This window comes from Musa acuminata, chromosome BXJ2-10, assembly GCF_036884655.1.
Source record: "Musa acuminata AAA Group cultivar baxijiao chromosome BXJ2-10, Cavendish_Baxijiao_AAA, whole genome shotgun sequence".
Classification (NCBI taxonomy): domain Eukaryota; kingdom Viridiplantae; phylum Streptophyta; class Magnoliopsida; order Zingiberales; family Musaceae; genus Musa; species Musa acuminata.
The window spans coordinates 22,743,234-22,810,259 of NC_088347.1; the positions used below are offsets into that span (position 1 = coordinate 22,743,234).

Consider the following 67,026-nt stretch of genomic DNA (forward strand, 5'->3'; position numbering starts at 1 on the left):
CAATATTCTGTCGATCTTGTCTTACTACATAACAGGAAACAACTTATTTACATTCGCCTAAGAACTATTATATAACCAAAGCTCGTATATTATTTAAACAACTGACTATAAGAGGCTTCAATTAAACTGAATGAATAATCTAAAGTTAGGACTATAAACAAAGAGGAACCTAAAGATTTTCGAATTGCCTTATCAAATTAAAATCCAGAAAGGCACAACCTTAGCTGGAAAATATCCATCCTCACCTCTGGTTGTATACATGAAAATATGTGTTATGAGCAGGTGTACCTGTGAAAACAAAGAAATTCCATGCAGTAGTGAAAAATCAAGCCAGTTGGGGTGTCGTCAGCAAAATGCTACACCCTGTTGCATGGTGAACTAATTAGTTTAAAGAGGTGGTAGCAGAAGCTAGAGGAGATCAAATGAGAAAGCAAGGAGTCATCTTTTCACAGATGTCCTTTGGGGTCCTTATCTCACTCAGATATGTCATGACCCAGGAATTTTGACTTCTCCATCATCTTTGAGACTTCGGTCACATGAGTTCAAGATCTAACTTGAGACATGAAGGCTGAAATAATGTGAATCACTCGAGAAGAGTGCTTGCCTATATGTTATAGTTGATAAAGTGTGTTCAGGATAACAATATCACAGAGGATTAGAAATTGCTAAATCAAATGCCACCACTCACTCTTCTCTTTATTCTTTTCTGAGTGAAAAATTGTTAAAAGTTAATAACCAATGAATAGAAGCCCAAAATAAGTTTTAAAGGAAGTCACTCGATGACTATATAACCATTACCCTAGAAAATGGAATACTTGCACACTTATTAAGGAATGTTGTCATTCACCAATAATTAATCTTAAAGTAAGCTACTCAATGTCTTCATAACCAATACCATAGAAAATGAAATACTCGTACGCTTATTAAAGAGATGGGCATGCTATCATTCACCACTAAATTAGTTTCAGTTCAGTCATCTCTAGATGTATGCAAAGAAATGAGTCAGAAGTACCAAAAATCGATGTAATGCAAATGTAAAAGGCAGACAATTATCATGTTTATGAATTAATATTTATTATAAGGATACAAATGTGCAAATTTATAGATGAATTCAAATATAATTAAATATAAGAAAGAATCACCATTAACTTAGTAGTCATAGAAGCGAGGATTTGTTATTTGTAAGAATTTTAAAATGGACAAAAATTTTCCATATACTAATGCACCATGCCACAGGTTATGATTGATGAGTTTTTTGTTATAAGAACTACAGCGCCCATGTGATGATGCTTTTAATTATCTCATAAGTCACTTCTTACATAGACTATTAAATTATACTAATGCTCTAACCATAGGATCCCCTATATCATAAAAGGATTCTAGGACAAATTTTCCAAGTTTTGAATTTAGACATGATTACTGCCAATATAATGAACTTTAATGGTCAGGATGCATCATACAAAGAAGAAAATACTGCTCCAATGGTTACCTGGTTGGCTACCACAAAATGGAAATTGCCCCTTTTATGCAATGTTGATGAGGGCTAAGTAAACCATAATTAACAATGTTAAATTAAAAGTCTCTGTAGCATTAGAGTTACAGATGATGCAGTTGACTAAATTAACATAACAGAATTTTTTTATTGATATTCATTTAATAAATTTCTATATAGTAACATGGCCCAATCAGATAATCTTTTTGCTCAATGTGTTTTCTAAGTAATAACTTGTCCATAATTGATCAACATATAAGTGATCATATTGTTTGACTATAAAATATATGGTCTAAATACAGATACTTTTCCAATAATCGCATATAGGGGTGGGAATTGGCCGAAGCAACTAATATACCAGATACACCATGAAAATTGCAGTATAGATCAATACGTTGCTTAACCGAAGTAACAAACTTCCTCGATTAAGATGTTGGAGAAAAATGATCCATGTACTAGAATTTCAAGGAATCAATCGATCAGGATCATTTTTAATATGGAAGGACATTACTGTCAGGGTTTTCCTCCTCATGAACCTGATGTGTACGTATAACGTGTCTGCGCTCCAACGATTAGCTCTACAAGTTTAGCTGCATAAAAAGAATGAAGCAAAATCCATAAACTACTATCACGTTGAGGAGAAAAAGTTTGGCAAAGATTTTATTAGAGAACATGAATATTGAAAGTCGAACCTGTAAGGAACCCTACTAAAGGGATACGACTCAAGTATCTGTCAGTCTTTTCAAGATGATGCCTGGAGATAAAAGATGTAAGAACATAATCAGAAAGGCACTGAAAGTACAAGGAGTAGGTCATAAGCCCAAAACTAGGTGTATCATTACTTTGTATACTGGCTAAAGAATGGATCTCTCATGATGTAAAGTGCCCACACCAGCTTTCGCCTTCTTAACTAAATGGAACAAATGATAGAGCGAATGAGACAGAGAAGTTAGAATCAGAAATAAAGGTGACTAATAACTTGTATTCTTTAATACTAAAGCAATTAACAAAGTGTTTTAAAAGAGTTCAGTTGTAAGAAAACACTAAGCTATGCTTGCCTCATCCTTTTCATAGGTAGAAAGTTGATAGAATTTATCATTGCTTCTACGATGCCAAGTTGTAGAATGTGAAAGCAAGTTCATTCCAGCCAGGTCCATGGCCAGTGAAATCAACCATGGTTTCCAAGATCGAATTCCATATCTTCTAATGAAAAGGACATATACGAGAGGTCTCAGAACAGAGAGCACCTCTCCTGTCAAAAATAACCTACCAGAAAGCCCCTTCTGGAACCAGAGAGTAGAAAATGTGGGCTTCTGAAACAAAAGAGCTGCAAGAAGAAGACCATAACATAACTCCAGCATGTATTATAAAGAAATGCTGCTACATATCAAAATTAAGAAAATTGCATGGCCATCATAAATGTTGGTAAACACATTACCAGGGGTGGCCTCTGAACTCGGGCAAAGCTTGTTTAACCACATTGGATTTGATGCCATTTTTGCATTCTCGCCAAAGCGGCTTAATGCTGATATGGCTCTTCCTTCCAAACTCCTAGGTATGGAGCCATGATAACCATGGATGTGTTCAGGCCTATTATATCCACCAGACACGCCAGAATCCCCATTCCTTGCATGGTAGACTCCAGAAACCTCTAGCCTCTCATCCATGTTCACTAACTCTCCACCTTGTAAAAGCATCTTGTATCCGCTATCACGGAAAGCGGTCAACCTAACAAATGCCCTGTACTACACCAAACCATGTCAGGCTCAAAGAAGGGAAACGAAGAACCAGAAGTAAAAAATAATGAGATTATGAAGCAACATCTTACTTTACGGCTTCAGTCACTGTAAGGTAATTCCACTTGCGCTCTTCACCAGCAAACTGTTGTGCTGCAACCTCAACGACTGTCTCCACATCTTTAAGTGCGGACACACACAGAGACCAAGGAAACGTCGACTTTCCGAATCCATGAGGTCGCATCCTTGTCGGAGTTGTATCAATTATGTGCTGGTTCACGGTACTGATTATGCCCAATAAAGCGTACACTGCAAACCAAACACCATATCTCCAACATCATGTTGCCAACCAAATATTTTGCCCAATTTTAGCTTCAATATTCAACTTTTAACAAATCCAAACTTCAAAAGAACGATGTCATCAACTATTAGCTTGTTTAAGACATAAAATCTCTCCCTCACGACAAAGACAACACCCCCCCAAAAGGAAAAGTTCGATAAGGAATAGATGTAGAACCTGCTTCGGATCCGATTTCGGAGTTGGAAAAGCGCTCCGGGAGAAGCCAAGTGATACCCTAGGGCAGCAGATTTCCCACACAATTTAGCAAAACTTCGAGGGAGAAAGGGATCAACAATACAAAATCTTTGACAGAAGATGGAGATCTAGAGAATTGAAAGGGCTATTACGTTGGCCAGCGATTCGAGGGAATGGACGAACTCGCTGTTCCTCCTCACCCAGAGCTTGTAGGCCTCCATGGCGACTCCTCCCCGTCGCCTCGCAGCCACCGTAGTCTTCGCTTTGTTTCCACCTTTGCCCTCCGGTCACTCGCTCTCAGCGTTATATAGGGAAACGGAATCGAAGACAGCGGTATACAATGACTCGGTAGCGGTCGTCGTAACCATTCCCGTTACGTTCTATTTAATGCGATAGGATTACGGACAAACATAACGACTGTTATAAACACTGTGATCATAATTCCCCAAAATACTTTTTTTATACAACGAATAATATTAATAATTAAATTAAAATATTTAAATTTTAGATATATGTAATATTATATAATATTATATATAATTTAATTTTGATAAATTAATACTAATCATGGTTAAAAATGAATAGTATGGTGAAGCATATATATATATATATATACACACACACACGCACACAGCTACCTTATCCATCCCCAGGGCTCTCTCTTGGGAACGTTCCCAAGTTCCCTCAGTGGTCGCTGATGGAGGCCACGATTACTGCCTCTCCCTTCACCTTCCACCTCGCTTCGACCTTTCCCTTCTTCCGATCTCCGCCTCCGCCTCCGCCTCCGTTGAGATCGTGGTCTCCGCGAAACCCTAAGGCCTCGATCCGCTCTCCCCCTTCCGGGTTCGACTACAAGGCGGAGGTTATGCAGGATTCCCGAGCCGCGGCGGCCGCAGCGCACCCGGAGCTGATGGACCTGGTGGAGGACGGCTCCCTGGTCCTCGTCGAGAAGGGCCGCTTCGGACCCGTTCCGAGCTGGAGGACCGAGTTCGTGGAGCCGGAGACCATCTGGCTGATCGGGACCTCGCACCTGTCGGAGAAGTCCGCCTCGGACGTTGAGCGCGTCGCGAGGGCCGTGAGGCCGGACAACGTCGTCGTCGAGCTCTGTAGGAGCAGGCAAGTGTAATTTTGGTTCGAGTTCTTGGTTTTATTTCGCCCATTTTCTTCATTCTTTTGGGGAGTGATGATTTGCTATCGTGCTCGTCAGCGTGCGAATGATGTGTGTGACCGCTTAGTTCCAGGTGATATGGATGATGATTTCGTACAATCACGCTTACTATCTACACCTAAATCCCTACATACGACTATAGTTGCACATTGGATTGCAAGTCAAAACTAGGTTTAGATACTGTTTCTCATCTCACATGTTGGTTCCTCACACGTTGTCCTCCTCTTACGCTACCTTGGTTTGCACATCGGCGCTTCCTTCTCTACTTTAGTTGCATATACAAATAGCAATTATACGTGTAAACGTTTGAATAGCTAAACTTGCAACTTCTGCTTGTGGGCATCTCTAGTTGCAAGCGACCAAATTGCCTAAATTAATATGAAAATGGTTATTTGATTAATTCTTCTCACTTTTGAATGGATATGTATGAGATCTTTTAATAATAAATATGCAATCTGTAGCTCCTGCTATGTATCAAAACTATTCTTAAATAACTGCATTTATAACCATTAGTAACCAAAGGAGTGACATATATCAGGATGCAGCTACTGGATCTGGACTTAGAACATCCCAGAATGTTGCATTCACGGTCTTAAAGATCACTTTTAAGGGGCATAAATGGTAAAAGAACATGTAGCGTCCAAAAAATATGTCAAATTTGCTATTGTACCAATCTACTTTAATGAATTATCATGATGAGAAGACAATAGAATGGTCTAATTGCAATAGATAAGTCGTTGTTTCTGCATGGAAATTGAGTCTTCTTTTTGTTGGCTAACTGTGTGTTTGCAGACAACTTTCAGAGCCGGAATAATGTATGCTTCCACTTCTGCTGAGGATGTTCCCTCTCTAAAATTAAACATGTTTTCCCTCAGTGGGGCTAAGTTCTTTGGAGCCATCAACCGCAGCATAAATTTGGGTCAGTGTTTTATGCATGCAAAATTGTAGTTTGCTCCACATAAAACATAAAATGCTTCTGTACAGTTAAGAGAAGAGGTGGTAGTGACATGGCTTGCAACCACAGGTGGACAAAGTGCTCTTGCTTTGCGTTTGCTGCTAGCTGTTTTTTCTTCCAAGATATCTTCTGATGCAAATCGATCTTTTGGAGATGAGGTAGTAGAAGTTGACGCTTCCTGATAAAGTGTTAATAACATATTTTCTAGAATTAAAATTTTCCCTTTATATCATTTCTGTAGTTCCGTGCTGCTCGAAAAGTTTCTGAGGAGCTTGGAGTTCAAATTGTTCTGGGAGATCGCCCAATTGAAATAACTGTATGTAGCTGATCAATCATGAAATGAGACATAACTTCCTGATATGTTTTTGATAAATTACATTAGATTTTTTCCTTTTCAGCTTGAAAGGGCCTGGAGTTCTCTTACATGGAGTGAAAAAGTGAGATTGGTTCTCTCACTTTTTCGTGGGATATCTTCTTCATCATCTGAACTGCCAGAAAGTAATATGAAGGTTCTTCACATACCTTTTGCATGAAATGTTCATTGTTATGTCATTGGATTGTCATAGTAGCCTGCAATGAAATACTTGCCTTTTTGTTATTCATCTTGGTTTTGGTTTTCATAGTATTTTCTGCACAATTATGATAGTTGTCTTATTTGTTTGTGTTTTTCCATTCAAGTTTTGCAAGTATCAAATACAAGGTTTTGTATTCTCGTTTTTATCAGGTGTACTGATCGTGCTTGATTCTTGTAATACCAATCCTTGAGCAAAACAACCTTTTTTATTTTACTTTTGTTCTTTTTTGGGCTTACATAAATCATTTATGTGAATATGGTACCAACTAATCCGGATTATCATAGGTTTCTCCATTGATAGCTCCATGCTTGATCCAAATTGGCATTTAGTGTTTTATTGCAAACATTCCTTTGTTTCATGTCTTATCACATGTACTTTTGTAAGTTAATGACTCGCAACCTCTATGAGTCAAGGTGATGCACAATCAGCAAGCAACATATTCAGGAATCTACTATTAATGCAAGGAGGAACTTGATTTTGATGATTTGTATTCCTAGAAAATGTAAAAATAATAATGGTTATTGGATACTGTGACTGTTGATATTGGGCCAACTTGCTTATTCCTGAGTTATGAACTGTGGACCAATCAAATCATGTGTAAAATTCAACCTTCTGTCATCTCCTAGTTCTCTTATGACGTAATGATTTGTACCAAGTTGGCATAGCCATGAAGACTTAAAATACTTGAAGTTATTTGTAATTAATCATGTACCTTCCTTATCTTCTAATATAAAAATTTATGATATCAATGGGATATGACTCAAGATGGAGCTACATGGTGGGCTCAGATGTATGCAGTCATCTGGTTTAAAATTTATGGCAAATTGAAGGCAGCAAATTGATGTAAAATATAACTAAAGGTAACTACAGTTTCAAGATGGGATGGAAAAGTGAGGACCAGAAGATGTGAAAAAATGCAAGAAGCTAGAAGAAAGTATAAAAAGAAGAGAAAATGAGGCATGCCAGTTAAGAAAACACACAACCCTTAATAATCCAATAGAGACTGGCTAAGTAATTCTTACTACGATTGTGACTTCATTGTGGACAAAATAAGAAATAATCATATCTTTTTTTCAATTTAAACATGAAGACTAAAACTCCTTAACATAATAATGGATGCTTCTTGAGATAAAGTGGAGTATCCATTATACATTCTCGGAATAGGTGACAATATTATTTTGATTTTGTTAACAACTAAATATGTTTGCATCTTAGGGAATGATGCGTTTCATTTTGGAAGACTCTAGATGTGGCACTCTGATTATAGATTTATCATTGAGTTACTTTTTTAATTTCATTTACATTGCAGGATCAGGAAATGGATGGCAGCCCTTATAAGCTGTATGAGTCTTTAAGTGTCTCATATCCTTCACTCTTGCAGCCTCTCATACATGAGCGTGATACGGTATGTTTCCTAAACCACATAACAACTTTTTTAAACTAAAATCAAACTTGATCAAGTGAACAAACCAATATTGTTAAATCATGGTCCTCTATTTACGAATACAAAGTCAAATGTAGCTTTGTTAATATTGATACTTCAAACACAATTCTAATGATTTTTCCCTTTCATGATCTTTGGATCAAACCATATCGAGTTCCTTGCCCTGTCATGATGCTTGACTATACAAAATCTTAAACTGAACCAACTAGGCTGTTGCCTTGTGATTGATTCTCCCAAGCGCTGGGTTTGAGCCTTTCTAGAGGTACCTCTGGTTATATAATTTAAGAGTAGGAGGTCAAAATATAGTTCTGTTAAATCTTCATCTAGCTCCTTGTGTTGTCATAATGCTTGGCCATAGCTCCTTGTGTTGTCATAATGCTTGGCCATGCAAATTCATAAAATGAACAACCGAGGCAGTGGCTTAGTGGTTGGTTCCGCTTCTTCTTGAAGAGGCTGTGGGTTAGAATTCTTATGAAGTAGCCCCTCGGTATTGCAACCCAAGTAAGTTTATAGGTGAGTGATAGCTTCTCTTTTATTTTAATAAAAAAAGTTTCTTAAACTGAATTATCTTTTTTGTTTTGTGGGTGTGCTTTCAGTATCTTGCGTGGTCTCTGAAAAGGAGCAAAGCTGTGAATAAGAGTAAGAAAGTTCTTGGGGTCATTGGAAAAGCTCACATGAATGGGGTGGTCTATGCATTGATATCTGATCTGGGTGACTTGCGGTTCCGCGACCTTGTCGGCAAGACATCAGGTGAGAGCAACTCTGGATGGCTTTCTAATTTCCTCGAGAGTTTAGTTAGAGATACTCTTCTAGGCTTCATACTCTGGATTTTATATGAACAATTGATTAACACATTTCAGCACCCATGAACGTCAAACCTCATGGTGAAAAAAAAAAAATCACTCTCAATTGGTGAACTGAAGCTTTTCATACTCAGTTAATCTTGTCATGCCATATTACTAGCCATAATACAATGTCTGTGCATATGTTTAAACGATGCAAAACTCTGGTTTGTCAATTAAAAATATGACAACGAAAGTTTGGATTCCAGTTGGATCTGTGGGTTCTAACTGGTATTTTTTTGGTTCAACCAAGTACCCCCATCAAAACATATCATCATCTAATGCTGGTACATGCACAGTGTATTTTTATTTATTATTCGTATATTCAATGGTTGTTGATGGTAGGTACAATGTTCAGTGATTATAGTTAACTTATTTATGTGCATAAGAAAAAAAAAGATGTCAGCATCAGTCGTGATGACTGCAAGCATTAGTAATTTGGAAACATTTTGTTTTTGTTATTTTAATAAAATTATGAGTTTGTTTTAACGATCATCTTTTTATTTTTTATTTGGGTCATATATATATATATTTTATTTGTTTAAAGAATAAATAACAAAGATGAGAATTGCTCTCTTCAAATTTATTAAATAGGGTTTTAAATTCTTAATTATTTATGTGATTATATACTATATCAACTTCAGGCTAATATACTTATCAGATAAATCTTAACATTTTGTGAGTGGAACATATACATCATTATTAGATTAATAATAAAGTAAAAGCCAATTGCACGACCAATAAAGCAAACACTATTTATTACCTGTACATTATGGAACAGCAGATATGCATGGCATAGAGAGTCTATTACATCGATTGACTGGTGTCAACAAGCTTCCTCGAAACCTCACCACATTTTCTAACCACTCATTCTATGATCTATAATGGACCCCACCAATATATAAATGGGGTAGGCAATAGGTGTACGGAAGTTTCAGGTTTCCCAGTCGTTTCGCTTCCCAGGTACGCATCCGAAGTTTAGAGAACCGCCGTGGGCCAATAATTCTACACCGCGTGTCAACACAGATGGGGCGGCATGACGCGCTGGCCTCGGGATTCGTGATGGGCAGAACGGACGATATTGATGGGGGCGACGTAAGCGTGGTGTCAACAAAGGCATTGCTGTCGAAGCGGGTTGTAGGCGGTCACCAACGTCCTTTCGAGTTCACGCGACACATAAAAGAACCGGTTTCCCGGTTGCCCACCCGAGATTTAGAAACCCACGTCCAGTCCAATCATTTAACTCGACGTGTCAGGACACGTAGCATACAAGTCGCGGAGGCATTGGGATTCGTGACTGGGAGAATAGACGGTGATGAGGAGCGCCACGTAAGTGTCTCGTCGACCTGTCAAAGCCGGTTAGCGATAGCCGCTGAGTCGGTTGCAGCCGGTCACCACCCCCTTCGAGTTCCCTGACCTATAAAAGTACCCGCTCGTCGGACGGCGCCGCTGTGACGAAAGGAGAAAGATCCGGAGAGATGAAGGAGAGAACCAAACGCGTCGTCTCTGTCGATCGCTGCTGCCCTTTATATTCTTCTTGTGTGTCGATTCGGGTATGATGAGCTGCTTTGCCGGCTCGTCGATTTGCTTTCTGGCTTTTTGGTTTGTTTTCGAGATTTTCCATTCGTTCTTCGATTTTTCTTCAAACGCGTCGATCCTTTGGTTTTCGATTATAAATGTCCACTTTTGCAGTTTGTTAGAGTTGAACTGTGTTTGATGGTTGTGTGATCGGGTGCTTCCGGAACGAGTTGGGTTTCTTTCTTACCACTTCCAGTCATCGGCGAGAAATTAGGGCTTACTTTTCTCTTATTGTGGTCTTATCATGCATTAATTAGGATGTATTTTAGGATTATTGCCTTATTAGTGTGGTTTTTCTTGTCAGTGACGAGGGAGACATTTGATTTGATCGTCGTAACGGAGTTATCAGTGATGAGGGAGACCTCTTCCGAGTTCGATCTTCTAATTTGAGGATGCAATTGGATGCAAAAAGGCGTAGCTTTTGTTGAATCTGCGATGATTCGGTGTAAATTTCCCCTGTCGAGGGCTGTTTAAGAGAGGGCTGGCGCTGTATAGGTACCAGGATTCCCGCCGCCAGTTGGGGCACAGTGCCTCACGCTAAAGGAGGCGAAGTCCGGAGGCAATCTTTCCCCGCCTTTGGTATTTTTCTTCCAGAGCGATGGTGGCCAGAACCCAGCCCCTGTGATCCCCATGTCAGGGAACGATCGGTCTGGTCTCAGGCTTGCCTCTGGTGAGATGAACCAGATACTTAACAGCGTAGGGAACTCTTCTGGCCCAAGCGTCGGTGCGAGCTCCCTCGTTACAGATGCCAACTCAGGGCTCTCTGGCGGTCCTCAGTTGCAAAAAAGCACCAGCTTCAACAACGAGTCATATATGGGTCTTCCTGCCTCACCCATTTCTTTCTCCTCCAACTTCTCTGGTTCTTCGGTGATGGATGGTTGCTCCATCGTGCAACAGAGCTCACTCCAAGAACAGGTGCAGAAGCAAGGGCTGTCAACAGCAACATCTCAGCTAGTGCAACAGGAACCCAACAATTTAATGAATGCCCAGAAGAAACCGCGGCTTGGTGTAAAGCATGAGGATGTGCTGCAGCAGCAGTTGATCCAACAGCTTTTGCAGAGACATGATGGAATGCATCCACAAGTTCAGCAAAACCCGCAGTTGCAAACCATTTTGCAACAGCAGAGACTAATGCAGCGTCAGCAGCATCAGCAACAGATAATGCAGTCCCTTTCTCAGTTGCAACAAGGTCCTATCACCTTGCAGCAGCAACAACAGCTGAGACACCATCTGCAGCCACAGTCTATTCAATCGGCTACTCTCATTAAGCGGCCTCTTGATAATGGAATATGTTCTCGCAGGCTTATGCAATATTTATTTCACCAACGTCATCGGCCACCTGTGAGTTGTTTTTTTCTTAAATTTCACTGCAATCTGATTACAGAATTTACCCACATATCAGTCTCGCATTTCGTGCGGTGTCCTAATATCATTCTTTTTGTAGGATAATTCCATATTGTACTGGAGGAAGTTCGTAGCTGAATATTTTGCAGTACGAGCTAGGAAAAGATGGTGTTTGTCCTTGTATGATAATATGGCCAACAATACACTTGGTGTTTTCCCCCAGTTGGCTGTGGTAAATGTTTCTTGTATATCGTGTTTTCTCAATTTAATGCTTGTTTTTGGGTTCATTGTTCAGTACTTGACATCCTGCATGAGAATTAGAGCAGAATCAATAAATGCATATTCATCTAAGCAGGTGACGAACGCAACATATATGTCTTCATGCCTTTTAATTCGTCAAGAAAGGTGATGAATGTTTGGTGCAAGTTATACCATGCAACACTAGGTTGGAAATTAGAAGGTGATACAAAACTAGTGTTGGCCGTACTGATTCTGATTGCTTTCTACTGAAGTAGGAATAGAACATTGATTCAGTTATATAAGGTCTCTCATACTCTGTGAAACTCATTCTCCCCCAAGTTAAGAACCAAAATTTTCTCACTGGAAACTCAAGCTCCCTGATTGCATTAACTTGTTAATGCTAACTTGTTTAGGTGTTCTTAGGAGGTAGCACAGACACAAACCAATATTGGTTAATTGGGCTATCTTTCAATGGTTATTAAAGATATTTGCACCTAGTAGTTATTTGATTTTGTTCAACTGTTCAACTATGCTCAATGGGATGAATTTCCATCTCTGAAGAATATATTATCGTCTGTAACTTAAAAATAACATGAAACCAAATCATTTTTCCAAAGAAAATATATAGAGGCTTTTTTTTCTTTTGTATTAGCATAACAAGGCTATCATCCCATTGTTTCTTTTAATTTATGTTCATTGTGCATTCTTTGCTTGTTGCAGGATGCATGGCAGTGTGGTTTCTGTGGTTCTAAATCAGGAAAAGGATTTGGTTAGTAGATGCATCTTTATTGATTCTGTTAATAGGGTAGTTTCTTTCACTGTGAAATTTACCCATCTGCAAAATTTACTCGTCTGTGAGAGACTTTGTTCATTCCATTGAATTTATATACTTATCAGTAAACATGCTTTGTCACGATCGTTTTTCTTCTATGTGAAAGGTAGTTCATTCTATTACTTGCTTCTTGACGTGCTATCATTGGTTGTGGACTTATGGTATGCAATGCTGACCATACACATATCATGTCTTTCTCATTAGTATAGTAGAAAGAGAAATTGTTGCTCTAAAAAATGATCATTAAAATTTGTTGTAGACAGTGAGTGTTTAACTAGTGGATCGGCAGGTATCCTCTGTTGACAGCAATACATATCTGAAGCATGTGTTTTCTAATGGTGTGAGGTAATACAATTATAGTACCAGGGGAAATCTAAATTATACTGAATTATGGCAAGGTGTGGATTTGATAGGCATCCAAATTAGTCTTTAACCTTGCATTATTGTGAAGCAAGTTTGATTCAAGCTGCCATGTTGTGGAAAACTATTTGGTCAACTGTACCAGAAAATATAATGATGTTAAACAAGATAGTAGTTGATGTCTTAAGTAAATGAATTTTGTATATAAAAAAATTGCATTGTTTTGAAAATCATGTCGAGTTTATTCAGCTTCTCTATACCTATCTCCAAATTGATATTCTAGGACATATTCCTGCTAGAACTCTGTTAGGACTCTAGCTAGGAGAGTCCTAATTGAGAGGGACATTCATGTAAAACCTACCTAAGCCGATCCCTATTAAAGAGGTGAAGAGGCCGGTTAGGGTTAGGAGGTTGTTTCTTAGAGATGAATTAGGAGTTGTAAAGGAATAGGAGTCTTGAGTAGAAGTCCTATTAGGAGTTGGTTAAAAGTAGGAGTCTTGAGTAGAAGTCCTATTAGGAGTTAGGGTTTAGAAACCCTATAAATAGCCATGTATTCCTCCTCTTTTAATAAGCAATAGATGAATCTTTTCTGCAGCCTTTGAGCAGCAACTTGGAGGGAGGAACCCCTATAGAGTTCCAAGGAGGCTGATCCCCTAAAGAGATCAACCCTAAGTTTAGAATCTGCAAGGGTTCTAACAAACTCACTTCTCTTGCCTTTTCATACATTGCTTATTAATCTATTAAGTGTTGATTCTAAAAGTTAATAATACAATTTTCTGGTATAAGAGCCTTCATTTTTATATTTCTGTATCATTTACTCATGTTGGTGCTCCTACTTCTATTAAGACACCGACCTTAGTCCACGGCAAATCTGAATGCCAATAGTTTCTTTGTTGCAGCAATGCTGGATTGATCCTGTTATTGTTGTGACATTCACATTTAGGATATCTGCACTTTTTATTGTAACCTTTTCTATCTCCTATTGGCTGCTACTAGAAATTTGACTTATAAAAAATTATTCTCAAAATTATAGTTTAGCACACACAAATGCGTGTTCTATGAATAGTATATGTAGAAACTTTATATATCTGATAACGAACTGGCATTGGAAATATTTTGCAAAATCATTAAAATCTAATTACTATCATGTATTTGCTAAGTTCTTGCCCAATGATATCCTTTATGTTCTTTGGCAGAGGCTACTTTTGATGTACTTCCTCGGCTTTTTCAAATTAAATTTGACCATGGCGTTATTGATGAAAACTTATTTCTTGACATGCCCCATGAGTCCCGATTATCTTCTGGAATTATGGTATTGGAGTATGAAAAAGCTGTTCAAGAAAGTGTTTATGAACATCTACATATTGTACGAGAGGGACAGCTCCGAATAATATTTACACCAGAACTGAAGGTTCCAAATTGCATGGACTAGTGTCTTTTTTCTTGAAACTGGAAGTTTGCATATTTGGTTATATTTATTCAGTTTTTGGTTATGGAATTATACATATTTCGGGTTTATATTTCAGATATTACTTTGGGAATTTTGTACTCGACGACATGAAGAGTTTCTTCCTCGTAGACTGTTAGCACCGCAGGTATTTGGTTTACTTTCAAATATATTTGTTCTTGGCAGTTTCTAAATTTTTTAAGAGAAAAACTAAAGCAAGAAAAACTATGGCTTGCTCATGATGTTGCATGATTTCATCTGATTATATTTTGAACCATTTATATTTCAAAATTATCATGGTTTAATTAATTAGTTGATATTTCTGAGACAAGTGCTTTTTCCTAGTCCTTTTGGAATCTGGTCCCATTATGCTGGCATACCATATTTCAAAATTATCATTATGCTAGTACACCGAGACTCATTGCAGTCCAGGCAATGACCGGTATAGGTCCAGTTACCAGAAGTTTAAACCATTGGTGACCATTTCATTAGCCACATTTCAGCATTATGAGCCAACTTTTCTTAGTTTTCTAAGGTTGCTTTGCCAAGTGGGTTGCTGCAAGGTTACTTGCAGTTCTACTTGATGTTGCTTCATTCGGTTAAGGCACTATTGTATATAGTATATTCTAACTGTTTAACGCAATCTTTTTCAGGTTAACCAACTATTGCAAGTTGCTCAGAAATATCAAGCAACTGTAACTGAAAATAATACCGCTGGAGTTTCACACCAAGATTTGCAAACCAGCTGTAATATGTGAGTGATCTTATTCATGTCATCCATAGTTTGTTTCAAAACAAATGCAAATTTTTGGAAAATGTTATGTTATACTTTTGTAAGTTACTGATGCAAAGATTTCTGAACTATAACGATTTTCATTTATTGATAAGAAGATTTGTATATTAGTTCCTTAGGAACATGTGATTTGTATGATAGTTGCATGATAAGCTTTATAAAAACGATCTCCTTTGTAATAGGCTCTGACATAATGGAACAGATTTCACTGTTCACATATATCTATCTTTGTTTCTGTTCCTTGTTATTTTCATTGAGACTGAAACAATTTAGATACTGATACAGACATTTCTCTGATTCCATTTCACCTAAGTACGATTGCATGTTCTTTTACCCTTGAAAAAACTGTATAACCTAACCTTGCTTGTGATAATGTTATGCATCTAAAATTTCAGTGCTGAGTATCTTCATATATTGTCAATTGTCATTGCCTTTATCATGAGTTAATGACTTATTCTCTGTTATATGTTGAATTTTTATCTCGTTTTGAGATTGCCAAAGGTTCATTGTGTATGAATCCTGTTTATGTGTATGAGGCCTGGTATGCAAAATTTAGTATCTTGTCTTGAATTTTGATTTTATCTAAACTTCTTAAGAGTTAAGCCCATAAAGGTTGCAACTCAGGTAACCAACTGAACTTAGCTTGATCCTGAGTGGACCTGCTGATCTTCATCTCATAACATCTGATTTGTCAAACTTGTAGTACTGGGCTGAGCTATCAAGCAACCACTTGTCCACTTCCAAGGGAAGTGTTGTACATCTGTGATTACCATTTTTATAGCAATTTACTTTTGATGCTCTATATTTCTCGAGTATGACTGATCTTTCACAATCCTATAATTCATACAGGTTCTGCCTATCTCGTCTCTATCTCTCATAGCACTTGTTGCATCAAATTGAATTCCGCTCCTGTTCCTTGCCAGCTGGATTTTTGTTGCACCATTTCTATGGTCACCGCTATAAATTCTATGGTTGTGGCTGTCCGGTTATACTCGGTTGAAGAGTTTTATCTTCTTTCACCTATATGATCAATCTTTCCTCCCTTTCACAAGTCTCTTAACTAATATGAAATAGATCAACTTGTGATCCTTCTTACAGCATTTCAGTGACTCAGTCTATGTCTGCTGTCCTTTGTTCTTTGCAAAACCAAAGGATCTCAGCATGATTTTGACCTGTGCACTCAATCACCATTAAGAACCATTTAGCTGCATATTTACTGGTTAACTTGTGAGTTCTTCCTTTTACTTGACTAACCCGACTTGTCTCAACTTAGCTCAATAATATCTCATGTCATACTTTAGTCTGAAATTTAGTTTGAATCTTTTTGTCTTACTGAGTAGACATCAGATTTGACTTGGTCTATCCTCCCATCTAGTGCAACTCTCCCAAATTATATGCATAGATCCATCTTCCCATGGTCTTTGTGCATGTCTTTTAATGTAGTACGGACAATGTTTCTATGATTTGGTCACCAAAGATAAACAATCACTTCTACGACACTTGGGCATGTCACCTTTGGTTATGCAGTTTGCTTTGTTCATCTAGCATCACACAATTGTCTGATGATGTATTTCTTTGTTTTAGCGTATCTCTCTACTTAAGATTTCTTGGCACTTTGTTGTGGCTTATTTATTTTAATTGGTTTGATTTGGTTTGATATTGAGTTTGATTATCTAAATGCTTTGAGTGCACTCTCTCTTCAAGATGTCTTTTTTGGGGCTATCATGTGCTCTAAAAAAAGATACTCTAGACCAAGGTAGGCAATATCGAATGATACCGCCCGGTACGGGCGGTATGTACCGGTCCGACGGCATACCGGTACGCGAACCGTCCGCTACCGGATGGAACGAAAAAAAATAATAAAATAATATTTATTTATTTATATTTATATATAAATATTTTAGAAAGAGGTGACATTCGGTGACGTCGCCTTTTTCGGATTATATATATATATATGTATATATATATATATATATATGTATGTATATAAACGAGGCGACGTTGCCCCGCGTAGGGAAGGAAAAGGCGATGTCGCCGAGGCGATGCGACTTCGCCTTTTAAATAAAAAATATATATATATAAATATATATAATCTTATATATATATATGTATATATATGTATATATATGTATATATATAAACGAGGCGATGTCGTCAAGTTATATATGTATATATATGTATATATATAAACGAGGCGATGTCGTCAAGTTATATATATATATATACACACACTGAGCGGTATACCGAACGGTATACCGCTCGGTATACAGTTTCGTACCGTACCGAGCAAATGTCGAAATTCTGGTACGGTACGAAATTGCAGACCTTGCTCTAGACATTATTGTTATGCCATCAAGTGATCAGTATATGCAAGTAATAGACAAATTAATTTAGATTATCATTGATGATTATTATGGCATGAAATATAGGCTTAGGAGTTAGTGAGTGTGTATCTTAAGCCTTTATAGATTGTGTCTATTTCTAGCCAGTATGACATGCCATGAGATGGTGATATCTTAGGAATCAGAGGTTAAGACTCATGATCTTATTTAAGATGAACTATGATATATGAACACATTGATGGACTTAATGATCCTATAGTTTGACATAAGACTAAAAGAAAAACAAACCCATTGTGACAGAGGCTATTCTTTGTAATATTTGGTATGCTATTTGAAAGCTACCACAACTCGGTAATGTACATATGAAAAGGAATCCTGAAGATCTAGTAGTATTGGTGGGGTATTTGATTAGTTTTTCGCAGGTAAGTGGCTGTTTTGTGATGTTCTTTTCTTTTCTGACTGTGACCATGCTCAATTTTTTATGTGTTTGATTTTCTTTAACTAACATGCATGGTTGCTTCTTGATTCATGATGTTTTTAGGTTTGCAGCAATAGGTCGTCAACTAGCAAGAAATTTCGACCTGCAATCTCTGAATGACTTGGGATTCTCCAAAAGATATGTCCGGTGCTTGCAGGTAATTAAGAAGTTATTTTGGTGTCCTGTGCATTATGTGGAAATAGATTAATGTCCTGAAATTTACATTTTCTTCATATAGTTGTTTATTTTTCATTTTGTTAGATATCTGAGGTTGTCAGTAGCATGAAGGACTTGATTGATTTTAGCCAGGAGCAGAAGATTGGAGCAATAGGTAATGCTCATAAAATTGAGTCTAATGATTCAGTGTGCTATTCTATTATATATATGCACCTAGATGTTCCCTAGTCGGTGCTGCCTCTGAAATCCAACTTTATGGTTAAAACCTTCTTGATCAAGGGCAATGTTCACCTTTTGATTTTGACATCTCGTGCTAAGGCATTAACATTTTAACATCTAAATTTACATAATTTTTGTACCAAAACCATTTGTGTCATGTCTGATATCAAATAATTTGTCAACTGAATTCCCGATTAAACATTAAGAAGTTCCAAAATGTTTCAGAAGCTATCCGTCAACCAAAGACATTGAGGCTACATTTTCTTTTTAATCTTTGTATTATAACCTAAGGAATTTATATGTTGATTCCAGAGTTATCTGTCCCTCCTTTGATCTGTTTTACTTTGAATTCTTTTGTTATGACTTCGTTTCTGTGAGAAGTATTTATGATCCCTTTACATTCTTGAATTAAATCGGTCTGTTCATCTTTTCTTCCTCTGTGTTCCAGAAAAGAGCAAATTTTAGATGAGGATTTGAGTGCCTTGCATTTCTTGAATTGATTTCCAACTTTCTGTTGTATAGACCATACTAATTTAATGGAGGATGATTGTTGCAGAATGTAACTAAAGGTATACGCTTTTAATGTGGTAATTATTCTCCACAGAGAGTTTGAAGAACTATCCAAGGCACGCCGCAGCGAAGCTCCAAAAGCAGAAGTTGGACGAGGAGCAAGCAATGAGTTCTCATGCTCTGCCAGGTGATCCGAGCACCCTGAAAAAACCCACAGGCATCCAAGCAGGGTTAAACAATTACATTAACAACAATCTGGCAGCTAGCCAAGTCGCTAACAGCAGCCAGCAGGGTGTTCATGCACTAAACAGCTTTCAGAATATGCTGAGGAACACCTTGAATTTAAAGCAGAATGTGCTTCAGGAGGAAGCTTTGAGTTCTTTAAGTGGTTCCAATCATGCACAGGCTCTACAATTCCAAGGTTCTGCCTCATCAGTTTCCATTGATGCATCTGTAAGTAATTTATCTGGCCAGCATCGGCCGCAACCTCCTTTGGACGTTCGCTTGCAGCAGCAGTACAACCCGCAAAACCCCCAGGTGAACCAACATATGCAGCAACATGTGATTCAGCAAATGCTGCAAGAGATGATGAATAACAAGGGAGCATCGCAACAAGCTGTTATTGCTCCTAATGCAAATGCTGGTCTGGCAGCTGGAGATGTTACTGGAGGTGACATTACTGGTACACCGGTCAGGATAGACACTGGATCAATCAGAAATGCACTCGAGCTCCAAAGTATGCCGACAAACCTGCGTAACAATGGCACAGGAGGAATGGGAAGCAAAAGTTACAGCTTCCAATCTGCTGCCACCGCCAGCAACCCCACCATAAGTGGCAACATTATCAATTCAAGACCTGACTTGCCCCAGAACATGGGTTTGCCAGAAATGGATCACATTGCTCAAGAATTTGCTGAAAATGGGATATTCGATGCCGATTCATGGTGATGTTGGGTTTTTTTTAATGACTGGAAGGAATGAAATTAGTCATAAAGCTGTTGACAATTTCTGATGTCCAAGTTATTATCTACATACATGCTATGGTTGCTTTGTAGGGTAATGGCTATGCTGTTTCAGTATGATGTGCAAATGAATCTGCAAGTTTTCTCATTGCATTTTTTGATGTTTGCCACTTCAAACTGCCTTTTCTTTATAGTGATGATTGCAGTAATTGTGTTTCTTGTTGTGGTCTCTACTGCTCATAGAGGATTCTACATACTGTGGGGTTGGAAGAATGATGCCTTTATGGTGAAACACTTGCCACTAAATTGAATTCCTAACTTAGATTATGCTAATCAAAGGATAGAAAATTGATTAAACGAAAAAAAAGAAAGCTTTAAATAGAAGATGTTAGCTTAGCTTAGTCAATAAAATCATGTTTAGATGCATCATAAGCCATTAAAGAGTTGAAAAGATTTATGTGAAATAATAAATAAAATTTAATTAGTTTAACTGACAAAGATTTCGTATTCATAAGCAGATGTGACTACAACAGAACAAGTAATCAACCATTTCTTCCTTTACGACTCCCCCAGTCGATCGAACGGCTGGTGATCTCAACCATCTCTCTCGTGGGCGAACGTCTCGACGTTCGTCCGATCCGTGTAACCGTCCTGTCAATCCATCTCAGCCGTCCATTCTCACGCCCAAACTTGTCCGCTTCCACGCGGGCTCTTCCCGATTCGTTGATTCGGCCTTCGTCTCGATTGCGACGTCTAATTCCGGTGGCAAATACGAGAGAAAGAGAGAGAGAGAGAGGAGGGCGAACGAATACGGAACAGGACGAGGCCATCGTTCTTCCTCTCTATTGCTATTCGTCGCATGTTTCGATCCTTGGTACATCAATAAATACGATTCCTCTTCGAATTCCTCGCTCGCCATCTCTTTCTCTCGTCCGAGCATCGGAAGGTTCGACCGTGTCTCCCTTCCCGTCTCTTCGTTCCGTTGATTCCGCATTTGCAGCCGTTTGTTTTTTGTTCGCTTTCGGTTTTCTGTTCCGTTTTCGTTGTCGTGTGGCCACTAGAGACGGATTTCCTTCTTGTTTCTTTCGTGCTTGGATTTCATGTTCAAGTCACCGGGTGATTGCGCCTTAACTGTGTAGTTCTGCAAATAATACACCTCAAATGCTGAAATGTTCGTCGCAGATCTTTCTTTTCATGGATTTCTCGTGTTTCATATGCCTCCCTACGATGCCTTGTACATTTTAGATTCCTTATGATGGTTTAGCCTTGCAACTCCCTACTAGCTGTGAATTCTCCGTGAAGTATTTCTGTATGGCATTTCGTCCAATAAAGTTGCTGCAATTTGAAGCAATGAGATTTTCCTTTCGGCTTGCTTGTGCTTTTGTCAATGTTAGGTTCCGTTGCAAAGCGGATCATTGAACAGTTGTTACTCGTGCATGAATAGCGGCCATCATGATGGGGTCATTTCTTAGTAGGGGCTTGATGTAAGCATTCATGACCTTAATGCTTTGGATTAGTCTTTTGCACTTGATGAGGTAAGGGGTTTGATGCATCTGCAATTGGCAGACTGGTTTTTGGGTATGCTTACCCAGCTTATGAGTGCTACAAGACCGTGGAATTGAACAAGCCGGAGATCGAACAGTTGCTTTTCTGGTGTCAGTATTGGTCAGTAGAAATTAATCTGCATTAGATCAAGCAATTAGTTTCACTTTATTTTGGTATGTTTGAGGAAAAGAAAGCATACATTTTTGTTCTTTTTGCAGGATTTTAGTTGCATCATTGGCCATCTTGGAGAGATTAGTGGATGTTTTCTTTTCATGGTCAGTACCTGTATTTTAATTTTATGATACATCAAATTCCATTGCTTTTATTTTCTCTTGTTATTTGCTTGTATGTTCTTGAAGGCTGCCAATGTACTGTGAAGCAAAATTGGCACTCTACATATACTTATGGTATCCTAAGATGAGAGTAAGACATTCCTTCCGGCAGCCCTTTTCCCAGTTGAGATCTTTTCTTTCTGCCCTGTTGAATCTTATGAATATAATTGGTTTCAGGGAACAACATTTGTCTATGGTACTTTCCTCAGGCCATATATCGCAAAACATGAAATTGAGATCGATCGCCGTTTGCTTGAGTTTAGAGCAAGGTTTGCAGATATCATGTTGATGTATTGGCAGAAGGCTGCCGGCTATGGCAGGATAAGTTTTTTTGATGTGTTGAACCGTGTTACCTTACTGTTACAAGCATCAAGAACACACCCATCTCAGGCATGGTTGATCAGGACAAATTGGTTCTTACTGTCTTTGGTTATAGTTCTTTCTTTTAGTTGATTATGCTGAAATTTTCCTTTGTTGGTGCCAAGAGATTTTTTTGTTTCTGCATAGAAAATTTAACAGTTGTGGGTTATTCTTTCACTTCTCATGTGATTGATTCTTCTAACATTTAAAGTAGCAATGTCATTAATTATCATGTAAAATAATTGCATCTTATTGTTAGATCTTTGGCAAGTTAGCTTCATTTATCATACTCGGTTCAGTGAGATCTAATATGCAACTTTCTTCCTTTAAATGCTCAATCATAGTCATAGTGTTTTTCTCCATAAATAAATGAATGTATCGTTTGCTACTTAATTTATGAGATATCAGCGAGAACTGAAAGATTAAATTTGATAGAGGAGTGTGAAAAGTTGCAAATATACCTGTTGTTCTATTTTAATGTAGACAGACAGTTGTTTACAAGATTTCCAATGTTTTTTCTGTGTGTTAAAACTTGAACTTTGCTGTTTATATATCTTTTACATGATACTGTGTTTCTGATGCTTATTCCCGTTGTCTCCTCACATGATACGATTCAAGAGATGTATACACAATCCTTGTGTCTATTCCAATGGTATGAAACATGTGCAATTTCTGGTTACTTCTTATGGGAATTATCATCAAGTAGTTCTTTAATGTTGCATTTGGATGCTGTTAAACATGTATGACAGTAAAAGGATCTGTTTAATTCTATTTTCGAGGAAGAACATGTTCATTTAGTTTTGCATCTGTGCCTAACATTGACTAAATAGTTTGGACATTTGATAAGAGTCAGGGGATTTCCTGCCTTTGTCACATGCATATTTTTTCTTGAGGAACATTTAGCAAGCCTTGTACTTACCTTGGATGTTCTTTTGATTCTCATCTGTGTTCCATGCAAGTTCTGAAGCAAACAATTTGAGACTTTTAAGTACCATCCTAGTAAGTACTTGATATCATCATGCTGCTTGGAGAACCTTGTCACCTGGAAGATAACAAGTTCGAGCATGGAAAGAAATCCTTGCAAATTTAGGCTTTGATAAGATTTGATGCTTGAGCTTTTCTTCTTATCCGATTACTTTTGTTTCTCGCTCCATATTCACTGGTTGACAACAAGCTACGATTTTTTTACTTCATGCTCTTTCTTGAAAACAAGCTACAACAGTATGAATTTGCTTGACCAATTAATCCTGTAGATGATGAGTCCCTATGAGCAATATGCTTCATGTTTCTGGTTCAGTTCTTCTTTGTCATTGCTGCAGGAGTCATGATAGAATTCACTACCTTTGACTATGATTAATCTCTCTGTTTCTTGTATGCTTGTTTGAACAGAAGCAAGCAGATGAGTTGCCGTCTTCGTCGCCACCTGCAGCAACCGAGCCAGCTCGAGCAGAAACACGAGCGTCGGGTAGCCCCGCGAAGAACCAGCCGGAAGAACAGTTGACGACGACGACGAAGACTGGAGTCCTGCCACCGGAATCAGGCCCAGATGCACACGCTTCGCAGACAGCAGAAGCCTCGAGTCCGACACGGAAGGAGGCGGCGATACGAGCGACACGCGGCAGGCTGAGAAAGCGACCTCCCATTGGCCATGTGTAGTCGTCCCCACCATCTAATCTTCTTTTTGTTTCTGCATTGAGTTGTCGCTGAAGGATGATTACTTTGCTCATTAATGCATAGCTTCAATATTATACCCTCAGTTGTAGACAATATTCCTTTAATAGGTAACAAACAAACATTGTATTGGTTCCAATTCCCCATGTTTCTACGAATGAAACCATTTATACTGATGATGATGATGATGATGTTGTGTTTACATAATTATATTTAGATTACTCTTATAATTAATTATCTTTTGTATCTCGATATTTATATTTTTAAAAGTTATATTGAGATCTCTAAAATCCAATTTAGTACGTCATCACAAATTATATCATAATAAAATATTTTTCATATCAAGAATGATTTAGGAGATTATTTTTCTAATTATTTATCATTAGAGGCCCTAAACTATACATTTTTCATGTTCTTTATCTTCTCTCTATAATTCATTTAACAAATCCATTTGGATATTTCTATCTTAAGCCAAGATTTGGGATTGATAAGAAATTGAATTATCGAATCGATAGACTCATACTATTATCAATTAAGCAACCTAAGACCTTCTAAATTTTAATTATCCAAAAATTTTCACTGTTCTTTTAAGATATACAAATTAAATTATTTATTTACGGACGGATCACATTTTATTGCTATTTATATTATAAAAATATCATTCGTTTCTGCATTAAACTCCAATAGGTTCCAGCTTAATCCATATTTCATCCTAACTGGAAACATAAAATAATATTATTAACAAACATTCGATTTAAAGATACAAATGTGATAATTTTTATTATTAATTTAATTAATTAATTAGTGAAAAAGACAGGGGTTGATCGGTAATTAGCTCAAAAGCTGGGATCGATGTACAAAAATACCCCTCGATAAATATAAGACACATGAATAATAAGAAAATGGAAACCTTCCAGTTTAGAAGCCCAGCTGTGCGAGGCCTTCGCAACCGTTCCCGACATCGTGTCCGCAACGACGACCCGGGCGGCCATCCGAGAACCCTAGATCTCCGCCCCTCCTGGGCCTCGGTCGGGTCCCGCATTGCCGATCGACGGTGGCTTCTCCCATTCCCGGGTCGCCGATCTCGCGGGCGATCGGTGGTCGCCGCGGGCGCGCCGCTTGATCTCGACGCCGTGGATCTCGTTTGAGTTCCGGCCCGTAGCGCGGAGTGGCGGGGATCGTGATGCGTCGGGGGACCTGAAAGTTGGGTTCTCGGCCGGTTTTGGCGCGTTTTGGTATTCGAGTCGTGAATCTCGTTGACGAAGAATTCCCGTTTGCGAGATGGATTTGTCTGATGTTAGCGAGGAGCTGGCTCTTATCGAGGGGCAGATCAACGATGTCTTTCGGGCTTTATCGTAAGCATACATGGCTTCTTTCTTTCCTGGAACGTTACGTTTCTGTTTGGTGATGGGAAGGATGTGGAATAATTCGTCATGGCCACAAACGTTCTCTTAGTCTTTCTTCTCCAAGACATGAAAATAAAATATAAATAGGAAAAACATGATGTAGGAATTTGAGATTTACGAAAATGTTGTGGTAAGAATTACTTCTCTAAATATTAGAATTTTTAATTTGCAAAGTGGTAACCTCAATGTGTGCTGTGATCTCATTGGTTGGAAAACGAAGAACCGACATCTCTCGTCCTCCCCACCCCAAAAAAAGGCAAAAGAAAGTTTCTATTTGGAAAAAAGAATTGAGAAGTATCAACCGTGAAAGATCATGTGCTTAAGTATACATATTATCCCGAAAGGAAAAGGAAAGCGTTAACGAATGATGTTACTGTTCATACTATCTTTGTGGTTCACATGGTGCACCGAAGAAAAAGGATAATTGCTATGGATTATTCAGTCATAGATGATGTGGATATGCTTCGTTTATACTTGTCAGTTTGATGACTGATTGTTTATTAAATGTTCAACAGAAATGGGTTTCAGAAACTGGAGAAGATCAAAGACCCAAATAGACGGAGTCGGCAGTTAGAAGAATTGACTGACAAGATGAGGGAATGCAAGAGGTACATTCTTAGATATCTATTTTCTTTGCTGCAGAATGGTTCTTGTTAGTGGGTCTTTGTCTCTGGTGTTTTTCTTGCTCTTTCTTTAATGTCCGGATTAATGTGCCAATCATTTATCCCATATTTTTTCTTAACTTTTTTATTACAAGCTATGTTTGTGAATTAGTTTCTGACTGACCAATGCATGGAGATGCTACATATGTTCAGGCTACCTTAGTTTCTGATTGACCAATGCATGGAGAGGCTACATATGTTCAGGCTACGTAGTTTCTGACTGACCAGTTACACGGATCTTTTAAAGCAAAATCTTTATTTTAATCACGAGAAGTGCAGTGCTTGAGAAATAAATATATGAATGTTTGAGAGGAACTGTGTTGCATTTTGGTAATCTATGCATCAGAAGTATGACAAGCATTGTTCGAATTGGAAGTCTATGATGCAGTCAGCTGTTTTGTATGCAGCTAGAATCCGTAATGCATGTCTATCATCCAAATTCAGGAACTGACCAAACTGCTGCCTTTTTTAACATCTTAATGAATATTACTCTAGATCTTACATTCATGAATTTCAAATTGTTTGCTTCTTTTTGGCTTTTACCTATAATTAATGTGGCACTTTTAAGATGAAAGCAACAAATGGAACCCATGTGTTACATCACAAATAATTTGAGGTATTGTCATTCTGTTGCGTAATAATCACACTTATTTCTGATTCGAGTTCTGAATCAATGTGTCTAACTAGGCTTATCAAAGAGTTTGAGAGAGCCGTGAAGGAAGAGGAGAGTCGAAATACTCACAACACGAACAGGATGCTGAACGAGAAAAAGCAATCAATGGTGTCCTTTTGTCTCCTAAAGTTCCTTGTTTTTTTGGCATATTGGATAATATTATGTTGAAAACTGACAGCTTACTGATTAATTAGCTTCAATTTTGCAGATCAAAGAACTGAACTCTTATGTTGCTCTGAAGAAGCAGTAAGTTTTTCTCTCTGTGCTATTTACTTCAGTTGCTGTTTTCATCATGAAGCTTTCTTTTAACCCACGTGTTTAATTCTTGCCTATTCACCATATATACTCAAAGAAATAATAGGGAACTATGATGTAAAATCGTTTCCTTCATGTTTTCTTCTTTGATGCAAATATAACTATTTTGAGAGTGGACACAGCCATTCTGCTCTTGATGGACTTATCATTCATCAGGAATATGTGGTTTGGAATTCTCTACAAACACAAACATGAACTGATTAATTAATTTATCAATAGAGCAATGCATTTATGGTATCTCTTTCAACTTTTTTCTGTGGAAAGGCAACTTAGTTTGGCATATTTATGTTGCTGAAGCAGAGAAGTCATCAAATCCTTGGAATGGTGCACCAATAGCAGACACTCCAGAATACATAGATGGACAGAATGGTGCTTGGTTGGCATGGTCCAAATTTTAATTAGGTTTTATCATGTTAGTTCTGTCTCTAATCAACCTACCTTAAAGTTGGTATTTTTTGAAAATTCTAATTAGATAGCATATCCTGTTGAAGGAATTATAATTAGATAGCATATCCTGTCGAAGAAATTATTTCAATTATTTTACAGAAACTTTATAATATGCACATGAAATTTCCTTGAGAAGGGTGTATGACTTCTTGTCCATCCCCCTCTTATGTTTTTGATCTCCCTCCTGTTATTTTTCTGTATTTTATTTCTCACTTAGTTTGTAATCTTTTCCTACAGTATGTAATCAATCCTTCATCTCTGTTATAACTTTTGGCTTGACTCCATAAGTTGCTTCTTATTAGTCTTTTTACAGAAAATACATTTGTTTAATATTGCAACTATTACTTTACATTCTTAACCAGTTTCTTGCAACAGTTTCTATATAATAATTTGTGTACTGCAGGCATGCAAGTGAAAACAAACGAATTGATCTTTTTGATGGCCCTGGGGGCGGAGATGTGTTTGCAGAAGAAAATGTTCAATTGGCATCATGTAAGTATTCTCTGGGTGACCTCATCAAGTATTTATCCATTTACCTTAAGTGTGAACTTAAACATGCAGCACATATGCAGTAGGTGATTAAACGGATACCTTCTAGGCATGTTTATTGAGCACTCGTTGACTTTGCATTGTTAAAAAACTTTATTGTTCTTGCACATTGCTGCACTTGATTCTAAATATTAATACATTATGAAGTTAAGCTAAAACAAGAATAGTCATGGTGGTTGGCATGTGCCACACATGTGATAAATGGTTGAAGCATTGCTGGACATTTAGGGCAAGTTGCAGTCTAACAATACCCCAAAATAGAAATAAAAAACTATATTGCAACCAATGATATATAAAGAAACCACTTTCCTCAATCGATGTTTTTTGGCCTCCTTCAAAGGTTCAGATGCTCCTGCAGTGAGGATGACACTAAGGCAGTGGAGATTCTCAAACCTTAAACCATTTCTGGAAATTCTTAATCCTCAATATATCTTTTATAATGTGCATACAAATAAGGCTGTAAAGTTTGGTTCAGTGTCCTAATGGCCAGTTTGATGTCCTAATTGCTGGTTTGGCTGTATAAAACAAATAACAAGATGTTTCATGTATGTTTTCAGACTCCCCTCTTTCTCCTTTTTTCTGGTCTGAGAAAGGTATAGCGGCCGTATTTATTAACCCTGATTGTAATATTTAATAATCTTACATCTGAAGTCATGGTTAAGCATTTTGGGACCACATTGAGGAAGTCTACTTTTTAGAAGTCATCTTACTAGTTGGCTTTTTAGGTAGTTATATAACTGGTATCAGATCTATCGTGCTGGTGTATGAGTTTAATTGTTTTGGATAGTTGGAGCAAATTATCAAAACCTGATTTTGCAGATTATTTATTATAATTTGCTGATTATTTGTTATACAACATGTCTTGCAGCTATGACCAATGAACAATTGATAGATTCTGGACACCGTATGATGGATGAAACAGATCAGGCAATTGAACGATCAAAGCAGGTTGGTTTCTTGCACTTGCACAATATCACTCGAACATTGTCTTTATTGTGATGATTCTGTGTTTGACCTTTTGTTTGGTTTTACCTGATTGAAATGTATAGATATGCTCATAGTCTTGCAAGTTACTAAGATACATTGTTTCCCCTTTTGTTAATTGTAAGATGAGAATCCAATTGTAGCATCCTCATGTCTATTCTATTTCTGATAAATTGGTTCCTTTGGCGTTTCTACTTTTCCTCTGTAATCAATTAAGTTGGTGCATATCTACCATATACAACAAGATATGTCTTATTATCAAATACCATGGTACTTAAATCTACATTAATAATTGTTGCTTCATATATTCATATGTTCTTCAAAGAAGGCGCCAATAGGGAAGGTGTAGAGTGAACTGAGAGATAAATAGGCTGCTTGAGTGATACAAATTGGGGAGCATATAGGCTTCTTTCTCCATGTTCATCTAATAGTTATATAGGTCCCCTTATGCTGAGCTTGCTTTTATTGGGAACTTTATGTTTTTGTCATTTCAAATATGTAGAGGACACTGATGAAGATCATAGCATTGCAAAAGCTTTTCATTGCCTGTTTAGCAATTTTCTGTTAGTTGTTCGATGGGTCTATTTTCTTCTTTCTCTTTTTCGAGGGAAGCCTTTTCATAAGATTTCCTTGATCTACATATGGCCATAGGAAAATTGGTGATTGATATTCAAAATCTCCATCGTTCAGACTCCATGATTCACTTGCTAATGAAAAGCAACATCCTGTAGTGTGAAATCTGAAATTACACTATTCCTTGTTGTTCGATTTTAATTTATCCTGTCATAGTTGTATTATTTTAACATTTATTAGCCATGACACTTTGAATATTTAGGTTGTTGAAGAGACTATCAATGTTGGAGCAGAGACAGCGGCTGCTTTGAAGGCACAGGTCTGTCATTTATAACTAGTTCAGAATCCCATTTTTCACTCAGCATTAGAACAGACAAGTTATTCTTTAGAGTCCACATGAAAGCACACTGTTTCTAGTGTTTCTAATATTTTGTAAATATGGCAGACTGAGCAAATGAGTAGAATTGTGAATGAATTGGATTCGATCCATTTTTCAATGAAGAAGGCATCCCAACTGGTGAAGGAACTTGGCAGACAGGTCATTTCTAGTGAAGTTACTGACATGCTTCTCAGATTGTTCCACGGTCTCTCTTTTCTAAATTGTATCCATTTTTCCCTTATGAATTTTAGGTTGCAACTGATCGATGCATAATGGCAATGCTTTTCCTGATCGTCATTGGTGTTGTAGCAATCATAATTGTGAAGGTGGGTCGTTTATTTTCTTTTCTGCTTTCAAGCATCTTTTATGGTCTTTCTTCTACTATGATACTACCATTGCATCTTCATGTATTCTTTAAGTGTTTCTGTTGCCTTGGTTGAAGATTCCGCTAAAATCAATTGGGACTGGGGCTTTCAACATTTAAACAAGACCCATTCTGAGCCACAATATCATTTACTTGGGTGATCCAAAAAAGTGTTTTTCAAGTCCTGCAAAATAAAAAGAAAAGATGTGCTTAATTCCAACCAATATAGTGTCTGGGAGGGTCAATGTACACAATATTTCCTCTAAACATAAGAGGTTATTTTCGTGACTCAAATCATATTTTCCCATATCGCAAAGGCCCACCCTTTTAATTGTTTCATGAGACATAATTATTATTTTATTGAACTAGATCATGCAGATTGTTTCCAAAGATTATTGTAATGATGCCTGTTATGGGTTCAAGCTACTAATTGTTATTATATTTGCATAACATGCTATAGATCGTTGAAGATAGATTTTTACCTGTTATGTTGGGAGGAGAAAAGATGAAGCTAAAACTTCATTGGTTATTCTAAAGTAATGAAATTAAAAAAAATCTATTCGTCGACCTTATTATTTTAACATTTTGATACAATCAATCAGGAATTTTCCTAAACTACATTTTGAAGTGAGTTGTTTACTCATTTCTTAAATCGACATCAATAACTTGTATCTATATGTTTGGCTTGTTTGCATCTCAAACCATCAAACGTATACTTTTAAGTCTTTAAGAAGATTCAGGAGAATCAGTGCATGTTGCAAGAAATGGAGCTAACTCTTTAGAGTTGCAAGCATCATCTTCTTTTAGGGAACAATCATCGTAAAACTTTTCTTCCATTTCCATATCGGGTTCTTATCTAATTATTTTTTTCCTGGTAGCTTCTATCTTCTCTACAGCACTTGTGATGCAGGATTTTAGTTAAACATTTAGCAAGTCTTGTTGACATATTGAAACAAAGAGTGAATATTGAATCCTATTTCACGATTCATTGTTTGATTATCTTGTATAGATTTCTAAAACAATTATCATTGAATTTTCAGCTTGTGAATCCAAATAACAAAGACATTTCGGATATTCCTGGACTTCCTCCTCCAGCCAATCGAAAACTTCTTTGATGTCTGCGGCAGTTGTATTCTTTCACTCATCAATTTCTCCTGCTATCATTTGTCATCCAGTTAGTATTATGACTGGATATATTCTTTGTTTATTTGTTGTATCTGTCGTCACCACTTTAATGCTTTCTATTGTTTGTAATGGTGAAATCTAGTGATTCAATATTTAGTTGGCAGAACAGCATGTATAATTGTTTGTAAAGGTGTATACTGGTCCCTCTTTCCAAAATTTTTGTTTTTCCGTGTAATTGTTAATGATAACTACAGAGGACAAGTTGTCTTTCATAATTTATCATCAATCTCAATAAGAGCTGTTTTTTTTTGTTGTTGCCTTTTCTGGGTCTGATAGCTCTTTTACCTGTGTTTAGTGAAGAGATTTTTCATCATCTACATAAAATATTGTAAGCAAGCAATTCATGATTCAACTAATATTCTTTGCATACAATTTTCCTTCAGATATAAGTCTTTAGCAACAATTGTGTGATTCATAAATTATAATAATTCAATTATGATCTTCGGCACGCTGATGCCTCAACTGATTAAAAATTATTGAATTGGTTATCCACAATTGTTAACGACCATTAAATCATTATAATTTTTTACGAGATTGAAATGAGTCATGATAATTGATACAAATGATAGTGCAATGAACAGCACAATGATTTCAATTTCTTGCATTTTTATGGTTATAATATTCGAAATTCCTAAAATTTTGTAACCATTAATATATATATATATATATATATATATATATATAATTTTACTTTTTTTTCTTATTTAACATCGAATGTAACTTTTTTTATTTTTAAGTTTGACTTTGGCATTTATATTTCCTCCAAAATCTAAAATCTAATCTATGTTAGTGTCATTGTAGCCAATCTCCTGTAGCTACTGTAAGTTAACTAATTAGTTGAAATCCTAATTTACATTAATATCAATTAAAAACTCATGATGATGTAAAATGCATTAGGGATTTTTCAGATATTTTCTTTCTAAGACATATTACCACATAAAATGAGTTTAATAAACCATCAGTATAAATTAGAGTTTCAACTCCACATTTAATTTATTATAATAGAGGTGCAATTTTGACTTTTCAAAATGTTTCTGAGACGCTGCCATCACCGGAAACAGTTTTCAAAAACACGACCAGTCTCGAAGAAGTTTGCAGTCTCCATCGTGCACCGTCTGGTATCGTCGTCACGTTAGCGACGAGGAATCACCGCTTGCTTGGTTTTCGGCGGACCGCGATGGACAAAAAGCTGAGCCTTGCGCAAACGATGATCTCGGCGGGAGTCTTCTCCGTTGTCTCTTTCTGGTGAGCTCCAGCTCCCCGCCGAACTTTAGGGTTTAGGGTTTCGTGGTTCGGAGCATTAGGGTTTCTGGTCGGGTTTCTTCAGGTACGGCTTCATGTTCGGGAGGGAATCAGCTCGGAAGGAGCTGGGCGGCCTGATTGAAGACCTCCGTCGAAGTAATGCCGCGGCCTCCGATGCCACAACGAAGAGCTCCCAGGATTAGAGACCAAGGTACTGTGGACATGTGAATTCTGATGTCGAATTGGAACAGTATTTTATCTTGTTGTAATGTTTAGACTGATCTATTTTATTGAAGATTTGCACTTGTGAGTTTCGATTGTTTCCTTTGTTTGGAGTAAAAGAAGGACGGATCACGGATCCGATTAAAAATTGTTCTCATCCAGAGATGCTATATTCGTAAGACTTCTTCTTCTTTAGAAATTAAACTTTCTCGAGCTAATTGCATTCTTTGGAGAGGTCAATTAGGAAACCCCACTAGGTTAGGATTTATTGTACTAAAGATTATATGAGAAGAGGGTAAGCAGAACAAATAGTGGTGGACCATTCAACAATCTGGTTTTTGTTTTGTCCGAAAGGTTGGAGCTTTTGCACAACCATTCAGCAATGTAGTTTTAGTTTTGGCTTAGAGGTTTGATAATAGAATTTGGAAAAAGAAGGCCAATCAATATAAAGGGTGATGTAGCATCTGGTAGGGCAATAGAGCAGGGAACCACTGTTTTATAATATTAGAAAGGTATCGGAATTAACATCATATTTCTAAATGAAAATCGAGGAACACAATGTACTAACCTTCCAGCAAACTTGACATATTTAGATGAGGTTTATTCTGGATATTTGCATTGTCACAACTTGAAATGTCATGTAGAGAGCTAAATACAACTCTTTGTGAAGTGGAGAAATTTTGGATTGGCTTACTTTACCTGCTTATTATGGGACCTTTTTTCCTTACATATCACACTAGGTAAGTGCAGTCATTTCTTGTGCAGACAAGAGAAAAGAAAAAGAAGCAGAATTTTGAAATATTTGGTTGGAAGCATGTGCCTTCACTACACAACTTACAGGTCATATGTTACCCAGCAAAATAATGACAATTTTGCTGTTGAAGTTGGATTAGTTTTTCCATTAGAAAAGTGTGGCCAATGTGTTAAATAGGTATGGTCAAATGTATGTAGCATTTGCTTGCATTCATAGTGGCTGTTGTGTGACTTGAAGCATTTGTTCGCTCCATGTTTGTTACTGTGGTAAATCATGTGCCAAAATTGCTTGATAAATCTAAATATCCTAATTATCTTATTTGCGTGGTTCACATCAATGCATTAAGATTTCTTTTGGAAAATTATTGAACTTATAGCACAATGCAAAATCAAGAGGAAGATAAGTAAACATTGTGGTGTCATTACTTGTCGATAGGTCAATGAAAGTAGAAGGTCCACTTCGTGTTCTTAGAGGTGCTTTTAGGTTCTGAATATTGTTTACTAAAAAAACAAAAGAAAAAGGCTTCAGGTCCTCTTCAGACACTTTTGTGTTGTCTTTTAGAAATATTAACACCAACAGATCAGTTTTGGCCTATAGACCCTAACGGTGGGGACTTCACAATTCTAGTTGACCCACCAACGAGTTGTCTCGTCCACTCCTACTTAATGGTTACTTAATCTTATTGACCTTTGCAAAAAGTAATGCCTAGGTCAACACAATAATGACAGCTTTCTTCATAAGCTTATTCTTGAAAAGGATTGTAGCTACGAAGGATCAGAGAAGCGAGGTTCAGCATTGAAGTTTTGAGATTAGTAAAGCTTAGTAAACCTTAATATTGGATAAAAGATCAGTCCAACTTTTGCAGTGAAATTAATTCAGTTGGAAAGCCTTGTTTTCTGGAATGATGAAATTTTGCTATCTATCGATGAATATTCTGGTCTTGAAAATTTTAATTTCAGTTTTATTTATCATTTGCTTTGATCTAGTAAAGTTCTTTTTTTTTCTCCCATAGTTTAAATATTCCAATGACATGTAAAGATATGATTGATCTTCTCATGGATCTTAATTTTATTTTAACTTGGTTGTTTCCATATAATCGTGTAGCTCAAATTTTCTGTTAACTTTCTTGTTCTTCTGATTCTACAATTTCTGTTACACTTAGGTTGGAGGTTGCAATTCTCAAAAACACTCTCCTAATTGGCGACACCTGAGATCAGGCACATGCAGTGTCTGGTTAGAGAGCAGCCTTTTCATGTCCTTGTAATTTTAGCTTTTTATGTTCAAACAAGCTCTAAGCAAGTCGGACGTCATTTTGGTATGTTATTTTTCTTCTTTTTCCCATCGAAGCTAAGATCACATCCACCCCTCAAACTACTTCGCATGCATTTTGATGACAGAATTGGCTATTTCATGAGTTTACTCCGTTGTAAAAAGACAAAAAAATAATGTTGTTAATGCATATCTTTGTTTCTCAGTTTGTAAAGAAGACCTTTATATATTGTATTGCTTTGGTCATGTCCTTTTTTAACCAAAAAATCAAAAGGAAAATTAAACATCTAAACACTTCTTCCACAATGCATCACTTGAAATTTGAAGTAGTCTGTGAGGAGTAAAATACATTGGTAATAAGTTTGATAAGGTTTATAAATATGTTAGACTCTTTTCTCACAATTTAAGCTTAACTATTTGAAGCCTTGTAAATATATTATGCTTGCCTCATCCACTTAAGCTTTGGGGAATGTTAGCAACCCTAACAAAATATTTATCAAGATTATTGTGTAGGACAATGTGATTTATTTTTTTAGATATTTGTCCCACTCAATGTGAGATCAAAATTTCTCAAATGTTTTTAACGACTATCTAAAATTAAAATAATTTGAATTCTTTTTTTTCCTCTTCTTTTACAAAATTATTGTGAAGGCTTGTAAATATATTATGCTTGCCTCATCCACTTAAACTTTGGGGAATGTTAGCAACCCTAACAAAATATTTATCAAGATTATTGTGTAGGACAATGTGATTTTGTTTTATAGATATTTGTCCCACTCAATGTGAGATCAAAATTTCTCAAATGTTTTTTAACAACTATCTAAAATTAAAATAATATGAATTCTTTTTTTTCCTCTTCTTTTACAAAATTAGTAGTCCGAGTTGAGTTCGGAATCGGAATGGCCTTCTCCGAGTCGGAAACGGCTTCTCCTACCTGAGTCACTTGCGTGCACGGCGGGAAACGAAGCGGCCTCTGTTACCATATAACAAGAGGAAACCCCTTGGTCTAAAGGCCCCGCGCTCCATTACGACCGTTGGAATCAACTCTTTCCCTTCCCTCCTCTGCTCTCCCCCGAGAGACCCTAATCTCTGTTCCCCTTCCCCTTCCAAGATCTCTCCTTTCTTGGTCCCGCGACATGGCGTCGCCTCTGATGAGGCTCCGGGATCGAGAGTGGTACTCCCCCGCCTCCAACGAGCTCGCCCATCCGGTAATTCCCGAATCCTCTTCTGCTCATCTCCTTTCTCTCTCTCTCTGCTCGCCCTTTAAATCTTCGTTCTGAAAGGTTGGGTCTTGGTTTGAAGGGGGATCGGTTCATACCGACGAGGTGCTTGATGAATCTGGACTTCGCTCGGTCCTCGCTGACGGAAAGGCGACGGAGGGAGCCTGCCGCCATCGACAGCCCCGTGATCTTGACCCCTAAGGTCCCTACCGCTCCGTCTTTTCTGATTAGGCTGCTTAGGCTTCTCGTTCTTGACCCCGTTCTGGCGGCAGGATGAGTACAGGAGGAGGGTGGAGGAGAATATGAGGCTCGATTCGGAGGGGAAGCCACGCAAGATGTTGGTTTTCAGAGGGAGCCCAAGAAACTCCAAACCCAGCGTTCTTCTTGTGGACGAGATGATGAAAGATCAGCAGGCGCGGCTAAGGCCGATCGATCGAATTCGTCATGTTCCCAAGGTAACCCGAAAATTCGACGATGCAGCAACTTCCTAATTACTGTAAGCTTCCTGAAGTCATCTGCTTTGATGAATGGATGCAGTCAGCGGATCGGATTCTGGATGGGACGGCACTCCTTGATGATTACTACCTAAACCTCATGGACTGGGGGAAGAACAACATCTTGGCAGTCGCCCTGGGGCGCTCAGTCTACCTCTGGAATGCCACGAACAATTCCGTACAGTTGCTGCTAACAGCAGCAGATGAGGACGATCACCCCACAAGCATTGCCTGGTCCATGGATGCCAAGACTGTGGCCGTAGGATTTGCGAGATCCAGAGTTGAGATATGGGATGCCATAGAATTGCAGCAGGTTTGATCGACATCAACCTCGACCACTCTTGTCGTCTTCTTTGACCGACATACCTCTCAACCACAATTATCTACGATATCAGGTCAGAATCCTGGAAGGGCACTCGGCTCGAGTCGGCAGCCTTTCTTGGAATCAGAACGTCTTGACATCGGGCAGCCATGACGCATCCATAATTAACCATGATGGTAAGATCACAATTGGCGCTGTCTGACGGATGGATCACAACTCAATGCAACTTGAGGTTTCCTTGACTGATCTCTGCAGTTAGATCTTCCCACCACTTGGCCTCTCGGCTTAGAGCACACTCCGAAGAAGTCTGTGGCCTGAAGTGGTCGGGCGGCGGGAATCTGCTGGCGAGCGGCGGCAACGACAACCTCGTTCACGTCTGGGAATCCTCGAAGATGGGATCGTCAAAGTACCTGCACAGGTACAGCGACCATTGCGCCGCCGTGAGAGCCCTCGCATGGTGCCCGTTCCGATCGAGTACGTTGGCTTCCGGTGGTGGAACTGCTGACCAGTGCATCAAGATTTGGAACACCCAAACGGGGAAGTGTACCGACAGCATCAACACCTCTGCGCAGGCAATTAAGCACGACACATTCCCAAATCTGATTCTTCCTTCTAATCCAAGAACATGATTTCTACAACACCAAGTCATCGAACAGGTCTGTGCGCTGGAGTGGAACAGACACGAGAAGGAGATTCTGAGCGCCCATGGTTACAGTCAGAATCAGCTGAGCTTATGGACATACCCTTCGATGACAAAGATCGCAGATTTAACCGGGCATACCGCCAGAGTCTTACACCTTTCTCAGGTAATTAATTAAGAAGCCGAAGCTGTTGATTGCGAATGATGTTTCTGTGAATCTTCTTTTCTGAAACGCTCTCTCTCGCGTTTGTGAAGAGCCCGGATGGATGCACGGTGGCGTCGGCTGCAGCGGACGAAACAATTCGTTTCTGGAAAGTGTTCGAACACCAACCTCGACGTGGCTCTTCCAAGCTGGATGATGAGGATCGCCTGTTCTCGCTCAACAGAACGCACATAAGATGAAGGAAATCTTTCTCTAGTGTAGATAGTTACTTCACTTCCAAAGATGATGGAATATGCAATCAGTGCGATGAAAAGCTTTTCGATTCATTTGCAAATTATTGTTTCTCTTCTTGCAATAAATTGGATGCCACGGCGTCGCTCTCCGTTGACAATAAGTTGGATAAATGAAATATCATATTCATTTCGAACATATATATATAACTGCACAATTGCTTAAACAGACATTAGTTGAGATATACCACATCTAATATCATTGAATAATATAATAAAAATATAAAAAATATTTGATAATTAGAATAACAAATACCGATTAACATGGGCATTCGAGTACTCGAGCTACAATTGTTCTTAGCATTTGGACAAATCTAAGGTTGTAATTTTAAACTAGCAATATTCACACAGTAATGTGCTGCAGTCCTGTTTTATCTCTTGCTCGATGTTCGACTTGTGGCTTTGCTACTTGGGTGGCTTGCCCTCTTTGATCTCTTGCTCGACGTTGGACTTGTGGCTTTGCTACTTGGGTGGCTTGCCCTCTTTGGTCTCTTGCTCGACGTTGGACTTGTGGCTTTGCTACTTGGGTGGCTTGCGGAAAGGGTAAAATATATCATCAATGTTGTCCTTTATGTAATTTCCCACTTTGTTCAGGTTCTTAGCCACACCTGAAGCTACCACTCCAGCATTCCTTCTAAATCTGCATTCACACAGACCAGCATTGCTCAACTTGGAACCTTTACTGCAAAAGAAATAAAAGGAGATAAATCTTCAACTAATGCATCACCTGCTTAGAAGTTCTGCCGAAGATTGACCTGGTTGGTGTGGTTGTAATGGGAATCGGGCGGTAGCATCTACAAGTACCACACAACAAATCACATATATCAAGATAATTATGAATTAGTTGAGAAAACCTTTACGTGCTTTACGGCATGAACTATGGGCAACCAATGACACTTGTAACTTGTGTGGTTATTTAAGTCACGGCAAAGATTTTACACTGATCAATAAGTGAAACCTACGCCTTAGTAATGCACAAGCTATAAATAACCAACAGGCAACAACCGTCAACTAACTTGAACAATTGTGCCATAATCATGGCAAAAATATTATGGAGGAGACGATGAAATGATCAAATGCAACATATAATTCATGGCAGGTGTTGTTATCCATTTCTGACTGACAAAAATCAAAGAGTAATTTGAACAAAAAGTAAAATAGGCACACTAAGTTTGACGATGTTCCTTTCTTGCTTGGATCATCCTATACGCTGACCAGTAAAACCAATTACCAACCAAGTTTTCATCCAACACGTATCTAGCAATCTTGCATCAGAACCCTCTGCCATGCAGGTCGCATTAACCTGCAAGCCAGTTGTAATGCTTATTTATAGGGCTATGACATTATGGCCTACTGCATTTATATTATCAATCTGTTTACACCCAGAAACACATTCAAATTCTGCAGGAATTTTTCATTGTGTTTCTTAACCAGTGTACCATTTCAAATACAAAGCAAAAAAGAGTAAAATAAACCTACTTAATTTCAAATAAGTTGGCACAGAAAGAAATGAAGAAAAGATTAAAAAAAAAAATCTACGACTAACTAGAAAAAATATCTAGAACTTTGTTCCCTTGTGTTTACCTATGTAGGTGGATGGTGAATGTAACGGAAGATGATACCACAGACCTAGTATGCTGAGCTCCTGGAAGTTGGCCTTTTTCAATTGAAAACAAGGTCTTTAAGGCTACCCTTCCCATCTTCATAAAAACTATCCACCATTCCATTAGACATTAGAGTCACAATGCATCCCAGAATTTAACCTATTGCCTAAAAATGTCAAACTATTAAACATACATCATAATCATGTGAAAAGACCTTCTAAAAACCAAATTTTCCATACAGTATAAAAAATTGAAAATTTCATAATATATAAAGTACCTTCTTTTTGAACTGGTGCAGCAACATGATCAGAGATTGACACTCTTTTCTCCACTAATAGCTGGGAAGGGGAAAGGGTAGAAAAACAATCTCTTAGCTTCACGATATGATGCATGAGCATATGCGTTGCACTCATACAAAACTAGACAGTGGATCAGATATCTCTTGTTTATAGTCAACTAAAGAAGGCATATATTCACATTTCAATAATTAGCCATTTCAGAAAAGAAAAACTTGACAGTGAATCAGAATTTCTAATTCATATACAACTAAAGCACACATATATGCACATTTCAACAAAAGACATTTCAGGCTTTCCTTCTATTTAATTTCATAACTACTGTCTATGAACAATATCTCACACTGGCAAAATCTTGAGGTGCACCCCAAAATCCAGACAATGAATTGCGATAATAAGCCCCTCGATTCATACAGAAGTGAAGCACAAGTAAAAGCAATTAAAGGTTAGCTTGTACATGCGCTTGGGGTTGTGAGACTATGTTTTCAAGCACCATGCATTCAAACATAGAAACTTATGCTTTCGAGAACCATGAGCTTGAGGTTCAGTTTATCTATTAGGAAGATAAACTTCTCCTTAATTGGGTTGCACCATGCGCTGCGGGTTCAGTTTCACTTCTCAAACCTAATGCTATTTGCACCCAAAAAGGGATGTTCAAACTTGTAAAGATATCAGTTCCTTCCATAAATACTTAAGCTTTTGGGATTATTGGCCAGCAAATTCAAAATTTTACCAGTAACTATGTATCACTTCCATTAAACAGTTGTTCACCAAAATGTAAGAAAGTGTAAAGTGTATGAGACATATACTTCTACAGAAGAAAGCCTAATTAACCAAAACACATATTAAACAAGGAATAACCTCAATGCCAGCACAAAATGGCAACTGTGCTCGGTGTTCTTGCTTATCATTGTTATCCACGAAAATGGAACAACCAATGCAGGCATACTTGAAATCTGACAGATCGTGCCCATCTTGTGTAGCTTTCATTTCAGACTCCCCCATAATGAATAAAGGTGCTGGTCATAAGAATTTATGGTTAGTAATTAATCAAGTGGGATACTCCTCATGCAAGATTTAACTGGTTGTGACTAGCAAAATCTTATAAACAAAAGTGGAAACATAAACTGACCATAACAAAACCTTTTACAATTATATAGCAAGAACCAGAGATGCCATCTAAATTTTAGATGAACCTATAACCAAGGTTCACCGTACCGTACCTGCGTTTCGACTCGAGTTCAGTACGGTACGGTACGGTGTACCGAGCGGTACACCGAGGTGTACCGAGCGGTACACCTGATTTCACCGATTTAACCCTCCGAAAATATCTGAAAATTAAAAAAAAAATTAGGATAGGGTTTTCAAGTTACAAATAAATATAGTAATAGTATAAGTTTAGCAAAATCAATGTAAATTAGGTAAGAATAGTATCACATCTTTTTCGGGCTTTGAAGTAGTCTTGTTCGAGGTTCGTATTTCAATCCTTTATAGATTGAAATATCTACAGAAAAATCAGTTGAATTATTAGACTATTTTGTTACAATATAAACTCTAAAATTTAAATGAATTAAAGAATCACATATAATCGAACAAATTTTGATTAAATCATCATTAAAATGACTAATCGCAGTATTAAATAACTTTAATAAAACATAATTAAATTTATTTTACCATCATATATATGTTAAACACATAAAAGAAACATTAAATATATAATTTTAATCTAATATGATTCAAATTATGATAAAATCATCATTTATCTACACTAATTATATGATTAATATAGCTAATTTTTCACTAATTACTTCTCTTTCACCACTATAAACATGATAAATACCCTAATAGGTATTAAAGACATTGAATTGATATAAAATCAAACAAATTTTGATTAAATCATCATTAAAATGATTAATCGCAGCATTAAATAACTTTAATAAAACTTAATTAAACTTATTTTACTATCATAAATATTATTCAATATTTACTATGCATGAAACACACTAATCATAATCTTAAGTATCTTAATTACTCTCTAATTAAAGTAAACGAACACATACCTCTTGATTAGAAAGTTCTTCCACTTAATCTTCCCAAATTAGCCTCGATAAATTCACAAATCATTGTTTTATAGAGTTTAGGAGAGAAAAAAAAAGTTTGAGAGAGAGTTTAAGAGAGTATAATGAAATAGGGAAGAGAAGAATGGTTTAAATAGGAGGAGAAAGGGCTCCAACAGTCAAATTGACCGTTGGAGCACTATACCACTGCTACAGTGCGGTAACGATCGATTTCAACCGCTACCGAGTGGTGCCGGGCGATAACGGTTAAAATTTCGACCGTTACCGTACGATATTATCCCGTATCGTCCGATACGGGGTTTTTTTGGGCGTACCATCCGGTAGCGGGCGGTCCGTATACCGGTAGCCTGTCGGACCGGTACATACCGCCCGTACCGGACGGTACGATTCGGTATGGCAGACCTTGCCTATAACTATAACACATAGATCTTTGATCATATCAACCAAAGCATAACAATCCATAAATTGAATTTAGTGATATAATTCATGACAACTAACTGATATAAGATGGAGCGACGCATCACATCATAGTAGGATTGCTCTTTTGCTATCTCAGTGACCAAATTCAACTGAAACCTCTCTTCTTGCAAAGGTAAGGTCACATATATTGAACCTCTTGAAACCTTGTATTGATGGGAGCACTGGGTAGTTCTTTCCTTTGACTTTATATTACAAATCATTTTCATGAAAAATCTCATCAATACAATATCCCACATGGTATAAGCCACAAACCTGTGTCATTTCATTCTAAAAAAGATCATATTAAAAAAAATCTTCCAAGCACCATAGGGCATAACATTGTATGAATGTCATGATAATGGGGTAATGGATCACATGCACAATGATGTGTAAAGCTGTAAACAACAAAAAGATCTACAGAACGCGTGAAACATTCTGGAACTTCTCCCATGAACGAACTTACACTAACTTGCTAGATCATATTGTTGTGGTGGAAATATTTGTCTCCATATGATGCTTTTGAAGGAAAAGATATCTGTCATCAATTGCATTGGAACTAGTAGGGATGGAATTAGTCTCCATTCAGACTGACACTTTTGTAAGTGAAAATAAGTGCTGACTTTTTAGAGAGAAAAATATTTAGCACCATCCAGAGGAAGCGAGCCAGCAGTTGTGGGCGGCATGAGGGAGGTGATGAAGGAAGTGCAGAGAAGGGCACCCCCCGAGGGAGGTGAGGACTGGGGTAGGTGACGGGTTAGTGTTAAGTGATTAAAAAAAGAAGAAAAAATGGTTTGGGATTACCACCCAAAAAGGAGCGGTTTGCATGCTAGTTCACGCATGGATCAGTAAATACCCAGTGGGATGAAGCGGTCTAGACAAAATTACATTCATTTCTCTAAACAGAGCTCCATGGTGAAAAAGATTCATGTCGCTGACTCCAAATTATTGGAACATTACTGCTTCTTAATGGATATTGTTAATTGTTATTGTACTTCAGTTGTAGAAAGAGCTCTCCCAATTTGCATAAAAAGTATCTGTTTTGAGCATAGCATATTTAAGGGCAGAAATATGTACCCCTATTTGTATATAGAGAGGCGTTCTGTTTGCCCCTAAGTGTTGTAAGGACTTAGATACCAGTGATGGGTATCCTCGATCATCCCTGAATGGAGGTATATAATTGACTACCTCCAAAAGTCAATTTTACCATCGTACAACTTCCATCCATGAAATGATGCACGAAACAGGTTTTCCTACAGTTATAATGAATCAGTGAATGGCTGGCTATACATCCATAAGAAGATGCACAATTCAGCTTTTCCTACAATTATATTGAACGAGTGATTGGCAATTATTCTCTAAGTTTGTGCATCACTATCAATTAGGTCAAGCAAGACAATCAATGATAAGGGATTTTACTTTATATGAATGCTGATAAAAAAATATTTCCATTATATTCCAGAATAAAATTATTCAATTTAAAACCAATTACAACATGCACGAAGCTTACAAAACTTTCAACTAAGCTTGCGTCTTTCTAGCTTTGTCAAAGTTATGCGGCTACGAATAGGAATCCCAGTTAATAACCTCAAACTCCACCAAAATTAGAGGCAAAAAGGAAAAAAAATTCCCGGGGGTAAACGAACCTGTTGGAAGAGTCCGGCTAATCCCAACGCAGACGGGATTACGTGAGTCGGATTTGAGGAGCGAAGAATAGTACAGACATCCCTTGCAGGATTTCCCCTTGAGAGTTCTTGCCGTAGCGGGTTGCCCTGGTTCGCCGCTGCCTTCTACGCCAGGGTTTCCCGCACCAACACCGTCGGGTAATTCCTCCGCCATCTCCCCGACTCCTTGACCCCTCACTAGGTTTCTCGGTTCCACTCCACCAAAATAATCTTTTTTCGAGCCCGGAGGCCAGAGCCGATGGCAAGAGGCAAAAAAATCTCCGGCACTGGCGAGAAAGGCAAGGTATGGAGAAGAAGACACGGCTTTGCGAGTCGTAACTTGCTCTTAAATAGGCGAATTAACTGGGATATATGCACTCCCAGTTGAAGGACGCAAGGTACGCTGCGTCGGGCGAGGAGTACATGCGATCGCATGTAACAGTGAACGGGTTGAAGCGCGAGAGTACAGAGATCGGACGTGAGACCACGACACCCATACAAACTTTCACGGGTAATCTCACAAATAAAATATAAAAAATTAGTATCAACATAAATATATATCACTTCAATCGGGGTTTCAAATCGGTTCCGATTCGAGTTCGAATCGATTCCAAACCGGGTTCAATTTGGGTTAAGCGAGATGGGACGCTTCCGATCATCCAATTCATCGGTTCGCTCGATCGATCACCACATTATCCTCGTGTCGCATTTCAACAAGCAGTTCCTCTGTCATGCCGGTGCGAGCGCCGGAAGCCACGAGGCCTCTCTGCTTCACGGTCCACGCGACAGATGGAGCGCTCCCCCAGTCTCCCGGTGTGCCACAAGAACGGTGCGTTTCTCGGTCGAATACGACGACGAGCCCCTATTCCTTGCCGCCGAGCCCTGTTGCACTCCGACCTTCCTCACGAACCGTCGACGGCCTTGATCCATGGCCAATTCGATGCTTTCCCCCGCGCAGAGGTACGCCGCCGCGGCGCTCCTTGCCCTCGCCCTTCGCCATGCTCAGCTCCAACAAGAGGCCCAGCCTCTCGCTTCCTCCTTTTCCTCTGCTGCGGCGGATGACGACACCCATGCCGAGCCCGCCGCCCGGCTTTGGACACACCAGTCCCGCGGCCTTCTCCGTCCTGTCTTACGGTCTCTTTTTTGCCTCATGAATTGGTAGTTCTTTGAGCGAGTTACAATAAATCTGAATGGATGATCTCATGTAGGTTTCTGGAAATTGATTCCAAGGTGTGGGCTGAATTGGAGGAAACCGCTCTTTCTTCTTCACCAGAACGGCACATAGATGGGGTACGTTCCATCTTCTTTTGTTCTATCTACTCATCATTTGGTTGCAAAGTGAGATTAAGCGCTACGATAAGTTCCGAAAACTTCCTCATCAAAATTGAGATATGGAAATGCCTCGATTTGTTGATATTTGACTTGTTATATTGATTTCAGGAAGCTTAATTTTTTTATCTAATAGATGCACATAAGATAAATAACGTATCCTTTGGCTTAATCTACCTGTTATAAAATGCTTTTCATACATAATTAAGCACACAAAAAACATATATTTACTTGAGATGTGCTGAAAGTTTTGTTATGCCACTCTTCATTTTTCATCTTTTCTTATGTGATACTGTATTCTTACTTTAGAAACATTAGCAAGGAGAAGAAACTGATTGTTTTTTCTCTGTTCTGAGAGTGTATAATCCACCTTGTTTCAAGGCAACTTCAATTTACTTGTAGACCTTACCATGCATTTTTGCCCAATGATAGTGAATCCTCCTCTTACTTTATCATGCATTCTCAGTTCTTGAGGACAATCTTTGACTGCAACGGAGCATCTTCAGAAAAATCAGATCAAGAGGTTGCTTTCGCAAAAGCAGTTGATTCTATGGCACTAAGCTTGCAAACAGATGCTGATCCAGCTGAGGGATCTAAGACACAGCAACAGGAGCTTAACAATAGATGTGATGACACAGGTGCTTCTGCTGCAAATCATAAAATTTCTGATGTGACATCTAGATTTTCAGAAATATTTCAAATGAGAACGATGAAAGCTATGCCCAAAGTAGAAGAGACATCTCATCATTTGAAATGCCTTGGTGATGAAAAATCCATGTTAGTGGACACTCCAGAGAATTATCAACGGAAATTGACATTTCTTTTTGAGCTTCTTTCTGCCTGTTTAGCTGATACACCTCAAGACAAGAAAAGTCCTCCAGAGAGGAAGGGTTATGATGCTCGTCACCGTGTTGCTCTAAGGTTGTTGGCAAAATGGATTTGTGTTGAGTGGATAAAAATGGTTTGTATTGTTAAAACTGCATGTAAAATTTGACCAAAACCCTTTATAACTTTGAGATCTGTGCTTTTATATTTATAGCTTAATAGTATGAATATACTCAATTCTTCTTCTTTCTCAATTTGTGATAATTACACTGTCACATGTGAAATTTAATTGGTCTTCTTTCTCCCACTTCTGAAAATATAGAAGCACATTTTTAGCATAAATAATATTTTCTTGTTTCCTTCAAATACTAGTATGAGAAACCTTTTTTCCTTGCAATAATATACTGTATGGTATGGAAGCTGGGAATTGCAACTAATATGTTTATGTCTCACAGTAATTGTCACTTATCCAAAGACTCCACAATATACTAGAGTCTTCATGTTTGGTCAAATATCTTGCAGATTAAGAGTACACCAATCTCTGTGGCATCCACAATATGACATTTTTAATTAAAAAGAGAGCATGGTAGTTCCTTTTATTCCTGCTAACTTTGGAGCAGTAGAGAGCCAGCAATTGTTTTATTGTCAAAATTGACTATTTACATGATGAGCAATGATTTATTTTTAATTAATTCATACTAATGGTTCATGAGAACTTAATGAGGTTCTAAAATTAAATATGTATTTATCCATATCAGAAACATCAACTTGTGTATTCATGATAGTATACATGTTCTCTCCTCAGTTTCTCTAATCTTTATTATCACTGTAAGATGTTTTCATGCTTGCTCCAATCTTAAGCTTGGTTTTATAGGAAGCTATGGAGATAATAATTGCTTGCTCTGCTATTGCATCATTGAAAGAGGAAGTACAATCTGAAGAGGGTGAATCAGCAGAAAGCAGGTGGTCTAGATGGAAACGTGGTGGCATAATTGGTGCAGCTGCATTGACTGGAGGAGCCGTGTTAGCAATATCTGGAGGTACCAGATTTGCTAATTCGCCATAAAATTCTTTTTTAGCCAGTTGAACAATTTACCAGAAGCGCAAATGGTTCCATTCCAATCTTATTCCATCTTCAATAACAGGCCTGGCGGCTCCAGCAATTGCTGCAGGATTTAGTGCTTTAGCTCCTACATTAGGAACCATAGTCCCTGTTATTGGAGCAAGTGGGTTTGCTGCAGCAGCTACTGTTGCTGGATCAGCCGCTGGCTCAGTTGCTGTTGCTGCATCATTTGGAGGTTAGCTTCTGATGGTTTTCAAAATATTGTGCATTTAGTGATCATTCCTGCATAAATGTTGCTAGAGCTGTATATTTTTTCCAATAGTTGTATAAATAAGCAAGTTTTCATTTTTGTGAGATTTGCATTGGGAAGATATTATATGCTATTTGTCTGTGTTTTCCTTGAGGTACTCGAACTCATTAAGTAGTCACTGATATCTTGTATTGATTTGTGAAAACAGCTGCAGGCGCTGGTCTTGCAGGGAGCAAAATGGCTAGGAGAGTTGGAGATATTGAAGAGTTCGATTTTATTCCAATTGGAGAAAATCATAACCAGGGTGTAAGTCATTCTTTCTCAGCAGTTTCTTGTTTGGAATACTGAAGGAGTTGACCAATTTCTTGTTTTCAAGTTCAGCTGTCTTGTTATGCCCATGTGGCATCCAAAAATAATTGTCTTTGGGGAATCCTGAATCTTATTAACTCTATTCCATTTCTGTCTTCCTTTACAGTGTTTAGCAGTTGGTATCTATGTTTCTGGTTTTGTATTTGAGGAAGAAGACTTTGTAAGACCCTGGGATGCAATAATAAATAACTTGGAGAGGTAGACTGTATACAATTGTTTTTTTCCTTTCTTTTGCATGAATACCGTTTGCCTTTTCTGCTGCTTTATGGTTTGCACATTGCAGATACTGAACTTCGAATTCTTTTTTGCATCATACTGATTATTCTTTCTCTTTTTCTTGTTCAACATTCATATTTCCAGAATAAACTGTTTATGATTTTTTTTTTTTGTTATGTTTCTTCACTTACGAAAGCAAATGAGTGAGTGTATTTTCAGCTAGGCTGCTGGAAATCAACTTGATGTATAAGTGATTTTCACGTGATTAATATAATTTACTGCTCTACTGTCACGGCCTTAGCTGGAATTTCCTAAGGCGTGAGGCACCCTTGCGGCCAAGACGCGAATTTAGCTTGCGTTGCCTAAGTCGCGCTTCGCCCTTGCGATATTGCTCCGCAAAGATCAGCCCACTTGTAACCTCTCGCAGGTCCTGAAGGACCTGTAAAAGAGAAAGTTTATTAGTTCGAAAGAACGAGCAACGAACAAGTCCCGACCTCTCGCGAAAAGAGGGGAAGCTTTACAAGCAATTCAGCGAGCACCTTGCATGCACTAGAGAAAAGAGGGAGAGGGGGAAAACAAGGGCTTTAGAAGGTTGAACGAATAGTTGCAAGCCCACAAACAGCTGCTCACCGAGTCCCGGGCACGACAACAAGTTCCCGTCAAGGCAATGTGCGAACTTGCGAATGAGTGTTCAACACCCGGTACTATACCGAAGCCCCATCCAGCCCTGTGCCACCCGGGGGATTCAAAGGGGCTGAGATGGCTAATGTTTTGGTGAGCGGAGGCAGATTCCAGAAATCAGCCTGCGGCACACAAAAACGGAGCTGTTTTGGGGCTGTTTTGCTCGGTTCGGTGAGCGGTCGCTTTGTGACGCTGCAGCTTATTCGAACTTACATTTTTACAAGTAAAATGACTCAAAACCAAGGCAAAACAGGCTGCCAAGTAACTGTACATGTAGATGAGAGCGACGAACGGTTCGTTGAACGGAGTTGTTGCAGGTGACCGACGACCGTTCGTGACACTACGGTGGCATTTTTTCTTGGTAAAACAGAACAGTATGTGACTAAGTGTTACATGATAGTATATATGGTTGTGTATGAAAGGCATTGGATGTAAACACAGATAATGCTGATAAGTAATTACATTCATACACTAAGAACAAGAGTAATGCTGTTTGAGGGAACATTGTACTGTAAATATGCTACCAATTATAATCAGACAATCCAAAAAAGATTCTGAATTTTTGGTTCATTTGAGAATATCATCTTGCTTCCTTTGCCAATATTTCATAATCCTTAAATGATTCAACATTCATAGGATAGGATGGGCCTCGTGTAATGTCCATCCTGTTTCCATTTACTTGATGTAAATCAGAAGTCAGATACATAAGAGAAGCAGTTGAACTAACAGATGGTTATATGCATGTCTTATGTTGCAAGAATGGGTGATCGAAAGGTGAGCATGGGGTGGGAAGAAGAGTGATTAGAACATATTCTTCCATGGAGTGTGGAATCAAACATGAAATATGAGGAAGATATTGATTTATGGATATTTGTCTGAACTGAACTTCATTTGTGGATGAGACAGATCTATGAGTATGATTGACTGTTGTAAATTTGCTTCTCTTAAAAAATTCACTGTTTGATTTGAAACAGGTGAGTTTTGTACATGTGTATATATTTGAAGTCTGGTCAATGACAACCTCAACATCTGTTGAGATGTACGTTGATAGACTAAATAGTTGTTGAAAGCTGCCTTAATCTGGAAGCTGCCAAAACAGCTTTCAGTATATTTTCGTTTCTCCCCCTCCTCTCTCTTTCCTCCTTTAGCCTCTGCCTCCATCACCGATGTTACAGACTCTATCCCCTCCTCCTGTAACTGCCTTTACCATCTCTCCCTCATCTTTCTTCCTCTCTTCTCCTTATTCTTCATCTTTAGTTCCTCCACCTCTTCCTCCTTTTCCTCATACACCTCCTTATTCGGCTGATTCATACCAATCAGCCCTGGGGCCTACCGACATATGGTATTACCCGCCATACAATTACCTCAAGGACTGGTATTGAAGCCTTGTTCATTATTTTGTTTATCATGCAACTATGTAGAACTTTCTTTACTTGTAACTTTATTGTATGGAAATGATTTCTCACAGTTTTTTATCCTTTCTCGAGTCAGATATTACACTTTTTAAATAATTATTGTAACAAGTAAGCAGCTACCTAAGAGAGAGTGAGGACTGTCTATTGATAGTCTTTCCATCTAGATCTTATTTTATTTCTTTGACCTTTTCTTTTAGGCATATGTTCAACAGGGTACCAGAAAGGAAATAATGCATAGATGCTCTCTTGTTGCTTTGTTCAATTAGTTTTCCTAAATGTGCTTTATTTTGATATTTAGGTATGTTCTTAGATGGGAGTCAAAGAATTTGATTGCATTGAGCAATGCAATCCAAGATTGGATTACATCAAGTAATTTTGGCTACTATGTGTTTTCTTGTTTTATTTGTTAATGACACTAACAATTAGATCTTTGACATGAAAAATCCTTCTGAAGAGGTTACAAAGGAGTTAATGAAGCGAGGTGCGATGATGACTGTCTTAAGCACTCTAGTGACTGCAGTTTCTTGGCCAACTACATTACTTTCGGCCACAAAATTTATAGACAGCAAATGGTCAATTGCGATTGATAGGTGCAACTACCACACACAACAGAAGTCACTGTTGATAGTCTTTGTACTGCATTCAGTAATCGCCTTGACCATATTACTTCTATTTGTCATAATCCAGATCAAATAAAGCAGGAAAACTTCTTGCTGAAGCATTGTTGAAGGGATTGCAGGGCAACAGGTGTGTGACCAAGAAAAGTTGTTAACCTTTAAATTAAATAACTTCAGGGAGTCCAACAGACTGTTTAACTGCTACAACTCTTGTTCAGGCCAGTAACCCTTATTGGCTTTTCACTGGGAGCACGGGTCATCTTTAAGTGCTTGGAAGAGTTGTCAAAGTCAGGAAACAACGGTAATTTGTACTATGTTATTCATTTTTTATTGCTCCTCAGCATGTCTGATCTATTTTTAAATGGGCAGAGGGTCTCGTAGAAAGAGTTTTTCTCCTTGGTGCACCAATTTCTGTCAGTGGAGAAAATTGGGAGGGTGCTAGGAAAGTACGAAAGTCTCATACTTGTTTTTTCCATTTCTATATTGACACTTAAAAATGTATATGACTAGCATATTGATCTTCACATATACACAACAAACTGTTTACTATATTTCTATCAACATAGTTGAAATGAAACTTCATACTGTACATTATATTTAATTGTGTTTGGACCTATATATGTTGAAATCAACTTTGCATCTTTTTAAGAAGTGAACAACATCAAGTGCCAGTAACTGACTAGATGTACTGAAAGTGTATCAGTTAATTTTTTTTACATTTTAAAGAAATGCAATGATCAATATCAATTGTAGGTTGTGAGATATTATGGAGAAACAAGGCATTTGAGAATTGAGGCCATTAGTTTCTAGATGACATGATGCAGAAGTCAATTCAAATTTTTTCCTCATAGTCTTTAAGTTATTTTACTTTCTTATAAACAGAATAATCTTAATCTTCTGAGGCATGCTTTAATGATTTTTCTGTCACTTCTCATGCAAGCGTGATGATTTCATTCAAAGCTGGTCCATTAGCAGCATGCCCTATCGTACTTGCAATGTTGTGCAGATCGTTGCTGGGAGATTCGTGAACGTGTTCTCAACAAATGACTGGATCCTCGGAATAACTTTCCGAGCAAGGTAATATTTTTTTTCTTGAGAAGAGAATGTCCTTCCTTGTTTTCTTAAAACTGACAGTTTTGGCAAAGTACAGTATGCTGACCCATGGTTTGGCTGGCATTCAAAATGTCAATGTGCCTGGAATCGAAAATGTATGGATTTGTAATTCTTGCATCATTGCTTGTCCATACATTGACATATATTTATAATTCAGATGTTCTTTTAACAATTCCTAGGTTGATGTTACTGACATCATCAGCGGTCACTCTTCATATCTTTGTGCTGCACAAGAAATTCTGCAGCAGCTTGAGGCTTGATATCCTGTTCACTATCATCCCCCAAGTAGTAGTCACAAAAAGCTCAGTTCTTGGTGCCTTCTGCAGTTATAGCTTTAATGAAAATCTTACCTGAAATGCTCGGAGTTCATCAATGGTTTATTTGCGTTGGACCAGCTTTTGCTCAACTTTCCTGCTGATTCCCAACCGATTTTGTGATTCCTTTGAGCTGCACTGTTGGTGCCCACAAGATGAGATTGGTAGTCTGATACTTGGAATTGTAGTGACTCAATCATCTCAGTGATGTTCATCACTGCTTACGGTTTTACTCGTTCCCTTGAACAATCTTCAGGTCATCATCATCTTCTCATGGAGACTTTTATTCTGCCACAGCTAAGCCATCTTCTATTTCTTTTTTTATACAGATCTATTCTTCCATGTAGCAAGTACAGCCCTGACTTGATTGAAAACAAGAAATACACATGATTCAATTAGTTTCAGTAGCTGTTTTCTTCCTTTGTTATATGTTTTCAAGGCTGCCAATTTGACTGAGCAGACATGTTGGCAATCATAAGCAGTCAATAATAGTAGTAGAATGTACTTTTTGCTATGAGCAGTCAGTAATAATACAAACTGTCATCTCATTAGATTGAATTGCATTGAGTAGATTTAATATGTATGTGATAATTTCCTGCATCATGCTATGTTCAGTGATGACCTCCATACTGTTCCAGCAACCATCCATTTTGTTGCTTTGGATCTGTGGAATATCTTGGGATCAAAAGGTGATCACAAATATGGTATTGAGGTGACAACCCATAAGTTGTTTTCCCCTTGCACTCAGGAACATGTCTTGGAAACAAATATTGGTTCAACCTAAATAGGCATTTGGAAATCAGGAATCCATCATTGGGATTTGCATCAGCTACAATAAATTGTTGCGATGAAAAATTTCAGCAAATATTCTACTACAGCAACAACAACAATAATACGAACCTTTAAATAGAAATTCGAATTAATCCACTGTTCATGACTAATGTATCGGCAGTTGATAATTGATGAACAATGGCTGGAAGCAGAAATGGACTGTCCCAAACATATAACATTGTTTTAAGATTGTGTTTAGATCATTTTGTTTTGTGGTCACCAAACTCCAAAAGGAATATACTCAAAGCACATTAAGAAAATTTCAAAAAGCCACCCGAAACCTAAAGATAATCTCTCGGAGGTACACATTTAATGCAAATAAGCTGCAATCATTCAGATTGAAGAACTTCACATTGTGTACAACAAGACCCAGGATGAACCAAATATTCAGGAAATGCATTACAACTCAAACGCAAGAGAGTAACAGAGGTGCCTTTTTCCTCTGCATGCAGCACAAATGAGACTCGACTACATGTTCAACCGACAATGGCAGAAAAAAACCAAATTTACATATGCAAATTCTTAAAAACATACATTGCTTCTATGGGTCGCTTTGGAAATGACCAGTGGGGACAACACCAACACCGGGAGAGTCATGATTATTATCTCTTGAAGGATCCATATTCTGAGCCTTAGATGATCAGGAAGAAAGGCAAATGAATCATGGAGTCAGCAAACATTCATCGTAGATATAATTTTCAGCCATGATAAAGCTCAGGAACTAAACCACACCTGGGTAGTGGAAGATTGCCCATGATTTCGGACAGGTCTCGTGTTAAGATCAATCATTTTGGAATCGATATTACCATCACGATCATTGCTAGCATCTGAAGAAGGATCAGCAGGGAGCCTGTGACTTTTCATTTTCTCTCTCATTATCATTGTGTGATCCCTCCTATGATCAACAGGGTCCTTTGCTTTTGTTGTTAGATCTTCTATATGACCAGGTTTATCGCCTGGAAACTACAATATGAAAACACGTATAATCAAATTTCAGACTATCTAAATGTCCTCCAAACATAGTTGACGGACCTCAACCCTTTGCCTCAGCAATAGATATCTTCCATGGGTTCTCTTTCCCCCAACATGCACAATCATATCACACTGCAGACACAAGGAGCTGCCATCTATCTCACAGTAAAAGAAAGCTACATGGATACAAAGTGATCAGGTTGGGCCCTTAGTATACAGGAAAAGCATTTTAATAAAGATACAACAAACATACCAGGTGCATTTTCACATATGTCACAGCGAGGAACTTCCCTGGGGTCAGCAAGTCCTACTCGTACATGCCGGCTAGCGAGTTTGTTGCACATGTGAACCTACAGAGACAATTTCAAGAGTTACCAGTGATTTAGACGAGTTTTACCACATATCTTTGGAAGAAGCCTAGGCAGCAAATAGAGTTTTGGTTTGCTTTCTAATTGGAGATAAGCAAATAACATAAATGACAAATGACATGTACACATATGCATATGTCAACATAAAGGTATGGAAATTTTCCAAATGACTAGTACACACATGCACTAGTCTATGTTCATTAATGAACACGAGCATATAGTTAAAAATCTTCATCAGAACAATATAGAAATTTTTTATGCTTGTATATGTCTGTCTTCCAAACTAACAGAATATTAAAGTTTCTTTCAGGCACAAGTGATGTATAGAAACATCAAGTGACATATAGGCATCGACGTTTATGTGTATAGACATGCATATTGATTAACTTAAAGGATACATAAAGATATACCACAAATCATACATCCACTTATTCATTCATATCTATATGCACAAAATGATTTTATCGACATTTTCCAAATTAAAACAAAATGAAATGCATGTTAGAGGACATAGCTTATTGATCACCTTAAGAGAAGTTCAGAGACTATAACTAACGTGCGTAGGACAAGCAACACGTAACAATAGCAAGAAGGGATTGTATCTCACACAAAGACCACTATATACGTGCTATATTTAAACTACTTATCCAAAGCCAAGATACCTATTTCTACAGATCTTCTGAAGTTCAAATTTGGTTTCTTTTGACTTAAATGTTGGTTATACACGCTTTCATGTACTTGTGTATTAGTTTGTAGTGGAAACTTACATCTTTTCTCGTTCTTTTTTTTTTAATCAACTCTTCCTGGTTTTCAGGTTCTTAATTACAGCAATTTAAATGCTCATGTAAGCTATTACATTATATGCCAGTGTTCTGCTTCCCACAATTCTTTATTTAGCACCTTTTAACAATGTTACAGGCCTCCTTTTTCCTTTGAGAAGAAATACTCAGTTATCCAGGAAAATCCATAATAATCATTGCTATCTAGTTAATTAAGTTAACCAATCCAATGAGACTGTAGGCAAGGTTCACAACGTGAAGTAAATCTTCTTCGACACTCCTTTTCATTGGCCAACATCATCAGAGTTAGATATATGCAGCATTACCATCATGGAGGCTGTTTCAAAGACCCATATCCATGATGCCTTGGTCACAATAGAACAAACAACCTTATCATCATGCCAAGGGCTGACCTCTAATGAACTATAAAATGAAAAGTAAAAGAAGTCTAGACAACAAAGACAAGTAGCCAAATGCATAAAAAAATATTCAAATTTTGCTCTGCCTTTTTGAGTCATTCTTTTAGCTGATCATATATTTGTACTATGTGAGGTTTTTTTTCTTTTTTGTGGTGGGACAAACTGGAAGAGAAACCCCCACTGCATGATTAGTGAAAATGTAATATTTCCAAGATAGCTGAAAAATGTAACTGCAATAAAAGTTTATCCATGACTATATATACATGCATGGTTGATGAATCGTGAACATCACAAACAAATTAACAAGGACTTCTCTTGGAACATTTGTGACATTGGATAATAGCAAGGAAACTGGTGTTGCCTGTATTGATATATACCGGCCGGTATTTACCAGTCTGGGTATGAACAAGGATGTGGACTGACCCTTTCCAGATGGTCCGGCTGCCCACCCTAGCTCTCGGTACTTCTCCTTCTCCTCCTCCTCCACCTACTCCTCTCCTTGGTACCGCAGTATGTACAAGCGTATTGTGTGTCAATATGCTAATATGGACAGGACCCATACTGGTCTGGCCATGTACTGGCACAGATCCAGTACTGGAAACTTAAAACTTGGGTTATAGTTACTTGATATTACTCTAGTGCTTGACACTTGCCATTTGATATTACTACCATCATAGTAAGTGTACATTGCATGGGAACAATCATACCCCAGTGATATCTATTTCTTACTGATCATTTGATGTTTTACAAGACAAGGCATATGTCCCAAGGGATGCATTCACTCAATTCTGCCATCTTACTTTATGTGATGCACTACAGCACCAGAATGTGCATTCTACGTTGTATTTTTACACTTCATCACTGTCTAGCACTACACTAAATTCCATTGGTATTCTTCATAGTTCATAAATAGCCATTAGTAGAATACCATATTTAGCACCTTAGTTTAGCAGTTCATATTTTATGCTTGATTAAAGATTTCAAAACTTAGTTTTTCTTAGGGTTTATATTTCTCAAGGTGGCTTTGGTATAGCTGGCTTAGGAGTTAGGCTTGGTTCAAAATTCAAAAGTTGCCCAGATGAAATTCTGCAATATGATGAAATCTGTCATTTACCTCCAAATTCTCATCAAAGTCTATCATGAAGCTTAGCAAAGTCATGGTCAGTTTCCATGCTTATTCTCGGATTACTTTCCTTATATATCAACAACTTTTACAAAATTAATGCGGCTTGTTACAGATGAGAACTAACATCGTATCTTGCAGTCAGAAATCAAGTACGGAACACTGGTTTTTACACAATTGGTTTTTTTTTCTAAATTACAAATAGAAGGTTTTATCACAGACTAGGATGTTCGACAACAATATAGAGCAGCAATTGTATTTTTATTGATGTATCCATGATTTTACATATCAAAAGTTCCCAAGCTCGCTTGTACCAGTAAACACATCTATCATCTCTGTAACACATGTTCATATCCAGATAACAAGGAACAAAAACTAGCTACACAGAATCAGCCAGAGATGGAGGCATTAGCTTGTAACACATCGTGTGATTAATTTATGTAGTTACTAGATTGTGTCTACTTAGCATCTCAAAGATTTATTAGTTGAAGAAGCGAAGGCAGAAACAGGTAGTAAATAAAATACTTCGTAAGGAAGATATATGTAGCATGCTGCCAGCTTTTAGAATCAATAGAAAGCAAGCAACAATTGAATTGCATGTTTCTTATCCTACATAAATTCTATAACCATTTATTCAAGGTAGCAAAAGATTAAAAACATTAACGCTCTAGGTGAATGCATGATTGCACTTTCAATGAGGATCCCTCAGTACAGTATTTCAATCTTAAATCCATGAACTCGGATATCTTCAATTTGCCAATATTATTCAGGGGTGTAAGGTCCATGTCCTCTGCAAAGAACAGTTCAATTATCATGTCTTGCCAGGATCGTTGAGTTTTAAATGGTGAGATCAGCAGTTTAGTGGATTTCATCTCCATTTTAGGTATGAATCATGACAAGTACCAATTATAAGTGGGTCTCGAATGTTTAGTGAAAATTCACATAAATATGTAAGTATCAGCTGTTTAGCATCTGACGAACATCAGCTGCTTTACACTAACAACAGCATGAAACAACATCAGCAGCTGCAGATGGGTGAGCGCTCCAACATCAGCCAAGCAACATAAGACTTCTACCAATCCAATAGCTAAAGGGTGACTTCCCTTACAACAAGTCAATTTACCCCATCACGAAACCCTATTTGTGCAGATATCCTCTGATATCATCCAGTTTTACACTTATCATACCTGGCTAGACCTAATGCGGCGCTCATCAAATCATTTACTCAGACCATTAATCTATTCTTTGTCTTTTTTTCGTGAACAATGTTCAGAATAGGTGGCACTATTAAACTTACTGTGCATTGAGTTCCTACTTATTAGTAATCCATCTCAACTTCCTGCCATACCTTAATCGCTTGACCCCCATCAAGAAGTACTACGCGCCTTAAATTTACTCAAAGACCTTAACAATCTGCATTCCTTCAAACTGTCCAAGGGCAACATCACAACAATCGACCAGCTTCATTACAACCCCACCGAAATCTCAACAAGTCCGATCTTCGAGAACCCCGGATCAGCAACACCATCACTCAAACATCAAGAAAGAGGAAAATCCCATAACAAAATTAACCATAAAAATGGGACCAAGGAGGGACCTTTTCATCGCAGGGCCGGCACAGGGCAGCCTCGTCGGCGGCACAGAACAGGACAGCCGGAGCGCTCTCGCAGACGTCGCAGATAGTTCGCATCTTCCCCTCCCTCTCATCTCCCTCCCACCACTCCCCTTCACGCATCCATCCCCTCCCCCGCCTCCTTCGCTGCCGCCCTAGATCCTCGGAGAAAGCGATGAGGAGGACGAGCGGATCCCAAGGCGGCGGGCTGGTGTCGATGGCGGTCCGAGGCGTTGCTGCTGCTGCTGCGGCGGCGGAGTAGTATTCAAGCCTTTATTTTGGTGGACTTCCAGCTTCCTTGGCCAAGTTGCGAACATGTCCCTCAGAAGCCATATATCACGTGCTCATCCGTATCAATCGGAAACATCTTTTACATCCTCTACACCTTAATATTTCTACAAAAACCCTTATACAAGGATGTATATGTAAGCTTTATGCGTTTGATTCTTACATATAGATCCCTTATAAGCGTGTAATGCTGGAATGCGAGTAGCGAAGTGACATATTTTAGAATTATAAGGACTATAATACGATAACTCTAGTTTGAGTGGGCTCGGTGGCTTGGAGGACACGTGGCGAGCATTGGAGGCGGCTGCGATGGCAGGATGGCGATCAACCACAAGTTGGAGAGAGAACAAGTGAAAACCAAAAAGAAACACTTGAACGCGCAATCCACACGCTTTTAACTTCGACTCACCGGTCCCACAATTTCTGTCCAATAACAGAAGGGTGGTGGAAGCATTACTGACGTGTGTGGGGCGCAAAAATGTTGCGTGGTTGTGGTTCGAGGAGCAATCTTCCTTCTTAAGACTTGGAGACGCGTCGAGACGTGGACACGTGCAATTCAGTTTGGCTGTCCGCTGCGAGCAACGTCACGAGTCACGTCACGTGCCCGAGTGAGTCAAGGGGATTACTCCAGTCGTCGGATGTCGTAAGGGCCCCACCACGAAGCAATAAATATTCCTTCGACCTTGGCTTTGGTTTCCGTGCGTATCAGCGCACATAAACAAATTAGTTTGATCATGTTATACGGACGGCTGAGATGAAGGAACGGAGTTGACGGGTGGTGCAAGATCTTGATCGGCAGCGAGATTTGAAGCATGTGGGCCCGAAGAACCAACGGTGCTTCATCCAATGGTGCGGAGAGTTCATGCAGTCAGTTGTCGGCATATGGGGGTGGAAATGTCACGTGAGAACGGAAAACGTACGCAGCTTCCAAGAAGGTCTTGCCTTCACCACCCCTCCCCTTCGTGCGACTTCCTCGATTATATATCCGGCGCCCCGTAGCCCGCATCTCCCTACCTTAGCAAGTCGCCTCCACCCGAACTAGTGTTAGATCTTATCCACTGCTCGGCGATCATGGATGGGCTCCTCCTGGTTGATGCGGGGGCGCGTCCGCGAGACGACGCACGAGGCCGGAACGTCGTCAGCCAGGTTGTTTTCCTCGTCATGGTGTTCTGCCTGTGCGACCTTTACTATTCCATTGAGAACAGCCCTGCGCCGGGGGAAGAGGCCGCCTTCGTGATGCACATCTTCACGGTCTACGTGATGTGGCTGCTCGCGCTGGTCCTCACGCTGCTGCTGGTGATGCCCCTCCCAGGCCACCGCTGATGCTGACGGTGGCTGCGCAGGTGGCGAAGGGCGTCTTGTTATTGTAGTATGATCTCCCTCTTTTCGGATTCCCAAGGAGAACTGAGTTGTTTGTTTAGCGGGATTTACCTTGCTTATTTTCTGTACTGAAAACAGATGCATAGTGAAGAAAATAAAGAGATTTCTACCCTGTGTTTTAGTTCAAATGAGGTTATCATGCTACATATCTCAAGTATTCCTTTCTACATATGAATTAGCTTCTACTTTAAATGGTTTACAAAGGTTTCTGGATTGTCCCCATCCGCAAGCTGAACTTTCTTTTGTTTCTGAAGTGCTTCTTGGGAATTCACCCCGGCGAGGTTTTACCAGCTTATCCCACACTGGTGTAAAAGGAGGAGGAGGAGGAGGAGAGAGACTTGTTTGCACAAAATCCACATAAGTTTCCTTTTTAGTAGACCCACCTACTATGATGATTTGCTAGCACAAGCATAAAAAAACTAAGATCTGTTGTCGAATAGCCGACAAAAGAGGAATATAATGGGATGACAGAAAAAGAGACGCAAGAGGATAAGAACCAGATAATTGTCAGCGTTTGTCGTGCAGATATATTATAGGATACGAACTCCTTTTGGCCTTTTCTCATCTTTTCAAACCTCTTGACACGGATCCAAACTATTACTGTATGTCGAGACTAAGCCCAAGGTTGTGCAAATCACAAGGGCCGGGAAGAAAAGGTTATGGAAGGAAATTATGAGAGCTGTAGAATTACTTACTGTTGTTTCTTCAAGAATGATATCTGGGAGTCATCTCCATCTATAATGTCATCCACATAGGTAGAATGACGTCGATAAGAATTCAACGAAGGAAGGGAAGACTGCAAAGGTCAAGGCAAATATATTCTAGATCGATTGCGTCGTAGAACGATGGTCGGCACTGCCGCTGTCGCCAGCTCTTACCATCGGTGGGTGGTGGGTGATGACCCACGACACGCCAAACCTTCCATTTGGCGTGGCAATTTTTTGTAGTGGAACGAGGAAGCTGTTGGCTTGGGAGGTATCCTCTCCCGTTACGCGATCCAAGTCAACTGTTAGACCTCACGGCTTCCGAACGGAGAGGTTCTCGATCAAGACCAAGCACGAATATTAAGGAATCGATTCGTCGACGGTCGGTTGAGATGATATAAAGGGATGGAATCGACGGCTCGCGCGGATTTTGATGGGATGCGGTCGAAAGAACAACGGCATTGTATGGCGATACGTTTCATGCTATATCCAGAGAGTCTGCTGCAATTACCTAAGAGCAAGTTTACGGAAGGAAAGGAAAGCTGTAGAGCTAATGTTGTGAGATAGAAGTGACTGTCTCAGGAATACTTGTTTGGTTGATCATGATGAATTAATTAGTACTAATGGGGATGAACTAATAATACACTTGTTTTTTACATAAATGTCCTTGTTTCATAGGAGCTTACATGGCTCCTATATATCCAATCTTCTTGACTTATAATGCATGTCCAATCCAACTCTCAATGTTGATGATCTTTGCATGAGTTTTGGCTTGGTTTTGTTTTGCTTTGGAGAATTTTGAGCAGTTTTTAGCTTTAAATAAATTCATATCCCTAACCTCTGTCCCAATGCCAAGAAGCTGCAACAGTGAAGTAGTATGGAGGATATTTGACCTTGCTAATACATATTTATGCTTGATAATATACCTTCTATCTATTAGCCAGGAATTACTATACTAGCAAGTGCAGATGTCCTCAGGTTCTTGATGAAGACAAAAGAAGGCCTCACAAAAGGTAACCAACATTAAGGAGGATAGAAGTTCTTTCTGGGAGTCACACTCTTAGTGAGGATAGGTTAAATCCTTGCTAGGTTAGCAAGGATATTTTTTATCATTAATGTATCCTGATGATTCATCATGGTAGGGTAATACAGCTTTTGATCTCTTGCTTGAGTGATATTTAACTTTGATCAAGCATTCAAGCTCCAAAGATCCTACTGCATCTACTGAAGACTCTCCCATATACCAACCATGTCACACATTTTATGTCAATTAATTTTCAGTCTCACTCATTCTCTGATTCTAATGTTGCCCACAAATTGTTTTTGCTGTAATTTACATGCTAGTATCTAAGATAACAGAAGCTTTACTATCCAATGTTCCATTTGTTTGTTTTATGGCTATTCGATTCAAGAAAGCAATGTTGGAAGCCTCACCTTGAAGCTTCCAAGATTCTTAGAATGCTGAGTGATGTTGTTGCTGGATCATATCATTAACCAGAAAGCAACAAGAAAAAAAGAGTGAGTTCTTATTACTGAAACATGCTGGTCTTTTGCTGGATTTGCTCAACGACATACACGAAATCATTTTATTAGGATGGTCAGTGTGAGGTTTTGGATAGAAAATGTGATAATATGTCTGTAAGTCATACGTTGTGCAAGGCTTTTCCTTTCTATCACAGAGTGGCCCACCTCAAGTCTCTCATAGCTTCTTGCCTGGATTTTCTTCTACCTTTCACTATCCAAATCATTCGATTCAGAATTGCATCTGATGCTGTGTTGGGTTCAGCCCATAGCTGAGCTTGGACTGGACGTGCGCGGTGTGACAAATGTGCGAACGGAAACGTGTGTCGACGCAGAAAAAGAACCGAGAAAGAGAGGAGAGAGAAAAAACAAGGTTTTTAAGTTTTTGTTAGACAACAAAGCTGCTAAATTTTATTGGTTTTGACTCAAATTTTGTGAGAATAATTTTTATTATAAGTTTTACAATCGTAAAGAAGTTAGATCTATGATTTATCTTTTTTGAGATACTTTTCTAATATGCTTATTTCGTGAAATTTAAAAAAATATTTTGATAAAATCTATTTTTGATGATGACGATATATTATTGTTGAATCAATATTTATATTTTTTATGTTATTATGATCCTTTAGTTATTTTGGAGAAGGCTTATTATAAATTTATTATTATTATTGATGATAGTGGAGATTTAAAATGGACTACAATCTCGTAGTTTTGTCTGCATTAGGTTCTTCACGTAAAAATTTGGTATTTCATTTTATGATTGATTCACTATTCTACTGTTTATGCTGCTCTGATTAATATTTACTTTTGGTAATAAGTTGATATTTTGGTGAGGAACTCATTTTGATATATAATAATTTTTCTCGTATCAGAGCTTCAGATTGTTTGGTGCTAGTTTTTCTTGTGTGATTGAAATATAAGAGTGGTATGATTAAATTGAACTCATCAAATTATTACACTTAGAAATGTATGACAAAAGATTTGCTCTATTGCAAATATTTGTATAAGCCCATCAAAGTTAAAAAAACACCTTCTATTATGAAAGATGAGAAATGATTTGTTCAACATAGAAAAGCTATTACTTATATCAGAAGATAGATGAATGTAAACTTGCATGAGCATATTTCTGATAAAAAAAAGACTGATGTTATTTGACAAAGGTTAAAAATTCTCTTTATGAAAAAGACAATGAGAAATAGAATTTTTCCTTCTTAGAAAGCTTGTTAATTTAAAATATAAAGATGATGGTAACATTGTTCAGCACATTAGCCTGTTTCAAAGTCTTACAAATGAGCTGGTTGCTATAAAAATGAATATAGATGATAAGATGCAATGATTATTACTTCTCAGCTCTTTTCCAGAAAGTTGGGAAACGTGATGATAATTTTTAACTTCACACTAGAGAAGACTCTAACCATAGACATGGCTCAAGATAATTTACTAAATGAATATACCAAAAAGAAATAACAGGGAGAATCTTCTTCTGGTGCACTTATTATTAAAAAATAAGAAAGATATTGAAGAAGTCATAATAGAAATCTATATGGTTACAGAGAAAGATCCAAGTCTAGAAGAGATATCAAGTGTTTCCACTATACCATGCCACGTCATATAAAGAAATAATATAGGTTTTGGAAGCGAGAATAAAATAAAAGGAAGAAAAATAAGAAAGATACGAATATAGTTGCTATTAAAGGTAATATAGTTATTATTTATGATGATGGATGTGTTAGTCTTGCAACTTATAATAGTAATTAGGTAATTGACTTTAGTGTTTCATTCTATATTACTTGATGATTTTTTCATAAATTACATTGTTGGTGATTTTGATAATGTTAAAATGGAAAATAGTGATACATATAAAATTGTGGATATTAGAGATATTTGCTTAGAGACCATGAAGCAAATTAATACTCAAAGATGTTAGACATATTTTAGATATTCGTCTTAACTTGATATCTACAATGAGAGATTTACATACTATTTTGGTGAAAGTAAATGGAAGCTCACCAAAGGTTCCCTAATTGTGATGAGAGGAAAGAAGCTAAACTCTTTTGATGTTATAGAAGCTAAGCTACACAAAGGAGAGATTAACATAATTCAAAATAGTAAAAGCATATATCTTTAGTATAAGAGACTTGGTCATATCAGCGAGAAGGGACTTCAACTCTTGCTAAAAAGTAATTCTTACGAGAGTTGCATAGTACATCTCTTAAATCTTATTATCATTGTTTAGTTGAAAAAATACATAAAGTTGCCTTTCATACTTATTCACTATCTAGAAAATAAAATATTATTGATTTGTTTCACATTAACGTCTATACTATACAAACTAGAACTTTTGTACGTGTTCTTTATTGTGTTATATTTATTGATGATCATTCTAGAAAAGTTTGGGCTTTTACTTTAAAATCTAAAGATTATGTACTTTTCAAATAGTTTTATGTTAGTGTTGAAAGAGAAATTGATAGAAAACTAAAGTGTATTCGAGTAGATAATGGTGACGAGTATGTTGGGCTGACAGCCCACAGATTCAGCCCATAGTGGGCTTGGGCAGCCCACAGCCCATACCCCCTCTTGACCTAACCCTAATTAACATTAGGAGGGTGTGGTGGCTGCGTTTTGGAGGCAGAAAAAGGCATAAATAGGGCAGCAACGTGGGAGAAGAAGAGAGCCACGGGATTCCAAAGAAAAGGAAGAAAACAAGGCAGAAAAGGAAGAGAAAGAAAGGGAAGAAGACAAGGACAACGCAGAGAGGCTGTTCTTAATCATCTAGTAGTGTTCTCATCTCAGGATAGATCAAATCTACAGTAGACTCTTGCTGTGATTACTTGGGGAGGTTTTAAATATTGTGGGCAGTGACGTGATCCTTGTATCCCAATTGTTCTCTTGTGATTATTGCTAGGGTTTAGGGCAAGAGATTGAGATTTGTATATTTATTATTCTCATAGTGGATTATCTCTAGTTTATCGTTTTTACCCTTCATATTGGAGAGGTTTTCCACGTATATCTTGGTGTTTTGTTTGATTGTACTTTCATTTAATTTCGCTACGTATTATGGTCTTCTAGTATTTGTTCATATATAAAGGTTATTCCTGTTTTGTTGGGTTCAGACCATATGTGGGCTTGGACAATTGAGCCTATTGAGCCCAAATCAGCATAGGAAATTAAAAAGAGGAGAGAGAAGGTGAGGAAAAAGGATCAAATTACAACGTGTAGCGTGCGGCGTGCATAGGAAAGAGAGAGAAATAGATAGAGAAAGATTAGGTTTTTGAGTTTTTTGCTTGACGATCGGTGGTCAAACATTATCAGTTTCAGCCCAAATTTTATGTGGAGAATCCTTGCAGCAAACTCTACCATCCTAACGGTGTTGATCTATAGTTTAACCTCTCTAAGGTCCTTTCCTGCGATATTCACTCGGTGAGACTAAGAATTCTCTTTTGAGGAGATACATCCTACATGATGAAGATATGCTTTTCTTGAGCCAAGATCTATAATCTTGATGTTATTCTGATTCTCTAGTTATTCTAGAGAAGACCTACTGTAAACCTGTTATCATTATTATTGATAGTGGAAGTTTGAGGTGGACTACGGTCCCGTGGTTTTTCCCACATTGGGTCTTCCACGTTAAAAGATTTGGTCTCAATATGTGATTGATTTTTTGCTCTATTGTTTATGTTATGATGGTTGATATTTGTATTTGGATATCAAGTTGGTATTTTGATGAGAAACCTATTTTGATACACAAAGAGGGAAAGAATTATTCCGCTTTAATAGGTTTTTCCCAACAAGTGGTATCAGAACATCAGGTTGTTTGGTGCTAGTTTTTCTTGTGTGATTGAAATGGAGTAGTCAGATGGTATGATTAAATTGAACTCATCAAATTATTCCACTTGGAGGCATCTGATGGAAGATTTGTTACATTGCAAAGATTTGTATAAGCCTATCAAGGTTAAAGATAAACTTTCTACTATGGACGATGAAGAATGGGAAGTTCAACATTGAAAAGCTATTGCCTATATTAGAAGATGGATGGATATAAACTTGCATGAGCATATTTCAGATGAAACCAAAGCTGATGTTGTTTGGCAAAGGTTAGAAAACCTCTTTGTGAAAAAGATAGTGGGAAATAGAATTTCTCTCCTCAGAATGTTTGTAAATTTGAAGTATAAAAATGGTGGTAACATTGTTGAGCACATAAGTCTATTTCAGAATCTTGCAAACAAGTTGGTTGCTATGAAAATGAATATAGATGATGAGATGCAAGGATTATTACTTCTCAGCTCTTTACTAGAAAGTTGGGAAACGTATGTGGTGACTATTTGTAACTCCACGCCAAAGGGGACTCTAACTATAGATATGGTTAAAGACAGTTTGCTAAATGAAGATATCAGAAGGAAAGAACAGGGTGAATCTTCTTCTAGTGCATTTGTTACTGAAAAACAAGAAAGACGTGGAAGAAGTCATAGTAGAAATCCACATGGATATAGAGGAAGATCTAAGTCTAGAAGAGATATCAAATGTTTTCACTGTAACAGACTAGGTCACATGAAGAAAGAGTGTAAGTTTTGGAAGCGAGAACAGAATGAAATGAAGAAAAATGAGAAAGAGACCAATACAATTATTGCTGAAGGTAATATCACTATTGT

General features: G+C 38.0%; 9 protein-coding genes and 1 long non-coding RNA gene across 19 annotated transcripts; 7 read left to right on the plus strand and 3 right to left on the minus strand.

Moving 5' to 3' along the window:
- Nucleotides 1-1,690: 1,690 nt before the first annotated feature.
- LOC135624521 (peroxisome biogenesis protein 16-like) lies at nt 1,691-4,054 on the minus strand. Its single transcript, XM_065128226.1, has 8 exons — nt 3,916-4,054; nt 3,746-3,803; nt 3,321-3,537; nt 2,931-3,232; nt 2,551-2,819; nt 2,335-2,402; nt 2,185-2,246; nt 1,691-2,082 (listed from the first exon to the last, which is right to left on the minus strand). Exons 1-8 carry the CDS (start codon nt 3,982-3,984, stop codon nt 2,021-2,023), a joined length of 1,107 nt encoding a protein of 368 aa, XP_064984298.1. The 5' UTR covers nt 3,985-4,054; the 3' UTR covers nt 1,691-2,020.
- Nucleotides 4,055-4,404: 350 nt separating this feature from the next.
- LOC135624523 (uncharacterized) lies at nt 4,405-9,802 on the plus strand. 3 transcript variants are annotated; one of them, XM_065128229.1, is made up of 8 exons: nt 4,405-4,879; nt 5,735-5,850; nt 5,956-6,044; nt 6,128-6,202; nt 6,285-6,395; nt 7,771-7,866; nt 8,502-8,655; nt 9,711-9,802. In XM_065128229.1, exons 1-8 carry the CDS (start codon nt 4,461-4,463, stop codon nt 9,785-9,787), a joined length of 1,137 nt encoding a protein of 378 aa, XP_064984301.1. In that variant the 5' UTR covers nt 4,405-4,460; the 3' UTR covers nt 9,788-9,802. The 3 variants fall into 3 exon arrangements, with proteins under 3 accessions (XP_064984301.1, XP_064984300.1, XP_064984302.1); XM_065128228.1 differs by lacking the exon at nt 9,711-9,802 and having other exon boundaries at nt 8,502-8,955; XM_065128230.1 differs by lacking the exon at nt 9,711-9,802 and having other exon boundaries at nt 4,739-4,879; nt 5,724-5,850; nt 8,502-8,955.
- A 338-nt stretch (nt 9,803-10,140) lies between these two features.
- Nucleotides 10,141-20,177, plus strand: LOC135624522 (probable transcriptional regulator SLK2). Its single transcript, XM_065128227.1, has 10 exons — nt 10,141-10,300; nt 10,630-11,666; nt 11,770-11,901; nt 12,630-12,678; nt 14,298-14,512; nt 14,628-14,696; nt 15,202-15,302; nt 18,225-18,318; nt 18,423-18,492; nt 19,162-20,177. Exons 2-10 carry the CDS (start codon nt 10,956-10,958, stop codon nt 20,013-20,015), a joined length of 2,295 nt encoding a protein of 764 aa, XP_064984299.1. The 5' UTR covers nt 10,141-10,300; nt 10,630-10,955; the 3' UTR covers nt 20,016-20,177.
- A 662-nt stretch (nt 20,178-20,839) lies between these two features.
- On the plus strand, nt 20,840-24,076 carry LOC104000573 (putative HVA22-like protein g). The gene is made up of 7 exons (XM_009422654.3): nt 20,840-20,975; nt 21,424-21,513; nt 21,596-21,694; nt 21,793-21,849; nt 21,934-21,997; nt 22,084-22,296; nt 23,656-24,076. The coding sequence occupies exons 2-7, from the start codon at nt 21,482-21,484 to the stop codon at nt 23,920-23,922; spliced, it is 732 nt and encodes a 243-aa protein (XP_009420929.2). The 5' UTR covers nt 20,840-20,975; nt 21,424-21,481; the 3' UTR covers nt 23,923-24,076.
- A 792-nt stretch (nt 24,077-24,868) lies between these two features.
- Nucleotides 24,869-31,689, plus strand: LOC135624270 (novel plant SNARE 11-like). Of its 2 annotated transcripts, XM_065127701.1 has the most exons (10): nt 24,869-25,292; nt 25,859-25,951; nt 26,693-26,786; nt 26,887-26,924; nt 27,844-27,932; nt 28,858-28,937; nt 29,809-29,865; nt 29,992-30,084; nt 30,177-30,251; nt 31,330-31,689. In XM_065127701.1, exons 1-10 carry the CDS (start codon nt 25,219-25,221, stop codon nt 31,402-31,404), a joined length of 768 nt encoding a protein of 255 aa, XP_064983773.1. In that variant the 5' UTR covers nt 24,869-25,218; the 3' UTR covers nt 31,405-31,689. The 2 variants fall into 2 exon arrangements, with proteins under 2 accessions (XP_064983773.1, XP_064983772.1); XM_065127700.1 differs by lacking the exon at nt 31,330-31,689 and having other exon boundaries at nt 30,177-30,803.
- An 866-nt stretch (nt 31,690-32,555) lies between these two features.
- On the plus strand, nt 32,556-35,166 carry LOC135625216 (uncharacterized). Its single transcript, XR_010491933.1, has 3 exons — nt 32,556-32,719; nt 32,802-32,927; nt 34,855-35,166. It is a non-coding gene; the product is annotated as an uncharacterized LOC135625216 (long non-coding RNA).
- Nucleotides 35,167-35,849: 683 nt separating this feature from the next.
- On the plus strand, nt 35,850-38,229 carry LOC135625215 (cell division cycle 20.2, cofactor of APC complex-like). The gene is made up of 8 exons (XM_065129664.1): nt 35,850-36,169; nt 36,264-36,383; nt 36,454-36,636; nt 36,719-36,988; nt 37,071-37,173; nt 37,253-37,569; nt 37,654-37,803; nt 37,893-38,229. The coding sequence occupies exons 1-8, from the start codon at nt 36,098-36,100 to the stop codon at nt 38,037-38,039; spliced, it is 1,362 nt and encodes a 453-aa protein (XP_064985736.1). The 5' UTR covers nt 35,850-36,097; the 3' UTR covers nt 38,040-38,229.
- Nucleotides 38,230-38,267: 38 nt separating this feature from the next.
- LOC135624525 (uncharacterized) lies at nt 38,268-44,507 on the minus strand. Of its 3 annotated transcripts, none has more exons than XR_010491718.1 (6): nt 44,171-44,507; nt 40,852-41,009; nt 39,972-40,032; nt 39,675-39,801; nt 38,818-39,393; nt 38,268-38,730 (listed from the first exon to the last, which is right to left on the minus strand). XR_010491718.1 is itself a non-coding variant. In XM_065128234.1 (6 exons), exons 1-6 carry the CDS (start codon nt 44,361-44,363, stop codon nt 38,725-38,727), a joined length of 612 nt encoding a protein of 203 aa, XP_064984306.1. In that variant the 5' UTR covers nt 44,364-44,507; the 3' UTR covers nt 38,268-38,724. The 3 variants fall into 3 exon arrangements, 2 of the variants coding, with proteins under 2 accessions (XP_064984306.1, XP_064984307.1); XM_065128234.1 differs by having other exon boundaries at nt 38,818-38,884; XM_065128235.1 differs by lacking the exon at nt 39,675-39,801 and having other exon boundaries at nt 38,818-38,884.
- A 372-nt stretch (nt 44,508-44,879) lies between these two features.
- LOC135624524 (uncharacterized) lies at nt 44,880-52,784 on the plus strand. Of its 4 annotated transcripts, none has more exons than XM_065128231.1 (15): nt 44,881-45,322; nt 45,397-45,478; nt 45,984-46,478; nt 47,217-47,382; nt 47,488-47,640; nt 47,864-47,961; nt 48,131-48,222; nt 50,635-50,705; nt 50,791-50,926; nt 51,024-51,083; nt 51,172-51,254; nt 51,323-51,399; nt 51,894-52,030; nt 52,104-52,161; nt 52,246-52,784. In XM_065128231.1, the coding sequence occupies exons 1-15, from the start codon at nt 45,117-45,119 to the stop codon at nt 52,324-52,326; spliced, it is 1,995 nt and encodes a 664-aa protein (XP_064984303.1). In that variant the 5' UTR covers nt 44,881-45,116; the 3' UTR covers nt 52,327-52,784. The 4 variants fall into 4 exon arrangements, 3 of the variants coding, with proteins under 3 accessions (XP_064984305.1, XP_064984303.1, XP_064984304.1); XM_065128232.1 differs by having other exon boundaries at nt 44,882-45,322; nt 51,960-52,030; XR_010491716.1 differs by lacking the exon at nt 51,323-51,399 and having other exon boundaries at nt 51,960-52,030; nt 52,246-52,327.
- Nucleotides 52,785-53,493: 709 nt separating this feature from the next.
- On the minus strand, nt 53,494-58,779 carry LOC135582280 (B-box zinc finger protein 19-like). 2 transcript variants are annotated; one of them, XM_065128237.1, is made up of 5 exons: nt 58,470-58,779; nt 54,437-54,533; nt 54,244-54,359; nt 53,944-54,174; nt 53,494-53,836 (listed from the first exon to the last, which is right to left on the minus strand). In XM_065128237.1, exons 1-5 carry the CDS (start codon nt 58,605-58,607, stop codon nt 53,753-53,755), a joined length of 666 nt encoding a protein of 221 aa, XP_064984309.1. In that variant the 5' UTR covers nt 58,608-58,779; the 3' UTR covers nt 53,494-53,752. The 2 variants fall into 2 exon arrangements, with proteins under 2 accessions (XP_064984309.1, XP_064984308.1); XM_065128236.1 differs by having other exon boundaries at nt 53,494-53,842; nt 58,470-58,776.
- Between the last annotated feature and the right edge of the window lie 8,247 nt (nt 58,780-67,026).

What these genes read in the sequence shown, in the direction of transcription:
- LOC135624521 (XM_065128226.1), bottom strand. Translation starts at nt 3,984, where the DNA reads ATGGAGGCCTACAAGCTCTGGGTGAGGAGGAACAGCGAGTTCGTCCAT. An exon ending in CGAAATCGGATCCGAAGCAG is followed by an intron (nt 3,538 to 3,745) that starts GTTCTACATCTA and finishes TTTGGTTTGCAG; the next exon opens with TGTACGCTTTATTGGGCATA. An exon ending in TTTAGTAGGGTTCCTTACAG is followed by an intron (nt 2,083 to 2,184) that starts GTTCGACTTTCA and finishes CTTTTTATGCAG; the next exon opens with CTAAACTTGTAGAGCTAATC.
- LOC135624523 (XM_065128228.1), top strand. Translation starts at nt 4,461, where the DNA reads ATGGAGGCCACGATTACTGCCTCTCCCTTCACCTTCCACCTCGCTTCG. An exon ending in CAACCGCAGCATAAATTTGG is followed by an intron (nt 5,851 to 5,955) that starts GTCAGTGTTTTA and finishes TTGCAACCACAG; the next exon opens with GTGGACAAAGTGCTCTTGCT. An exon ending in TCATACATGAGCGTGATACG is followed by an intron (nt 7,867 to 8,501) that starts GTATGTTTCCTA and finishes GTGTGCTTTCAG; the next exon opens with TATCTTGCGTGGTCTCTGAA.
- LOC135624522 (XM_065128227.1), top strand. Translation starts at nt 10,956, where the DNA reads ATGTCAGGGAACGATCGGTCTGGTCTCAGGCTTGCCTCTGGTGAGATG. An exon ending in TATTTACACCAGAACTGAAG is followed by an intron (nt 14,513 to 14,627) that starts GTTCCAAATTGC and finishes TTTATATTTCAG; the next exon opens with ATATTACTTTGGGAATTTTG. An exon ending in GCAGAAGATTGGAGCAATAG is followed by an intron (nt 18,493 to 19,161) that starts GTAATGCTCATA and finishes TATTCTCCACAG; the next exon opens with AGAGTTTGAAGAACTATCCA.
- LOC104000573 (XM_009422654.3), top strand. Translation starts at nt 21,482, where the DNA reads ATGATGGGGTCATTTCTTAGTAGGGGCTTGAT. An exon ending in TATGGTATCCTAAGATGAGA is followed by an intron (nt 21,998 to 22,083) that starts GTAAGACATTCC and finishes AATTGGTTTCAG; the next exon opens with GGAACAACATTTGTCTATGG. An exon ending in CAAGAACACACCCATCTCAG is followed by an intron (nt 22,297 to 23,655) that starts GCATGGTTGATC and finishes TTGTTTGAACAG; the next exon opens with AAGCAAGCAGATGAGTTGCC.
- LOC135624270 (XM_065127700.1), top strand. Translation starts at nt 25,219, where the DNA reads ATGGATTTGTCTGATGTTAGCGAGGAGCTGGCTCTTATCGAGGGGCAG. An exon ending in AAGATGAGGGAATGCAAGAG is followed by an intron (nt 25,952 to 26,692) that starts GTACATTCTTAG and finishes GTGTCTAACTAG; the next exon opens with GCTTATCAAAGAGTTTGAGA. An exon ending in CGGCTGCTTTGAAGGCACAG is followed by an intron (nt 29,866 to 29,991) that starts GTCTGTCATTTA and finishes TAAATATGGCAG; the next exon opens with ACTGAGCAAATGAGTAGAAT.
- LOC135625215 (XM_065129664.1), top strand. Translation starts at nt 36,098, where the DNA reads ATGGCGTCGCCTCTGATGAGGCTCCGGGATCGAGAGTGGTACTCCCCC. An exon ending in CCGTGATCTTGACCCCTAAG is followed by an intron (nt 36,384 to 36,453) that starts GTCCCTACCGCT and finishes TTCTGGCGGCAG; the next exon opens with GATGAGTACAGGAGGAGGGT. An exon ending in GCATCAACACCTCTGCGCAG is followed by an intron (nt 37,570 to 37,653) that starts GCAATTAAGCAC and finishes GTCATCGAACAG; the next exon opens with GTCTGTGCGCTGGAGTGGAA.
- LOC135624525 (XM_065128234.1), bottom strand. Translation starts at nt 44,363, where the DNA reads ATGGCGGAGGAATTACCCGACGGTGTTGGTGCGGGAAACCCTGGCGTA. An exon ending in TGCACCAGTTCAAAAAGAAG is followed by an intron (nt 39,802 to 39,971) that starts GTACTTTATATA and finishes AATGGTGGATAG; the next exon opens with TTTTTATGAAGATGGGAAGG. An exon ending in TTCACCATCCACCTACATAG is followed by an intron (nt 38,885 to 39,674) that starts GTAAACACAAGG and finishes TGGTACTTGTAG; the next exon opens with ATGCTACCGCCCGATTCCCA.
- LOC135624524 (XM_065128231.1), top strand. Translation starts at nt 45,117, where the DNA reads ATGGCCAATTCGATGCTTTCCCCCGCGCAGAGGTACGCCGCCGCGGCG. An exon ending in TGGTCAATTGCGATTGATAG is followed by an intron (nt 50,927 to 51,023) that starts GTGCAACTACCA and finishes GTCATAATCCAG; the next exon opens with ATCAAATAAAGCAGGAAAAC. An exon ending in ATTGGGAGGGTGCTAGGAAA is followed by an intron (nt 51,400 to 51,893) that starts GTACGAAAGTCT and finishes TTCTCATGCAAG; the next exon opens with CGTGATGATTTCATTCAAAG.
- LOC135582280 (XM_065128236.1), bottom strand. Translation starts at nt 58,607, where the DNA reads ATGCGTGAAGGGGAGTGGTGGGAGGGAGATGAGAGGGAGGGGAAGATG. An exon ending in TGCTGAGGCAAAGGGTTGAG is followed by an intron (nt 54,175 to 54,243) that starts GTCCGTCAACTA and finishes TTCATATTGTAG; the next exon opens with TTTCCAGGCGATAAACCTGG. An exon ending in GGCAATCTTCCACTACCCAG is followed by an intron (nt 53,843 to 53,943) that starts GTGTGGTTTAGT and finishes TGATCATCTAAG; the next exon opens with GCTCAGAATATGGATCCTTC.